Source organism: Felis catus, chromosome B1 (genome assembly GCF_018350175.1).
Source record: "Felis catus isolate Fca126 chromosome B1, F.catus_Fca126_mat1.0, whole genome shotgun sequence".
Taxonomy (NCBI): domain Eukaryota; kingdom Metazoa; phylum Chordata; class Mammalia; order Carnivora; family Felidae; genus Felis; species Felis catus.
Window position 1 is genome coordinate 174,224,521 of NC_058371.1, and position 72,089 is coordinate 174,296,609.

Below are 72,089 nucleotides of genomic sequence, written 5' to 3' on the forward strand. Positions count from 1 at the left end.
AATATGTGTGATGTAAATGGAACCTTTGTGGGTACAGTGTACTACATGTCACGGATCATCGGAGACATTTGCCGATAATGAAGACATTGGTGGCATTCCAAATTTCAATGAGACCGACCCGATCAAAGTACATAGTTGTCCCAAGTTTAATATTCAAATCATCATATCAGGCTTCACGTATGTCATTTAGCCTCTTTCAAACCTGAAGTTTTCACCTGTCATATGGGGATAATATTATTTTCAGTGAGCATTGAATGAGTCAACATCTGCAAAGTATTTGGCACGCAGTAAACATTCCATAGATGTCAGCTATTGTCCCAGGTAAGGGGCCTAGAGAAACAGACTCTAGGTGAAGGTTTTTGTGCAGGAGCTGCTCTGAGGCTTGATCTCAGGAACATCACTACAAACAAATGAGGAAGGCACAGCTGGGCAGAGGAGGACGTCGAAAGTGGGGTTGCCACAGAGGCCCATGGGTCATCTGGTGCCGGGATGACCATTCAGATTGTCCTGGATTGAGGTGAGGATATCGGACCTCTTTTACCCTTGCATAAAACAGAGGTGAGTGGAGTTAAGGTAAGTCCTTTTGTTGAGAGAAAACCCCTGAAAGTGATTCGGTGGGGAGAAATTGTCTGCCCACGTTCCCAGTATCTATGAAAGTGGGCATGTTTCAGTCCCGCGGGGTCAGGTAGCACACCACAGTGCTCCCCCACCCCCACCTCATCCATGTAGCCCTTGGGTCCACTTCACACAGAGGATGTGTCCCGTCTGGGATGAATGCCTCCAGGATTCATCCAGGAGTCTTCCGATAGTAAACATATGAGAGGAACATTGGTGGAATAAACTCCAGTGTTCATTGCTGTGGCTGTCTCAAGGCCAGAGCCATACTCCTCATCTCCCTCCTCTACCACATGTCCAGAGCCCTCTCATACTTGGTCTAGGTGGCATAGCTGGTGGGCAACCCGGATCTTCATTCCTAGTCTCCATGCCCATCTCAGGCTGAGGCTGTTGTCTTTCTCCGTTAGCCATCAAAATGGTGCAGGGGAGTGCCAAGAAACACCCTTGTGGCCATCGGGGTGCTAAATCCGTTTTCCTCTGCCTCCTGTGTGTGACAGCTTTCTCTGGGTGATCACAATCCCAGCTCTGCCAAAATGGTGACTCCTTTCCACTGTCCTCTTGGCATGAACACCTTGAAATAACTTGGCAGAAGCTATAGCTTAAAGATTAATGGGACCCTTGCTCTGTGCCTTCTAGAAACCAGGACATTTAGGCTCATGCAGCACAAAGGTATGGAAAATGGGAAGCACGGAAGTCCCTGGGAACCAGATCCTTCAGGTGTTCTCATGGATCCTTGAGAGCGATGGTCAGTGAGGTCATTTCTAGTTTCACCCTCTGGTTCCCACGTACGTATATTCTACCGACAAGGAATATAGCACCAGCACCCATAATGGTCACCAATATCATGTATATGAGATGTCTTGGAGTGTACATAAGGTGGCCTCTTGTCTTTGCAAGGTATCATCTCAAGCCAGTGCCCCAGCAGTGCCTTCAAATGGCCATATCACTGCTAATCGGACCCCTGCTGCTAATTAGCAGCGGTATGTGCTAGGACCAGTGTGTCCCATTATTACGTGCCCACAGCATTGCCTGCTTGACTGTAAAATGGGTTCCTTGGACATATTGTATGGGATTCCATGTCAGCGAATCGAATACTTTGAGAGTCCTTGGCTAGTAATAGTGTTAGCTACGTCCACCTCACTTGAGGGGTTGCCTAAGAATGAAGCCAACACAGAGGAGAACAAAACAGAGAAATGGAGAAACGCTCCCTTAAAAAGTTTTGTTTTGTTTTGTTTTGAGAAAGAGAGAAAGTGTGAGTGGGGGAGGGGCAGAAAGAGAGAGGGAAGAGAGAGTATATCCCAAGCAGGCTCTGAACCATCGGCCTGGAGCCCCATAGGGGGCTCAAACTCACAAACTGTGAGATCACGACCTGAGCTGAAGTCAGACGCTTAACCAACTGAGCTACCCAGGCACCCTGAGAAATGGAGAAACACTTTTGATGACGCTGTTTGAGCACTTGTCTTTTTTTTTTTTTTTTTAGCACTGGGAATAAGAGCTCTCCTGAATTTCTGGCTAAATGATGTGATAAATTACCATTATTATTATCATTGCTATTTGAATTGGGCTTCTGTCACTTGTGTCCAAAGGAGTTCTGAGGAAGCCACCAATGTGCCTTTCACAGATACTCACACATTCATTCTTTTACAAAATTAATATCTAAATCAGGCCTTATTCTGCCTTGAGGGTCATTTTATAACTTTAGGCTAACTCCGTGATTGGATCCAACGTTGTGATGATTTTAGAGCTGAAATCTCAGAAACAGATATTTTCAAGTTCTCGTGAGTCTCACGATAGTTCCCATGGCTAATATCCAGGACCAGGGCCTGCGAGGCAGGAGGCAGCGATGTGGAGAGCCCAAGAAACACTACCATTTATTGAGCACTTACTCTGTGCCAAACACTGCTGAAACTGCCCTTGTAGTTGGCTAAGTTCATTCTCATTGCAACCTGTGAGACTGGGATTAGTTTTCTCATTTTGACATTGAGGAAACAGGATGAGAGAAGTTAGGAAGTTTACTTTAGGTCAGTCAGGGAATAAGTAGAAAAATCACAGACTCAAAACATGTTGCGCTGACTATATTGGCAGGAGGGGTCCAGGGATGTGCGAAATCAGTGCAGGCAGCAGGCATCAGAGAAGCTTCCTGGAGAACTGCGAACAAACCTCTTTTCTCCTTTTCACTATTTCACAGCCTGTAGAGAAACCGTGATCTGGTGTCCGGAAGGCATCCATCCTTCAAATTACTTGAACAATTACAGACATGTGTGGAAATTTATTTTTGATCTGTTTCTCAACCATGCTCATACAGGTACATGATTTTTATGTGAAAGGGATTATTTCAGACTTGCTTTTAAAATATTCTCCTGACTCACATTCCTGTAATAGTCGTTAAAATCATAACAACACAGCTACACCTGCCTCAGACCCTTCCAGCCTGGTCTCTCTCCATCTCTGACTGGCGGCGAGAGGAGGGTCTCGCTTGGCTCAGAGTCTCTGCCCTCGAGCTCACGTGAGCCCTGCTGTGGACAGTCATGTCGGACCCCTTGTGTGGGTTTTGAGAGTCTGAGGTATTTTCTTCAAAGCACCTCCCTTCAAGTAGTCCCTGAAAATCACAGACAATTTCATCTTATATTTAATTCCCCACATGCCAGTTTCTAATTGTATGTGCAAGGTTATTTTTAAAAATTTTTCTGAGCCCTTGATTGAAAGTATTTAGAGAACTTTCTAGGGACCATGTAAGCTCAGGGCAAAATAAACCCATGGAGCCTTGCATTCTAAGCTCTGCATTCATATCTAGTCTAGGTCAAGAATGAGTGACAGCAACAACTTTAGTACCCCTGGGGAGAGGGACTAATTCCATTTCTGGACCTAGTCAATTTGATTTTGTCTTTTGAGACTTTTAGGAAGAAGTCTCAGAGAGCCATTAAGCTTTGCTTGGGAGGTGCCATGGCCTTGTGGAATGAGACCATGTTTTAGAGTCAGAGTCATTTCGGGTTTTGTCCTGGCTCTGACTCATGCCATGTGACCTGAGAGAACTTCACCTCAAGAGGACTTGATTTCCTCATCTATCAAATTGGTATAATAGTATAAACCCTGCAGAGATTGCTGTGAGGAACTGTACACACACACACACACACACACACACACACCATTCACAACGTGCCAAGCACATTGTAATGTTTGCACTTTGCAAATGTTACCTACTTTAATACTCGTTATAACTTATGGAGGGGGAAATATTACTACTATCCCCGTTTTACATATAGGAAAACAGGCTCAGGGTAGTTGAGTAATTTAGCCAATGTCACACAGCTAATAAGTGGTAGACCTGAGTTACAAGTTTAAGCAGTCTGGTTTTGGAGTCTGTGTTCTTTACTGTTAGTATGCTGCCTCAAATGGTAACAATTTTTCAATCTACTTTTAAAATGTTTAATACAATGACTATAAATTACCAGATGTGTGTGTACATGTTTCTTCTGTAGGAAGTTATATTACTTGCAAATAGGAAATCAACTGAGCTTTCCTTATTAGGCCTTTAATGAAAATAAAATAGAGCTACCACATTTAAAATAGGTTACTTAGTATTATTTGAAAAGTTCTACATTTCTTCAGACTGCTGCCTAAATTCAATGTATTTGTCTTTGAAATTGAGAATGGCTGAATACGTTGAGGAGTAAATTGAGGAAGCTCTTCTCCACTTAGTACCCTGCACTTATACTGACATTCTGAAAGACACAGCACCTCAGTACAAAGTTTTTTTCTGAAATTCACTAGAACTATCCCCCCTCCACCCAAACAGACATCACAGTAATAAGTAATCATTGAGTTTCTACGATGAGTTAATAATCTCCAAAAGCAGTGATTCTAAGTGTGGGAAATCCTAGATCAGAGTTAAATATTTATTTTTAAACTTGACGACTTGGCTGAGCCTTTAACACAGTAATGTGCTTGTGAGTCTTTCCGAGAGATAGGGCATGTTGTGGTTTTCAACGGTTGGCTATGGGATATATGGTAGCTTTGTAACGTGTCAGCTTGGCTAGGCTGAACTACATTTCCCAGAATTCCCTTCCAGTTAGGGCAGGCCGCAAGTTACAAGGCGGAAATGGAGGAAATGGAGCACAGCGGTTTGTAGCTCTCACGTGGTTGCTTATCTGCTGACCCACCTTAATGATGTGGAGCCACCTTACAGCTGCCCCGGCAACTTCTCTACCTTTCCAAGAATCCTCTCTCAGCTTCTCCAACCCTGAAGCCAGGCGTATGTTTAACTCCCACGTGCAGAGCACCAGCTTCACCTACAGGAGGATGCCCATGCCAGTGTGGTAAGAGGCAGTGAGACCTGGGTGCTAGCTGTGCCGTTGGATTTTAGCGTACCTTTATCCCCCCCTTTACATTCATCTTTCCTTCTTCATTGGACTTCAAGCTCCAACAACAGACAGAAAGACAACGGCTTTACTGAGATTTCTTTAAAAGTTCCCAAATTATATAATATAAAATTTGTGTATTTATATGATATTTTTAAATTAAAAAAATTTTTTTAACTATTTATTTTTGAGAGAGACAGAGACAGAATGCGAGTGGGTTAGGGGCAGAGAGAGAGGGAGACACAGAATCTGAAGCAGGCTACAGGCTCTGAGCTGACGCGGGGCTGGAACTCACAAGCTGTGAGAGCATGACCTGAGCCCAAGTCGGTCGCTCAACGGACAGAGCCACCCAGGCGCCCCATATGATATGTGATATTTTTAAAAGCAGAAACAAATGGAGACTAATGTTGAAAATTCCCTGAGCAGACAAAACCAGTTTATTCATACAAACAAAGCTTAATTTAGCTTATTTTGCAAGTCTAACTCAACCAGGGTCATTTCTTGTTTATGCCTCTGGAAATCATGAGGAAAACTTGAACTATTTCCCAAGGTTGATATGAAATAACCACTGACTGATTCCCTATCATTTAAGAAAATTTACTATTATAACCGATCACTGGGAAGAAAAAACAGTCACTACTTTCTCACTATAGCAGCTGCTCTGTAACAAGGTACCCTTGAGCCTCACTCCATGTTTTGGTTTGAATGCTCCCAGTTTGCAAAGTGCCTTTTTGGTGTGTGCACAATAAACTGTTACTAATTGCACTTTACTTTAGCCATCTCTTAATTTTTGACAATATATATGTGATATATATGCTATATATCATAGATACTTTGCCTATGATACATAACATATAATATCTATCATTTTTTGGTTTTGCTTCTGACTGGGGCCCTAATAGATACATAACCCTTGAGTCCTGGCACAGTTAATTACATCTTCAGATATGGTATTCTGCAAAACATTAATTAGGAAATTCTTTTTTTTTTTTTTAACGTTTATTTATTTTTGAGACAGAGAGAGACAGAGCATGAACAGGGGAGGGTCAGAGAGAGGGAGACACAGAATTTGAAACAGGCTCCAGGCTCTGAGCTGTCAGCACAGAGCCCGATGTGGGGCTCAAACTCACGGACCGCGAGATCATGACCTGAGCCGAAGTCGGCCGCTTAACCGACTGAGCCACCCAGGCGCCCCCACTAATTAGGAAATTCTAATGTAGTTGGGTCATTTTTTGGATGTGATTTTCCCAATAGTTGAGTAAAAACATGTATAGAGCAAGTTATCACATAGCATCTAATTTGCCACTTCACTGAAGGCTGTGGTAAGAAATAACAAGATTCTGTTGTAGGTTGAATTATGTTCCCCCAAAGTTATAGTCTAGTCTGAACTCCTGGTACCTGTGAATGTGACCTTGGATATAAGGCTTTGCATGTGTAATTAAGATGCAAATTAAGCTGAGGTCATAATCGATTAGGATTGACCCTAAATCCAATCACTAGCGTAGGGAGACACAGGCCAACACAGAGAGGGAAGGCACATGCAACAGAGAGGCTGAGATGGGAGTTATGTTGCTGCTGCCATGAAACCCTAAAAATTGCCAGCAACGATAAAAAGCTCAAAGAGGCAAGGAAGCATTCTTCCTGGAGCCTCTAGAGCGTGGCCCTGCTGGCACCTTGGTTTCAGATTTCTACCCTCTGGAATGGTGAGATAGTAGATTTCATACCAGTTCTTACTGTTGTTTTAAGCCACCCAGTTTGTGGTAATTTGTTAGAGCAGCCCTAGGAAACTAACACAGGTTCCAAATGAACTTTCCGGATGCCCGTCCTGGTGGCCATAGGTCGGAACTCCCACTTTTCATAAAATCTGTTGCAGGAAATCACTAAAGGGGACCGTGGTGGCCCTTCAGACAGTCTCAGTAATCGTGTTCCTGTTCATTGTGTCTTGAGTTCAACCCAGGAGGGACCATGTTGGATTGTTTCATACCACTCTCAGGCCACAAGCATCCATGTCTCTCATACAAGATCTCTGGGTTGTAGAAGTCCAGGGTTCTCATGGTGGGCAGAAGCTAGGGCAGCATCTCCAGTGCCCTGACCAGTTATCTCCAGAGGGATGCTCCCTGGGCAGGAGGTAGACTCCGGGCAATTAGTCCTCCTTGGATGGGAGGAAGCATGACAACTTAGAACTAAGTCTGTCTTGACGTAACTCCCAGGTGCTCTCAAAGGAAGGTCTTTCCTCACCCTCCCGGTCTAAATCTTAGTCCTACTGACCTTGAGATTATTCTGTGTCTTCCTCTCTGATCTGAGAGCTACTCCTTCTTTTCCCCTTCTTTCTCAGTCAGGGTCATCTAGCTAATACCTGCTAGCATAAAAACTCACTCTGTAGATGTGTGCCTGAGTTCTGACTCAAGCTGATTTTGGTTTTGCTTCAGTTTCTATAGTGGGTTACGAGTTCAAGGCAGAGGTGGGGGTGGAGGGATGGTGGAGGAAGTGAAAATAGGCCTTTGGAGAGAACTATAATTAAGATTCAGAAGTATTATCCCATTATATGGATCAAGTTCCTTCCTTCCTTCCTTCCTTCCTTCCTTCCTTCCTTCCTTCCTTCCTTCCTTCTTTCTACCTCCCTCTCTCTATCCCTTCCTTCCTTACTATACCTATCATCCACATATTGATGACATAATGTGAGTTACTTAGCTAACCACTAGACCATAATGATGTTCCATGATTCTTGGTTTCTGGAGGCTCCCAATCTATCAGGGGTGCTGATACACAGAACTCACAATGTGTCAATTACTTACTACAAGGGCCTCTACTTCCAGGGGTTCAGTGATGGTGGGGAGCAGAGGATGCCAAACAGAAGAAATAGCATGGGCAAAACCCCTAAGGTAGAAGAGCATGTCTTCACCAAAGTAGATTTAGGGAACTGTGTGTAGTTGAGACATCTTATAGGAATCTTGAGAGATGAGACTAGAAAGGAGGGTGAGATCCTTGAAAGGACTTGAATGGCATACCAAGGAATTTGCAACTTAGTATCTTTACCAATAGGGTGGCGTAGGAATTTCCAAAGTTCCTGAACAAGGAAATAAATGATCATTACACTCTAGAGATGCCTTTCTACAGACCCTGTATGTAACATGTACTCCAGCCGGACTGTAATGCCACACAGTCGGGGAACATGAGGCTAGTACAGTGCTTGCTGCAGATACAGTGTTGTGTATCTCCCCAGTTGTGTGTTGAGTGAATGAATGAGGCTTAGAGAAGTAATCATCTGTGGCCAAAGCCTGACATTTGAATCATGATTCTGGGAGATTTACAAAGGATAATAGAAGACAAATCAGAGGAACTGTCAGCTTTGTTGTTGCCATCATCTTTCTCACCTTTACTCTAAATCTCTCCTGCTGTGATTCGGCCCAGAGCTCCTTGTCTTTTGTGGCAATGGGAGGTAACCAAGTAGCACCTTTCCTTGGAGCATAAACATTGGTGTGCTGACGACCCACACTGAATTGTCCTCAATATCTCCAGAAGAAACAATTTCTATTTTTTAAAATCAATTTTTTCACGAATCCTTTTTCCAACTATTTGATCATCTTTGCAGCTGACCTGGCTTTTCTGTCCCTTCCCCTCTGTTGGCTGCCAATGTCTTGCCTGGAAGAGACACAGCTTGGGCTACATGGTCTCTAAGGGAGCAAAGTCTGGCCAAATCCTTTGGGCTGATAAGGAAGGGCTAGGAAATGGTTCATATCTAATATTCGGATAATGTTTGGGTCCCAGTCAATAAACTAATGAGAAATTACGGAAGTTCTATCTTGCTGACTTAAAAGGAATTAGAATTCAATAAAATACGCAAAGCTAAAATGATAATAAACCGTGTTTTGAGGTTGTTGAGAAACCAAGGTGCATTGGCTATGAAGTGGGAGGGAAAACAATAGATGTTGAGGGCTTGCTTTGTATGAGAACTTTGCATACTTTCTTTTAATTCTTTAAAGAACTAAGAAGCAGACCTCTTTTCCTGTGTAAGGAGTGAGAAGATGAACATTGGAGAGTTTAATTAACTTGCCCAGGGTCTCCCAGGGACTGACCAGGCCCGGACGTAGCCCACTTCTGTCCAATTAAAAGACCAAGGCTCTTTGCCCATTGTCCTGAAATTGGACACAAAATCGAAGGACCATCCCAGAGTGGCTATTTATAGAAATCACCACCACCATTTATTGAGGACCTCTTAGACATCAGGTCTTTAGCCTAGATAAATCTTACATAAAGTATCGGATAAAATTTAACCTACTCTTTGTTGCAAAGCTGTTTCCCGAGAGTTATTATTCCCATTTCACAGATAACAAAACAGGTCCAGAGAATTTAAGGAACTCTTCTGTTTTTACAGTTAGTAAGGGACACAGCTGGGAGTGGAGGCCAATGGATGCCTCTCCTTCTACTTCATTTGAGTGCCATCAGTTATGGCAGTCAGGAAAGGCTGCTCCAGGCTCAAGAGCAGGGGTACCAGAGGGTGCCGACTGTGGGGAGCAGCCCCAACTTTTATTAGAGCAAGAGCCCTGAGGCAGATGGTAGCTAGATTTCACTTTACCAATCTGACAGTTTTACTACTGGGAGCATTCATACTCAAAAGATATCAAAAGCTAATGTTCCTCCCTTAGATCATTTTTCCCCCCTGGAAGGTTGGGACAGTTACTTTTATCAATTAAAGTCCTTCTGAATGGCGTAGAGAGTGGAGTGTTTCTCCAACTTCAGTGTCCCAAAAGAATCGCCCTGGGTACCTGATTAAAATATGGTTCCTAGACCTGACCCGTATGGAGAATTTCTGATTCCATAGGCCTGGAGTGGACCTGAAGAAATTTGTATTTTTAACAAGTACCCTAGATGTTGTTGATGCAGGTGTGAATTCTGCCTGTTGAAACCCTTGTGTAGTGGTTGAGATTCTGAGTCTGGATCCCTGGTACCATCACTGTGAGCTCTGTGGTGGTGAGTGAGTCATTTAACCTCTTAGCCTCAGTTTTACTATCTATGAAGTGGGAATAATGATGATACCTACCTACCTGTCAGTCATGGGAGGATTAAATAAATAATGTCTTTCTGGTACAAAGTAAATGTTCAACTAATGTTAGCAATTTTTATACTAATGAGAAGTTAGTCATTTACAGAAAAAAGATTGAGTCATTCTTTCCACTAGAAATTTTTTATGTCTTTGTGCCTATGAAGATGGGGGCTGGGTAGGAATGTACCTGTTCCTGGAAAGGTGCATAATATAGGAGTTTTTTCTTCTGTAGTACTTATTTCAAATGTTCTTTTTTATTTTTCTTTTCTTATTTCTTTTCTTATTTTTCTTTTGCCAGTATTTAAATAAATAAAATTTATTTATTGGAGTGCCAATGGATTCTTTGTAAAGGAATTCCTTGCACATTGATAATCACTAAATAGATCTCTGGTTGATGAGTCATTCATTTTCCTATGGGTCCTGTCAGGGCTCCTTGGAAAATTTCCTTTCCTCTGGCTTTTTAAGAGAAATGATAATGGAAGAAGCAAAACTCAGAAAGTTTGGAAAAACTTCCTTTTTCCCTTCACACTCCCAGGTCAGAGATGCCCACACCTCAGAGAGAGCCCTCCCCTGGACTGGAGGTATAAGGACATGAGCCAGGTAGGTCTCCATTCCAGCCCTCTGACGTCAGGGCTGCAGCCAGACCCCCCAGGCACAGGATCTGTGGAAAAACACCTGTGCATCCTGGCTTCCCTGGAAATAAAGTCCAAGCTCTTCCATGTGTGTATATGACCCTTTAAATGTCCTTGTTCTGGTTCCTGTTTATCTTTACAGGTGCCTCCGCAGCCACCCCCCCACCTCCTTGGTCCTCTTCATACTTACAGTTTGTTTATTGGAGCCTTATTTTTTCTCCACTCTGGGATTTTCTAATGCTATTTCTTTGTCTAAGCATGTTTTCTTCTGTTCTTTCTACCTTCATATTTCCTGTAGATCTTACTTGGATGTTCTTTCCTATGGGAAGTCTTCATTAGGTATTAGTTGCCCTCCTCCATGTTTCTAAAACCTAACAATTATTGCTATTACACGTTTAGCAAAATATAACATTGTTTGCCTTTGTATTTGTCTCCTCTACTAGATCAAAAGCACCCTGACTCAGGGAGCTTACCTTTCTTACTCACTTTCTACCCACAGGACCCCTCACAGGCACAAGGTAGAGACTCATTAAATAATTACTCAGTGAATAAAGATGTTGTCTTTTAACACCTGCCAGAGCACTTCCAATGATAGGAAACTTATTATCCCCTGAGGCTACTGGATCCATTTTTGGAAGGATCTGCCCGTTTGAAAGCTTTTCCTGATGAATGAATAGAAATCAGTGGTCCTATAACTTTCCAGGAGAGCTGGAAAGTTTCCACAGTCTTGGAGGCTGAGATAAAATCTCGAGTCCTGTCATCATCTTACGGTCTTGGAAAGGCTCTCTAGTTAAGATTCAAGTGCAAAATGAAGATGGCATTTTTAAGGAAGGGCTACTGGATAGAGATAGAAATGTTGTAAGAGTCAAACTGATCACTCGTCTGAGATAGAGAACATTGTTGTTTTCTTACTACACAAGCAAGAGAGGTGAAAGGAGTACCTCTGGGCAACAGGGATGGAGTGGCCTCCCAGAGACAGGTGCTCTGTGTAATTTACTAAGAAAGCTTGAATCATTCTAAGATGTTCTGATTCATGATTGAAGCTCCTTGAGTGAAGGAGATAGTGCCTTTCCTTTAAAAATGGAAGGAGCACAGAGCACAGAGTGCCTGAGTGGCTCCGTTGGTTAAGCATCTGACTTGATTTCAGTTCCGGTTATGATCTCACAATTTGTGAGATCGAGCCCCATGTCGGGCTCTGCACTGACAGCATGGAGGCTGGTTGGTATTCTCTCTCTTTCTTTCTCTCTGTCCCTCCCCTGCTCTCTCTCTCTTTCTCCCCACTCTTTCTCAAAATAAATAAATAAACATTTAAAAAAATGGCAGCAGTACCCTGAGGGTGTTAGCATCTGTTCTGTTCCAGGGTGGTAGTTGTAACTTATAGTCCATTGAATTTGCTTTTTTCACCCCAACCTCCAGAGGGAGATTTAATTATCCTCGATTTAGAGGAGAGAAACAAATTTCATGAAGTAATTGACCCAAGGTGACACAGTTAATAATTACTGGGCTGAGACCCTTTTCCCAGTATTTTCCCACCACTTAATGGAGTTTTGTATTTTTACAACATACAAAACATACGGTCACTTATATAAACACAGTATTTCAAAAGATAAGATTCCACCCTCACCTGCTTTTAAAAATCGCATTTTGTCTTCTAAATCGTCCTGACTTGAGAGGTCATGTACAGTGACATCTAAATGCTAAGTTACGTAAAACAAAAGAATCTAAAATAGTGCCATTTTCTTCACTACTTGCTACACATTTTAACATTTTAAAACTGTGATTGAAGCACACACACGATTTCTCACCTTCAGTCAGAAGAGTATTCAAATTGCCTAAATAAGTATGTGCTTGTAATATGTCCTCAGAGACTATTTCCATATCAGGGATAAACGTATAGGTGTAATGAAACAACTAATTGAAAACTGATGGCAAGGGAGGCTCTATTATTCAGAAATAGTGATCATTTTCTTCAAAATAACTGAGGTAAATAAAACCCCACTATTTGCTGTTCGTTATTCATCCGTTCTCTTCCAAGCCCTGAGACTCTGAGCCAGCCTCACTGGGCCAGTAATTTGTTACGGGCACAAGCATGACAACTCTCCTTCCAGTCCAACCCCAACAACGTCAATGGCACTTGATGAGTCTGAGGGGCATCAGAAGGCCCTGGCTGGATTGCAGCACTGAGATCTCCCTTGGAATTATGGGATCAGAGTCTATCTTTGGCATTAAGATCATAAGTTTTAGAGGGGTGCCTGGGTGGCTGAGACGGTTAAGCATCCCATTCGATTTCAGCTCAGGTCATGATCTCATGGTTCGTGAGTTTGAGCCCTGCACGGGGCTCTGTGCTGACAGTGTGGAGCCTGCTTGGGAATGTCGTTCTCTCAAAGTCAATAAATAAACATTAAAAAAGAAAGTTTCTTTAAAAAAAAGATCATAATTTTTCCAGAGCAAAATTTAGGTTTCAGAGAGAGAGCAAGAGTTGGGCAGAGGGACAAAGGGAGAGAGAGAATTGGACGCAGGGCTCGATCCCAAGACCCTGGGATCATGACCTGAGCCGAAGCCAAGAGTTGGATGCTCAATTGACTGAGCCACCCACGCGCCCCTCCAAACTTTAGGTTTTAAAAGAGAACTCATGAAGATGGGTGTTTAGGGCCCATCCTGGGTACACTGTCACATTGGCAGTTCTTTTATTTTGCAGTGTCTTTCCAACTTCCTGAGCCCCTTCTTCTCTGGTAACCTGCCCAACTTCCTGTATCACCAAATGCGGCAGGCCATTCATTTCCCCCACCTTCTCTACCTGGACTTGATTTTATCTGAATCTTTTTTTTTTTTTTTTTCCCTCCTGCCTCAGCCCCATTCATTCAGGGCCTTTCCAGATGATTGGGCTAATTTCCGATAAATTCATTCAGAAAAGATAATGGCTTAATGTGTCAGACATTTACGAGGACTTGCATTTCAGGGGATTAATCCTAATCGTGGGAGGAATCTTGAGAATTTCAAAAGGACAAAAAAAAATGTTGATATTATATACCAGACTGTACAACAGAAATATAACTTGAGCCACAAATATAACCTGCACATGTAATTCAAAATTTTCTAGCAGTTTCTCGAGAAAGGAAAGAGGAACAAGTGAAGTTAACTTTAAGAATCATATATTTAACCCAATATATTCAAAATATTATCCTTAAAAATATAATCTGTATAAAATTTATTAATTATTATTATTACTTTATTTTCGTTCTAAGGTTTTGAGATCTGATGTGTATTTTACACTCACATCTCAGTTTGGACTAGCCACCTTTCAAGTGCTCAATAGCCGCATGTGGCTTGTGGCTACCATACAGGACAGCATGATCATATTCAGATAAATTAAGAGCACATTTTCTGTGTGTCTGTGTGGAGATGAGGCATGGGAGGGGAGTGGTGTGTGTGTGTGTGTGTGTGTGAGAGAGAGAGAGAGAGAGAGAGAGAGAGAGAGAGAGAGAGAGACTTTATTGAGAATGCAATGAGGTGATAGGACTGGAAACAACAAAAGAGAGAGAAGTGTGTGTGTGCTTAATTTCCAATTGAATTTAAGAGGCAGTGTGGTATAATGGGAAGAGTGTGTGTAATTTAGATTACAATTGAAACTCTGCTGTGTGTTATTGGATACATTACATAAGCTCTGTGAACCCCAGATTAACTTGTTTGCAAAAGAGATATAGTAATAACCACTTTAGAGGATTGCTGAATTTAGAATTTAACAATAAATATACAGAAAAGCCTGAGTGGAGAACTCTCAATGAATGCAAATCTGCCTGTCCAATCCCCCACCCCTCCCGCCCTCACCCCCACTAAGGCTCGGAAACCTTTACATTTTTCCTTCTCTTTTCCACACCACCTACCCAACCAACTCCTCCTCAAATGCTAGTTAAATTCTCAACTTCTCTATGAAACTTTAAAGAAAAATACTTCTGCAGTTCTTACTAAACATCCTAAAGAAAAATTGGCAAGATCGTTGAGATTTGATATCAAGACATAGTTCAGCCCCATATTTACCAGATTAATTCCATTTCTATGGCTAACATTTTGTTATCTGTGAAATGCTTTTATCCTCTCTTTATCTATCTAAATTCTATTTTCCGTATTGCCAGGCTCATATTCCAACTTGTGTCTGAAACATTGTTAGATCGCTTGAGTCTGCAATCACCTTGCTCTTGCTACAATCATATCACGTCTTCCCCAGTTTCTATCAAGCTGGATTCTATGAATGAAATTTGGTTCCTATGGCTAATTAATAGGTTTTCTTGAAAAAAAAAAGTTCTATGACAGAAAAAAAGTAAGCTGATGAAATTCTGAGTTAAAGAAGTTGAATTATTTTATTTTCCAGTGCTTCACAGGGAAATGTATATTGTGAAACTACAAAGGGGGAGGGGGACAATTATTTGCAGCATTTCCCAAATTTATCAATCAGGGTAAAAAGTTCCTATTTTTTCTTTTAACTACTTCATAAACAAGCATTTCAAAGAACTCATTTTGGGATACACTAATATATATTATGAACCATGGCAATTTAATATGTGCATCCGTAACATCTCAAATACACTTTACTATCATTTGTTTATGCCTAAACTTCCCAATAGCAGCATCGTGATGCACATTGGGACTTAAAGCTTAGAAAGTTTTCACGAGTTTCTTTTTTCTTTTCTTTTCTTTTCTTTTCTTTTCTTTTCTTTTCTTTTCTTTTCTTTTCTTTTCTTTTCTTTTCTTTTCTTTTCTTTTCGTTCTTCCTTAACCTTTAATTTGATCTTAACAACAATATTCTGAGCCAAAAATATTTGGGAAGACCAATATTCAACCAGTATTGATTGAGGAATATGTAACAGGCCCTGAACTAGCTTCTCAAATACAGAGGTAACCAAGAGAGACTTCATAGCAGCAGATAGACATTTAACGAAACTTTCACAAAATCCTTAGGTTTTTGAAGAAGAGTAGTAATTGCTAATACTTATGCAACCCTAAGTCCAAGCCATTTTCTAAACACTTAAATAATTCTCAAAATGACCTAGAGAGAAGGTCCTATTATCTCCATTCTGCAGATAGAAATTGAGACACAAGAGACACAGTGACTTGCCCAAGGTCATACAGAGCCAAGATTAAAACTGAGGCAGTCTGGCTCTAGAGCTTGACCTATGTTGTATCACCTCCATCTATAGAAGTAAGGGAGTATAGCAAGATCATGTGGCTGGAGACCTTGCCTAGTGTGCATTTTCATGGAAAGAGCTAATGTTTAAACTGCATATTCCAGGGGCTCCTGGGTGGCTCAGTCGGGTGAGCATCCGAGTTCGGTTCAGGTTATGATCTCATGGTTTGCGAGTTCGAGCTTCACATCAGGCTCTGTGCTGACAGCTCAGAGCCTGGAGTCTGCTTCAGATTTTGTGTACCCCCCCCGCCCCTCCCCCACTCATGCTCTGTGTCCCTCTCTCTCAAAAATAAATAAACATTAAAAAAAATAAACTGAATATTCAATAGTGAGTAGGATTTGGCCAGCAACATGGGTGGGAAAAAGCATTTTAAGCAAGGTGAAAAGCATGTGTGAAGGTGTTGAGTAAGGAACAAGTTTGGCACTTACAAGAAACTATATAAAGGCCAAAGTGACTTGACTCTAGTGACCTAGGATGGAGAGCAGTTCATGCTTGTCAACCTTGTTGTGTAGTAAAAATATAATCTTTAGGAGATGGGTAGTGCTGATGGTACTCAATGCCATAGAACTGTACACTTAAAAATAGCTAAAATGGTAAATTTCATGTTATGTGTCTTTTACCACAATCAAAAAACAACTGAACAAATGAGAAAATAGAGGAAGGAAATATGATAAAATTGCAATTATTAAGGCTAGGTGATGGATATATGGGAATGTATCATAGTATTTTCCCTACCTTGAAGTATATTTGAGTTTTTTTATGATACAGTTAAAATAAATGTAATAAGTATTCTTTTCAACCTAAAAACAATGAATAGTGATTGAAAGACTTTAAGGAGAGCTATACGGTTTTTAAGATGCTATGTGGAGAATAAAAAGGAAAGTTCAGATGGTTAGGTAGAGGAATATTATTTTGTCTATTCAATAACCATGAGCAAAAGTGGATGCATTTAAAAATATTTAGGGCGGAGAATCATCAGACTTGGTGATTGGATATTGTGACATTTCTGGCATGAGCTACGGCATAAGAGGAACAAAATCAGGAGGGTATAATGTCTTGGAAGTCAAAGAGAAAGGTAGTCAATGTTTGAATACCGAGAAGATCGCAAGCGAAATGATCATTGAAATTAGGAACACAGGGGCACCTGGGTGGCTCAGTCGGCTGAGCGTCATGATCTCACTATTCTGTGCTGCTGTCAGCACAGAGCCTGCTTCAGGTCCTCTGTCCTCCTCTCTCTCTGACCCTCCTCCGTTCTCTCTCTCTCTCTCTCTCAAACATAAATAAACATTAAAAAAAGAAATTAGGAATATAGGGATTATTGTAACTTTTACCTAGAGGGCTTTTGGTGGAGGGAATAGGAGTCATTTAGTTGTAGGTTACTGTTACAGACTAAATTCTTATGTTCTCCCCCAAATACCTATGTTGAAATCCTAACCCCAATGCGATGGCATCAGAAGGTGGGGCCTTTTGGAAGACATAAGGTTTAGATGAGGCCATGAATGTGCAGATGGATTTGTTGATATGAGGTTGGGAAGTTAAGGGAATTTCTATCCAGTGGCTTCATCTTTCCTGTGAAAATATAATTAGAATCATAGGAAAACTTTTACTGATGGTTTATTGACAGCCGATACTGTGTAAAACATTTACATGTACTGACTCACTTACTACTTACAATAACCTTATGAGGGAGGAACTATTACTATCTCTATTTTACTACTACAAACCTAAGGCCCAGAACTGTTAGGACATATATGCCTAAAGTTACATTAATTTTTAACATTTGTTTATTTATTTATTTATTTGCTCAAGTATAATTAACATATAAAATTAAGCTATTGAGACTACCCTAAGATGAAAAGCTTTTTGCACAGCAAAGGAAACCATCAGCAAAACAAGAAGACAGCCTACCGAATGGGAGAAGGTATTTGCACATGATGCATCAGATAAGGAGTTAATATCTAAAGTTGCATTTAGATAAATTGCCGGAAGCTGAATAAAAGCCTGGACGGTTCGCTTTTAGACAGCTGGCCGAACAACAAGCCATGTTTTGTTAAGGCCATCCAGAGATGGTGAAGGGGATACGGGAGGGGTTGGTCATCTGAGGAGTGTGAAGGGCAAGAAGAATCTGCAGAAACTGATTGGAATAATGTGATAAGATCACAAGGGATGTTGAGAGCTACGTTGAGACTGGGAATTACAAATTGAAAGTGCCATCAATCAACCTGGTGATGTGATTTGTTCCAGAACATTTCAGCTATTTGAATGCAGGTACTGGGAAGACAGACAGTCGGGTTTACCTAAGGTTAGGACTTAACTGGGTGTGGCAGAGTGACAAAATGACAATGGAGAGTGAGGGTGGCTGCAATATTCTATAAGGAAAGAGGCTTTTGGGAATACATCCCTCTCATTCAAAAGTCTTTCTACTGTGGTAGTATTTTTCCTCTCACTGGTCTTTTCTGGCAAAGACTTTGGTGAATAGATCATAGCCTTGCAATTCAGTTAATTCAACACACTGTTACAGCAACTTCAGTATCTGTTAGCCTCTCTGATGTGTGCTAGGTATTTTTTTTTTTCAACGTTTATTTATTTTTGGGACAGAGAGAGACAGAGCATGAACGGGGGAGGGGCAGAGAGAGAGGGAGACACAGAATCGGAAACAGGCTCCAGGCTCCGAGCCATCAGCCCAGAGCCTGACGCGGGGCTCGAACTCCCGGACCGCGAGATCGTGACCTGGCTGAAGTCGGACCCTTAACCGACTGTACCACCCAGGCGCCCCTGTGTGCTAGGTATTTTAAACTAGGACTTTGCTGTTTATATACTATTAATGCCATTGGTGCCAGAGATTTTATCTAAAAGCAGTGCATAAGATACTTAAATGCCTTTGCTCTAGCCTACCCATTTATTCCATTTTGGTCACAAGGCACATCATTGATTACTTTCAGATCTCTTTCACGTCACTTATGTCACTCCATACTAAAAAATGTTAATGTTATAGTCACGTGAATAGACCCTAAATTTACACCTTAAATTTTATTGTATAATTTAAGAAGTTAAGATTCACATCTGAGAAAAAAAATCAAGAGTCCAATTAAAAAAAAAATTCTGTATACATCATAATGACCCATTTCAACAAACCTTTCATAATTAAGACTTGGGTTATTGGAGAGCGCTGAATAATCTTCATGGTTGGTTGGACATAAGCTGGTCATCAATACACTGTGAAAAACTTACTTTTAGAATGATTCTGATGCCCTGAAATAGTGGAATGGATTCTGAATCACAAAAATCTGGCATAGATTAAGCAATAATGAGATGGATCATTAGAAGTGATTTTATTTTGAACCTATCAATGCAATTTGCAGGCATTCAAAGTCTATAGAATGCAATAGAATTCGTTGTTAGAGATGCAGAATCTTGTGCCCCATTCCAAAGTGACTGAATCAGAATCTTCATTTTGATAAGAACTTCAGGGAATTTGTATGCACACCGCAATGTGAGAAAGCACTGGTCTAGGTCAGCATTGTAGTAATTAAGTATTGTGATGGCTTGCGATGCTAACTCACATAAAACACCCATTGGTTTTTATGGTTTTGGTCTAAAGATGAGCTCATCACCTGTAAGCCCTGATGTTTTTTAGGTAAAAGGCTAGTTTGAGAGGAAAACAGGGAGGAAGATGTGGGCTTTATTTTATTCTAGACCTCATATGACTGGTCTGCAAAAGCATCCATTCACAATTCTGATATCCATTTTCTCCAGTCTTTCTCCCCTCTGGCTCTCCTCTTTCCTTTTACAATTGCTCATGCCCCTCAATTTAAAAACCCATGATTTGCAAAAACACTAGTTTCTAGACTCTCAGCAGCCAAATATTTGTTGATAGAAAAGAGTTAACCTAAAGGGCATATAAGGATGGCAGGATTCTTATGGTTCAGGAAAAGTTTGAAAATCATCACATGGGGCTTTGACTATTGGAATGGTTGACAGGTTTTTGTTTTTGTTTTTTTTTTTCCCCCATGACATGGCAGAATGTTGACTCACAGGAATTAATGTGATTAACCTTCAGCCAAGGCATGTTTGAGGCAAAGAGGTGAATCAGACTCATTAGTTTTTGGTTCTGGAGCAATGAAGGATCATGGCATTTGCCCTGTCCGTGTCCTTCTGAACAGAGATCACCCCAACTCTGTCATTACTGCTTCTGAGCCTTTTTCTCCATTTTTCCCCCCAAAGGCATAAAATGCCAAGCTGAGTAATCAAAAGACAGTGGCTGTTCAGTGTATGACGATGACTTCCAAGCTAAGGTTTTCATTTTGTCAGATATTTTCATCGAGAGCATTTTGTTTTTCCCTCTCCATGCTGTCTTCTTGAAAGAGAGATAATAAATGAGAGGTCAGAGCATCAGGGCAGTCAATGGAAGGCCTCCAAACAGGCAAAGGCAGTTTCTATCTCTTTCTGCATGATTTCTCTCTCATCTTTAGGATTTAAGCAGATGCTTTTAGATAGACAATGCCCTATGGAGCAAAAGTGAGAATGCTCTATTGCTCAGTTATTCTAGGTATCAAAGCCCATTGTCAGGATTTTGAATTAACGTTAGATGTTTAAGGGAATGAATTAAAGCTCCGTGCGGTTGTGAATATAAAACTGACACAATGGCTACATCACTGAACTGGCAAGGGCAAATTGTCCACTCTAATGATGATAATATTTCTTGACGATTATTACAGGCATTATCTCATTTAATCCTCCAAGTAACCCATATGAAAGTGGTATTATAATTCCCCTTATTCAGATGAGGAAATTGAGACAAAGAGGTATTATACAACTTGCTCAGGATCACGTAGCTGGTCGGTGGCATACTTCCTGTCCTTTACCCCACCTTCTCCCTCCCCGACAGCTAATCTACAGGTTACAAGGGACTATGAAGGTATTTATCCATGATTTCTCGATCCTCTCCACTAACACCTTCTCATATACCTTGTAAAGCCCTTTGGTACACTAAGAAAAGTTTCAAAGTGATGCTTCTCTTCATGTCCAAATACATTTGGGAATATATTAGCAATTATGAGCAGGAGTCATTTCTCTTTCTGACGGCCACAGACAAGATACTGATTTAGAACACATTATTATCCCTTCAGCTCATAAAGTGAATTTAAATAAACATTGCCTGTGAAGAGAGTCCTAAAAGGAGACTTTTATTTTCCCTTAATATTCAAAATACCACCAAAGTGAGAAAAGCAAACAAACAAGAACTCCTTTGGCAATGCCCTTGCTTCAGTTTCCTAGGGATTTCACTCCATAGTTTGCATCAACTCTCTCCACCTATGGAAAGAAAATGACTACATCAGTAAGCTGTTGTTTGTTATGTGGGCTCCATCAGTCATCTTATTTATTTGTCATGCTCCCTTTCTTCCTTCTTGGAGGTCTTGCCCCAACAATTACTCTCTTTGTATCCTGTATCTTTAGTATTCTTCTATTGACATTTAACCCTGATATTAATATTTAAACATACCAGATCTCTCCCTTCTTAAGCAGTAATGGGTAATAATAATAAATCAACCATATATTGTTTTAGCTATGGCTCTGTTCTCTTGCTCTTTGCAGTCAAGCTTTTCAAAAGAATTGTTAAAAAGTTGTATTTCTTCTCTTCACTCCCCAACCCACTCTGAACTCTCCCCACTGCTTTACCAAACCAGCGTTTCCCAAGTCACCGGTGACTTTCTCATCTCCCAACTTATCTGGAAAAAAAGTTGATTGTCGATCTACTTGAAGTCAAAGCAGCATATGATGTGGTTGACCAGAGGGTTAAACTTTTTTGCTCTTTATGCCTGACCCCTCTGTCTAATCACTAAATTGTATTAATTTTACCTCTTAAGTATCTAATACACAACTTCTCTTCATTTCCATTGCCTTTAGCCTACTCCAGGGTTTCTCAACCTCAACACCATTGTCATCTTGGACCAGATCATTCTTTGTTGTGTTAGATCATCTTGTGCATTGTAGGATGTTTAACAACATCCCTGTCCTCTACCAACTAGATGCCAATAGCAACTCTTCCTCCTTCCCCCTAGGTCCTGATGATAAGAAATGTCTCCATGCATTATAAAATGTTCACTGGGAAGCAATAATGCTTCCAGTTGAGAACCATGACTTTAGTCCCAGTTAATATCATTTCCCTCCTTATTTAATACAACAGCCCGAAATGGTGAAAGATGCAAATCTGATTATGTTATCATAACTTCTTAAAAAACTTTATTTTGCTTTTCCATGACTTTAGAATAAAATTCAGAGTTCTTAAAAGCATTCTCAAGTGCTTTTTCTAACAGCTTTATTGAGGCATAATTTATATACAAAAGACTGCACATATGTAATATATACAATTTGATGAGTATGACAGGCATACCTGTGAAACCATTACCATAATCAAGATAATAAACCTATCTATCAGCTCCAAAAGTTCCTTATGCCTCCCCCTTTTTTCTTCTTTTGTGATAAGAACACTTAACATGAGATTTACTAAATTTTTTTAAGAGTGCGCAATATAGGCACTATGTTGTACAGTAGATCTCTAGAACTTCTTCACCTTGCATGACTGGAACTTTACATCCGTTGAATAACAGCTCCCCTGCTAGCCTCTGACAACCACCATTCTAGTCTCTGCTTTTGTTAGTTTGACTATCTTAGGTACCTTATATATGTGGAGTTATGCAGTGGTTATCCTTCAGCAACTGGTATTTTACTTAGCATAATGTCCTTCACGTTTATCCATGTAGTCACATATGATGGGATTTATTCCTTTTTTTTAAGGTTGAATAATATCACATTTTCTTTATCTATTCATCTGTTGATGGACATTTAGGTTGTTTCCATATTTTGGCTATTGTGAATAATGCTGCAATGAACATGGGAATACAGATATCACCTAGAGATAGTGATTTTTATTTCCTTTGGATAAATACCCAGAAGTAGGTTAGTGGATCATATGGTAGATCTACTTATAATTTCTCGAGGAAACTCCATACTGTCTTATATCTTGGCTGCACCATTTTCATTCTCATTGATAGTGTACAAGGATTCCCATTTTTCCACAACCTGTTTACTTTTTTTTTTTTTTTTTGGTTTTTTTTTTTTTTTTTTGAGAATAACTTGGTATGAGGTGATATCTCATTGTAGTTCGATTTTCATTTTCCTCATGATTAGAGATGTTTAGCAGCTTTCCATGTATCTGTTGGCCATTTGTGTCCTTGGAGAAATGTCTGTTCAAGCCCTTTGCCCATTTTTAAGTTGAGTCACATGTTTCTTATGGTTGTTGGTTTTTTTAGTTTTTGCTATTGAGTTGTAGGAGTTCCTTATATACTTTGAATATTAACTCCTTGCAAATATTTTCTCCCATTCCATAGGCTGCATTCTCATTCTGGTGATTGTTTTCTTTGCTGTGCAGAAGAGTTTTAGTTTGATAGAGTCTCACCTGTTTATTTTTGCTTTTGTTGCTTGTTCTTTTGGTGTCATATCTAAGAAATCATTGCAAACATTCCTGTCAAGAAGATTTTATTGGGGCACCTGGGTGGCTCAGTCAGTTAGGCATCCGACTTCAGCTCAGGTCATGATCTCATGGTCCGTGAGTTTGAGCGCTGTGTCGGGCTCTGTGCTGACAGCTTAGAGCCCAAAGCCTGATTTGGATTCTGTGTCTCCCTCTCTCTCTGCCACTCCCCTGCTCATGTTCTGTCTCTCTCTTTCTCAAAAATAAATAAACATAAAAAAAAAAAAGATTTTCTCATATGTTTCCTTCTAGAAGTTTTTTATTTTCAGGTCTTACCTTTAAGTTTTTAATGTATATTGAATTGATTTTTTGTATAGTATGAGTCCAATTTAAATTCTTTTTTATGTGGATATCCAGTTTTCTCAACACCCATTATTGAAGAGACCATCCTCTCCCCATTTTATATTTTTGGCACTTTTGTTGAAGATCAATTGAGTGTATACATGTGAATCTATTTCTGGGCTCTCTATGCTGTTCCATTGTTTATATGTCTGTCTTTATGTTAATACCACTTTGTTTTAATTAGCTAAAGAGATACAAAGATTTAATGCTATGCCCATCAAAATACAAAGGCATTTTTTTAACATAAAAATTTTATAATCCTAAAATTCACTGGAATTACAAAAGACCTCAAATAGCCCAAACAATCTTGAGAAAGAAGAACAAAGCTAGAGGCATTAAATTTTCTGACTTTAAAATATATTATAAATCTACCCTAATTATAAAAGCATTCCTAAGTTTTAACCTTTACTTACCTCTTCAGTTTTTGGGGGCTGTATTGGATTTCTTCATACTGGCATTTCCCAGAATACCAATTATCTATCCTGAGGCTTCACAGAGCTTTTCTTTTGCTTGGAATGTTTTCACTTTTCCCTCTCCATTCACCTAGTCAATTGTCCATAATCCTTTAGGTCTCTTTTGACATGCTACTTCCTCAAAGAGGCCCTGTTTAACCAGTGTCAGTATCCCTCTCTACCGGACTAATGACTGGTAGACTAATGCTGCATAATGACTCATGCTACCCAAACTACATGCTTTCATATCAGATTGTATTTCCCCTCTCACAATATGTTTTTTGGTGGAATTATCTATTCAGTGTTTCATTTTCCTGTCAAACCATACAATCTCTGAAGATAGTTTCCATATCTATCTCATACTCTGTTGTTTAATTGGAACTTTCTACAATGCTGGGCACATAGTACAAACTCAATATATATTTGTTGATTGAATGCTTTGGAGAATCTATTGGAAAAAAGCCGTGGTATCTCACAGACTATCTACATAGGAAATACAGAAAGTCTCGCTCACTACCAGAAGTAGAAACTATAAAGTCAAGAACCCAGGTCACATCTTTCATTTGCGGTGGCCAAATGGTCTTCTGTCTGCTTTTGCACACTTGCTTTATGTGTTTTTCTCTGCCCTTTACTCTCTCGTCTTACCTGTGTCAAATAAGCCCTAAGTCCACAAGACCTCCATACTGATTGGTCCAATACCAAGTAATAAGTGCTTACTAAATCCTATGTTTTCTGTAGTGAGAAAGAAACATTAGTGGATAAATTGGGGGCCCTGTATTCTGAAATTAGTGAAGAAGAAGAACAGTGAGATGTATGCCCTTATTTCTATGACTCCTCCTTAGGATTTTTTCAGAAGCATTTGAAGGACCTGGGACACTCAGATGAAATATCCAAGGTCGTTTTTGTCTTAAGGTCCCTTTGAGGATCACTCCCATCAGCAACATCTTCCTAATAAGAATGTCCTTGAATATCACAGCAATGAAGAGATGAAAATAATTCACGTAGAAAGTGGGAGACAGAGGACTTAGAAAATTTTCCTATCCTAAGCACTTCACAGACTGTCTTTCCCAGAGCATCGGAGTTTGGTTCCAAAAAAATAGAGCAACAACTCTCATAGTCCCTGAATGCTGACAGAACCACCATTGAATGTGGAAGCCAGCCAACATGAACTCTTTCCCTTGATAAATGGACACCACAGGAAATGATCATCAGTGGAAGAGCTAAGTTGATTTGTTTCATGGCCCTCCATAGACAAAGTTTTATTCGTTTTTTAAACAGAACTAGAAATAGTTTCTTAATTATTATTTTTTTTTAATTTCACTTTAAAGGTTTGCTCCCAGGCATAGGAAAATTGTATGTCATTGAAGAGCATGTATGGTGGAGCAGATGCATTTATGCCAAGACACATTCGAAGAGGAAAAGTGGGCAAATTATGCAGGGGCATATGGGCTTTGGTGACACACTCAGCCAATTGTCCCTACATCTCAAGAGCGAGACACAGCTTATATTTTGGAACAACTGAAGTCAGACTTCTATTTTGTGGATGTAGATGAACGCTCAAATGTGATACATCAGGCAGCAGAGGCTGCCACTTGGAGCAATCCTGATTTATTTTAGGAAAGCTAAGCCAAGGGAAACCCATAATTTTCTAAGGAAGAGATTTTGCAATCATCTTTAAACTTTCAGATGCTAATTCCTATCTTATTTCTATAACCACCCGCTCTAGAGCATGTTTAATGAAAATAAGAGATGATGGCTGTCATATCTTAAGTGAGCTAAATTTTATCTATGCTGAAAATCACTGTGAAATAATCTCTAATTATAAAGCTGGGAAACAGAACATTTCAGCACATTGCGTTGAAGTAGGCCCCCAGTTCTTACCACTAGAGCTATCTTGAAAATCTCACATCTGCTAAAAGGGGAAAAGATTGAGCTTCTTCATCAGTATTTTAAATAATCTAAATATTTTGCAATCACCATGAAGTTTGGCCTAAAGACCCATTTTTCTGTGTTGGTGATTAAAAACATTTTATTTTACATGAAAAATGTCTCTGATTAGTATAATATCAAATGAAGAAATTATGTAGCATACCATACATAATTTTACAAATGCTAAATGGATGCTATGTGCCAGGTGTAGTGCTAAATGCCTCAAATGTTATCTGCCTTATGTTTGTTTTCCTGCCAAGATAATGAAACTCTACATGGGATAACCTCAACCAAGAAATTTCCAAAAGATTCAGAAATCTACTTCCAACCTTTAGACAACAACGTAACAGTAAAAGGATTGAGAAAAGAACAGAAAAAAAAAAAAAAAGTTTTTATCTGCTATATAGCTACTTTAAAAAATTTAAAGGGTTAGGTTTTTTTATGGATTGGGAAACGTGGTAGTGTTCATTATTTATCCTTGTACTTAAATAACAAGTCATATTATTCTAACTCAAATCATTAATCTATGTATGCTATATACTGCTGGATGCTGAGCTACCCAAGGGAGGTTTCCACACAGAGCTCAACTCATAAACTCACTCCTTCAACTTTTCTGCCCTTTCAACTCAGTAATCCACTTTCAAAATTGCAATTATGAGGCAATAAATAGCAAAAATAAAAGGATCCCCGACAATGTCACAAATAATTGTGCCATGTAACACCTGATGGTCTTTTTTTTTTTTTCAGTGAAAAAAAAAATGATTTCTACAGACGTTAAGAGCTATCTTGAAGCTTAATGGACAAATGTTCATCTATTCCATGTGGGTAATTCTTTCTAGACTGGTCATGGAATGACCAGCTTTGTGCTGGAATGTGTGTTAAACTTAACATGGTATGCTGATTTCAAAACAACTGTCAGATTTTTCTTTTGTTTAGAGATATACTTCATGGAAATGTTGCCGTTAGCTTGAAATTCTCACTCAGGTCTCTTAAAAAAGCCTGCCCATAAACTTAAAAAATCCTAACCCACCTCAGGTGTCACTAAATAAAAATACATTTGTCACATTTACCTATGTGGGGGGGGGGGAATTAACCAAATTGACTCTTATGAGGTTCTGTTAAGTCTTTTTGAATTGTTATAACAGGCATTAGTGGAATACTGATTAGTAACTAAAAGCCAAAATTGACTTAGTTGATCAAGGAACGACCAAAAAAAAAACCAACAACAGCAACAAAAAACAACAAAAAAGAAACCACCCTGGGAAACGTTGATCTTATTATTTTGCTTTTTTAGGGATATCCTTAAGTCTGGGTCAAATCAGTCCATCATCAACAACTCAACTGAATACTTGGTATTCTACCTTGGAACAAGGAAACCCGATCCATCGATTACTCTAATATTATCTGAGATACACTAAATTACTCTCACTTTAAAATCTGTTAAACAGAGAATGTCAAAATCTTTTATGCTAAGAAGGAATATTCTTAGCTGAAATTTCATGACTGAAATTTGATGAACTTTGTGCATTTCTTGGTGAAATGTTGCCTCTCAGTATATTTCAATGTCTTCTGGCTTAAAGAGTCAACTCTATGCTGCAACTTTTGAACCAGGATGTCTATTTTATATTAAAATGATATGTTTACTATTCTGCACCAGCACTGCAAGGCATGGGAAGGAAATGCACACCCTATTCTAATGCAGGCTGCCTTTAAGAAGCCACCTTAACTGACAATCATATTTCAGTGTATATTTTCATGAAGTCGCTTGGTCAGAAATGTGTTTCATGGTTTACCTACCATTTTAACTTGTCTTTTCAGTATGAACCCTAGGTCACTGAACTGTGAACAACATTTAATTATAGGCTCAATTCTTCATTGAAAATGACAGGATCTTATACATATATATTTGTCAAATTGACTATTATGTGAAAATGAAGATTGAATATAAATCTGGAAGCTCTACAATAATTACCTAATAAAAAATGCCCAGCCTTTTCACTTAGAATAGTAAGTCCTTAAAAATCCCAAGATGTGATTCTATGGTATTTTCCAATGTCAGTCAATCAATAATTTCTTAAGTACCCACGGTATGCTTATGTTTTTTTGTATAACAAATTTCAATATTTTCATCTAAGATGAGGAGACAAAAGCCCAGAGAACCATTTGTCATAATCACATTTTTTTAATAAGAAAAATAAGGCTATGTCTTCAATCTTCAACTCCCAACTAAACTAATTTAATTTGTATTTATATTGATCTGAGGGTTTTGTTCTAGCTCCTTGATGCTCAAAGCTGGTCTGCAGCCCAGATATACACCTGTCATCTAGAGTTTGTTGGAAATACTTGTAAACCACCTATCTGATGAGAAGTTAATGTACAAAATATATAATGAGCTTATATAACTCAATGGCAAAAACCCAAAATAATCTGATTGAAAAATGGGCAGAGGGCCTGAATAGACATTTTTCCAAAGGAGACATGAAAATCACCAACGGGTACATGAAAAGGTGCTTGACATCACTAATCATGAGGGAAGTGCAGATCAAAATGAGACATCCCCTCCTACCTGTTTGGATATCTATTATCAAAAAGACAAGAGATAACAAGAACTGGGGGAGAATGTGGAGAATAGGGAGCCCTTGTGCACTATTGATGAGAGTGTAAATTGCTATAGCTACTATGGAAATCAGTATGGAGGTTCCTCAAAAATGTAAAAAGAGGCCCACCACATGATCTAGCAATCGCACATCTGAGAATATACCTGAAGGAAGTGAAATCACTATCTTGAAGAGATGTCTGCAACCCCATAGTCACTGCAGCATCACTCACAATAGCCAAGACACGGAAACGACCTATGTGTCTATCAATGGGTGAATGGATAAAGAAGTTGTGTTATATGCATATATGAAATAAGTCAGACAGAGAAGGACAAGTACTGTGTGATCTCGCTTTCATGTAGAACCTAAAAATGTCAAATTCATAGAAGGGGAGAGAGAGCGGAACACTGATTGCTGGGGCTGGGGGGGTGGGGGTAATGGGGAGATGTTGATCAAAGGGCACAGACTTCCAATTAGAAGATGAATAAGTTCTAGGAATCTAATGTACTGCATGGTGACAACAGTTAAAAATGCTATTATATACTCAAAAAGTATTGTTAACTAACTTGGATTTAAATTAAAAAAAAAGAAAACAGAAAAAAATAAAAAAATCATTTGAATAAACTGTGGATGAAAACTTTCCATATTTGATGAAAATTATAGAAGCACAGATCCAAGAATCTCAAAAACCCCAAGCAGAAGAAACAAAGAAAACCACATCAAAGCACATCATAATCAAATTGCTCAAAACTAATGACAAGACAAATACCATCTGATTTCACTCAGATGTGGAATTTAAGAAACAAAACAAATGAGCAAAGGGGAAGAAAAGAGAGGGGGGTGCAAACTAAGAAACAGACTTTTAACTAGAGGGAACAAACTGATGGTTATCAGAGGGGAAGTGGGTGGGGGGATGGGTGAAATCAGTGATGTGGGTTAAGGAGGGCACTGGTGATGAGCACCGGGTGTTGCATGGACGTGCTGAATCACTATATTATACACCTGAAACTAATATTACACTGTATATTAACCAAAAAAAAAAAGTGTTAAGAGAGTAAATCAATTATTTATTTATTTAATTTATTTAAATTCAAGTTAGTTAACATATATGTAGTATCAGTTTCAGGACTACAGCTTAGTGATTCATCACTTACATGTAACACCCAGTGTTCATCCCAACAAATACCCTTCTTGATGGCCATCACCCATCTAGCCCATCCCCCCTGCCGCCTCCCCTCCAGCAACCCTCAGTTTGTTCTCTGTATTTAAGATGTTTTATGGGTTGCCTCCCTTGAAAAGAGTAAATCTTATTTTTTTAATGTCTGTTTATTTTTTGAGAGAGAGAAAAAGAGAGCACATGTGGAGAAGGGGCAGAGAGAGAGGGGAACCGAGGATTTGAAGCAGGCTCCATACTGACAGCAGGGAGCCCGATGCAGGAGTTCGAACTCGTGAACTGCGAGATCATGACCTGAGCTGAAGCTGGAAGCTTAACTGACTGAGCCACCCAGATGCCCTGGGTGTTCTAACCACCACACACATGCACACACATACACACAATTACACACAAAGGTAATTATGTGAAGTGATGAAGATGTTAACTAACCCTGTCGTGGTAATCATTCCACAGTATATACGTGTATCATATTACATTGTTCACCTTAAAGTTACACAATGTTATATATGAATTATAGCTCAATAAAGCCAGAAAAAAAAGAGATACCATATCTCAGGCCCCACCCTGACCTGTTGAATCCTAATCTGCATTTTATATGATTACCAGGTGATTGATAAATTTGAGAGTGACTGATACACATTGTACCAGGAAATTAGAAGTTTTAAAATATAATTTTAATATTGGAGGAAAGGGCTATTAAGATATAACTAATAACGTGATTAAACTATTCAGTGGCTGAAGAATGAATTATTCATTGTTACTAATTATTGGTTTATAAATAGATTGAGGTTTTTGCTTTGTTTGCTGATGAGCACTATTTACATGACAATGGAATAACTCCTTAAGGATTAAGAAATTAAGACATTTTTATATAATACTAAATAATTAGTTCGGATGACTTACTGTCTGAATTAAATATTTATTTTGGAGGGATGTACGTGAGCTTAAATGTTATGTCTCAATGCTTTCGTGTACAGGCATGGTGGGTGCCATTATTTCAATTCTATAGGTGAAGAAAATAAGCCAAAGAATTTAAGCAATCACAAAGCAGGTTGGACACATTCTACCAGCTTCACATCCACAGTGGAAAAAGGAACACTTGCCTGTCTTAGCGGCTGGGGCAGAAAATCCTGGAGAGTACTTTCTCTGCCCCATTTTGAGTCACTTTGGCCAGAGGAATAGGATAAACGCTTGGACAGGGCTGGGTCGTGTGACCACTCCTGTGGCCAAGAGAAGAGGAATAAAGAAGTAATAGGATTCAGGGCATACAAAGTGGGAGGAAGAGGTTGCCCCTGGAAAGAGAGCTTCTGGTTGTAGAAGGCTAAACAAAAATCAGTATAGATGGTAAGTGTGTGAACTGCACCATGATCATACACTGAGGCCTTTTGATTTCTTTTCAATTACCCTTTACTGAAGCGTTGAAAGAGTAGTTTTCATTTGGTTGTGGTGATGAGATGCATCCATATTGAAATCTCCTGGAAGAATATGTAAGCACACGCTCACCAGCATAAAGCCCTAGACTGATACAGTAAGAATCTTGGATGAGAGTGGGTGGGACAATATACGTGTAGGATCTCAGGTTTCAAGAGGTGTCTATTTGCACTTAGGTATTTTAATTTATTCAAAATGTTTTCTGAATTGCATTTTAATTGCACAGTGGTAAGTGATTAGGTAGTGTAAGGCTTCTTGGTTTTAAAAATGTTGTCTTTTTATTTCAAAGAAAATGAGTATGTGTCATATTTCTTCTTTAGGTAGCCACACCTATGGAAAGTCCACCGGTTCATTTTGAGAATTCGTGTTAGTATTCATGCAGCAGCTGGGGCCTTACCTGGGAAGAGATAAATAGCCCCCAAGCATTTGCCTTGTAAAACCTTGCCAACAACCCATCATTAAAACTCAAGGTAAATGTTTGTCACGTTTCTTTAATGCTCCCAGTATGTGTGATGATCAACATCAATGATTAAAATGAGAATTATCAATCTTGAGGTTATTAATTACTAATGTCTTTTAGCCCCATTAATAGGAATAAGTGTGAGAAAAATATCAATCAATGCTATCTTGCTTAAGTAATCTTTTCACTGCATGCATCTGAAGGTTAGGCTGTCGAAAGTCTTCAAGCCCTTACCAAAGTCCTCAACCTCTCAATAAACATGTATTAATGCATTCTTTATCTCTTCCTTGAGTGTCCCTCAATTCTAAGATATTTTTCACTTTTGGATCTTTATTGTAAAGTGTTTTATTTAAATCTCTCTTTTCTAGTCTTTACAGGTGATAGCTACCAATCATCTCCAAATCAATTGCTCATTTCTTTCAATGTAACATGATTAATGATACCTCCAGTTCTTTGGCAATGACTATATCTGCAATAATAGAATGCTGCTTATTCTTGTTTGAAATTCCCTTGCCCTTTCTAATATCTGCCCTTCTATAACCTTTTCCTTTTTCAACAGGGTGCGTGACGAGATACCAGTCTCTAACCATTTAGTTCATAGAAAAATCCCCTGAAGTCTTTTGAACCGGAGTTCTTTTTAACCCAAACACTGAAAGCCTCTTCTGTGTAGTACAAATCTTTCTTCATCTTCTAAAAGTCACTTCAAAAGGTGTTTCATTTTTCTAGAAAACTAGTAAACCTCATTATACTCAGATGCCATCTTGTTCAAAGCTTTTAATACTTTGTTTAAGGCATGTTACCACTGTGCTAGGGAAAGGCTTACCTCATGTAAAGATATTTACAGCGTCTGAGTAGACCGTGTAATCCAATCACCTTGCTCAGTGTAGCCAGAATGTGAAAAAAAAAAAAAAAAAAAAACACTCAAATTAAGCTGCTCTCTTTCTATTCCTTGACTCTAACTACTTTAACCTCATACCTTCTGAAAACCAAAACCAACTATTAAAATTAAGTCATGTAGAAATAATTCCTTCTTTCCCAAGTTCCTAATAAAAACTGAAATTGAATTTTATGGATGGCCCTCAAATTAAGCTCTCTGTGGTTTCATTCTCAACATTAGCAACAAGACGACTATTAAAAACGAAATCAAAATCCAAGATTCTGCTCTTAATCTTGCGTTGCTAAATTTAAGAAGCTTTATGTGTCATGGACATGAAATATGCCTATGTATTCATGAGATATTTTAAGCCTAAAGGCAAGCCATCTGTCCACCTTTGTGTCTCCCTACTCTTCATGCTACTCTCCTTCCCACCCTTAGTATCTCTTCCTTTTAGTTTTAAAGCAACAGACGGGTTTCAGAAAAAATACACACATGAGCTCATTTGTTGGCAAAAACTATGTGTGTATCGTTTATGTTTATACAATGTCTATTTCTGTTTACATACCCATATATCGATTTGGATGCACAGAAAAAGCACTGGAAGAGACTCACCAGGTTATTTACATGAGGAGGAATGGGATGAGTTGGTGTGGAGGACAGGGTATAGAGACAGACTTTCCCGCACGTGTTTCATTTTCCATATTTCAGTAAAAACATACTTACGTTTAACTTGTGTGAACATTTTACAAAGTTAAGTGCACTTTCAAACTATTGCTTGATACTGATAAAGAACTGGGGGCATGGGCAAAATCCCAGTTCCTTGGTCATTGACATCCTACCCTGCCAAGCATCGAAGTGGAAAGAAGTGATTTTTAATAAGATAGAACAAACAACAGAAAACAGAGAAGGTGAGGAAGTTGAAGAATGGAAAGGAGCCGCGGCTTTGGTAGCAAGAATTCATGGGAGATTTTCAAGAGCATAATTTCAGCAGAGTAGAAAGCAAGAGTAGAAATCAGAAGTTGGAGTAAGCTGGGGGACTGGAGGAAGTGTGCGGAATTTTTCCAGCCAAGCGTGAGCTACCTGTTCTAAGACATTGATACTTTAGGAAATGAGAGAAGCAGAATCAGCCCAAAAGAATAATGGAGCAGGAATGATTTTTCTCGTATTGGGGTCTGAGGGGGATAAGAATATAGTCAAAGTCTTATGGAAATATAAGAATTTGGGTATTTGATGTAATAAACTCCAGGAGGAGGTCTTGAGATGACACAGGAAAAGTTTTACAACATGACTGTATAAAAATATGCAATGATGGCCAATTCTATTGAGAGACTGGCATCTTTACCCAGTAAAAATTTTGGCCAAGTAAACACTGGTCTTTTTTTTTTTTAAGTTTATTTATTTTGAGAGAGAGGGAGAAAGAGAGTACGAGTGGGGGAGGGACAGAGAGAGAGGGAGAGAATCCTAAACAGGCTTTGCATTGTCAGCGTGGAGCTCAACGTGGGGCTTGAACTCACAAACTGTGAGATCATGACCTGAGCTGAAAACAAGAGTTGGCCCCTCAACCGAATGAGCCACCCAGGCACCCCAACGCTGGCCTTTTTTTTTTTTAAACAAAGAAAAGAACTATAGCCAGATGTTTTGGTCTCAAAATACTCCATTAAGAGAGAAGGGCCACAATAATGACCTTTTACTTAAGCACTTCATTTGTGTCTACCTCAGCAATAACACAGCAATGACCAGACCCTCCAACAAATCCTTGCAACCTAGTTAGCTTTTCTGTTCCTCCTGGCATGTGATGCTGAAACCTCATGGGGAGAACTGTGCTACTTTTTAATAAAAACTATCTGGACAGCATTTAACTGGAGCATTAACCTGTTTTGGAGAACAATAGATCTGCTGACACTTGCATGTCTCTGGCAATTAAATGACCAGAAGAAAAATACAAGTGACACTTCTAAATTTAGAGAGTGAAGATAGATTAATTAAGGCCCCAAGTAGATACACTCATGTAAAATCATATATATGTGTAATGAACTTGTAGGGTATCTACAAGATGCAAGGCGCTATGTTGAGTATCAGGGTAAATAAAAGCAGCTTATGTATTTGAGGAAGATGAACATCTTTTTAATACATTTAGGGTTATATATTTAAATTTGTAAAAATGTCTCTTAGAACTATAAAAGTACATTATAATCCTCCTATAAAAGTTTTACATGACCATTAAGCCTTGGAAAATACAGCAATGTATCAAATGGAGAATTAAAATCACTTTTAATCCCTCTACCACTCAGAAATGGTGCTATTCATACTTTGGTGTATTTACTTAGTCTCTTTTCCCCATCCACTGCCTTCTACCTGGCCAATAGCCTAGTATCTCCACTGGTTGGAGCCCTCAGAGTAGAATTACTGGATCAAAGGGTACAGAGGTTTAAGACTCTTGAGATGTATTACTTAGTTGATTTCAAGAAAGGTTGATTCAGCTCATGTGCACTTGCCTGCATTAAGTGTATATATCTCTTAAAAATCTTCACCATCTAGCGTGGACAAAACGTGCAATTTCATTGTTTTAATTTTCATTTTATTTATTTGAAGAACCAACATTCATTGAAAAATTACCACGTGCTGAGTGCCAATCTGAGTGCCCCTCTTTAGACATACATGTGAATATGACAGTCTCTGTCCTCAAGAAGCCCAATACAGAGGACAGCACTCACATAGGAGGTGGCTCGAAAAATAAATGCTTTGATGAGGCATTGTGTACACCCCGTGTAGTGGGAGCAAAAACGAAGGGGTATTTAACTTTCCGTGGAGCGATGGGCTGAGTCGATTTTTATTTTTCTCATGGAGGATGAAAAGTGAACTGAAGTTGTAAACACCCTTTAATTTGAATACAAGGCTATGAAAGAAGGTTATCATTTCCATTTTACAGATGAAGAGACAAAGTTAAAGAGGTAATTATTTACTTTGGGTGACAGATTCAGCAAACAACAGAGAGAAAATTAGAATGTATGTCTGTCTTACATCAGAACCCCAGCATTTTATATCCTTCCTACATTGCTTCTCTGCATCTCCCAAGAAGATATTTGTTATATACCCCTTTTTTGTTAAGGTATTTAAGATCTCTATCTCTATCATCTATCTATCATCTCTCTATCTATCTATCTATCTATCTATCTATCTATCATCATCATCTATCTATCTTTCTATCTATCATCTATCCATTCATCCATCCATACACATCTTTTGTTTGTTTAACCTGGGAATCCTGGCCTACTTCAGAGGTCAATTTGACTTTCTAGTCCTGTTCCTGCTCAGATGCTCGAAGCACTGAGGGAGCTCGAAGCTCAGGCTGAATGGTACACCGAGGCCACCAAGAGCCACCTGCTCTTGTTTCAGCTGAGGAGGCTGAGGCTCAGAGAAGGGGGCGCCATAGTCACTTGTGGTGGAGAGAACACAAACACTGACATTTCCGATTTCTGCTCCACTGGCCTGCCTCCATACCACACTGTCCTTGGTGTTTGCAGTTTGGTTCAACAAAATAGGAGGTTTGGACCCAAATCAAGTGCAATTTAAAATTTGTGGGTCAGGATCCATTTTTGTTCAACTTCTTGCTCTTTGTTGGCTGAACCGTACAGAGGTATTTAGACAGTCTGCTCTGCTCCATCCCGTAGGGATGAGGAAGGGGAAATACTGAACATTTAAGTACCTCCTCACTGTATGCCAGACACTTATGTACTTTACAACATGCAGTCCTCACAACTCCTTCATGTATCTATTATAAGCTCCAAGTCACAGATGGGAGCATAGGGGGAAATGTACAGGGAGTTTAAGGAACCTAAATTGCTCCGCGTAGAAGTAGAAGTGGGAGAATTGGGACTTGGTCTGTTCGACACCAAAGACTATGCCCTTTTCACTGAATCCCACAGCTTCCGAACCCTTATCCAAAACTGATGAAATCTTACATATTGGGCATATACATTATGATCTGGTGGTAAATACTAAGTTCTACTTCATTTTCTGCTGCTCCTAAATCTAAACGCCTGCCCCTGTCACCTTAGCTCCAAGCATATGGAACTTCTTTCAGTTCCTGGAATGAGTCACTGGATCTCTTGCTCGGGACTGAGCAAGAGACAGTGCAGGATTCTAAGGGAATTGTAGGAATTCTAGGGCCAGACTTTTTGGATGCAAGTCTATTTTCAACTACTTACTACCAACGTTGTTTCGGGCAAGATCTATAAACTCAATGTTCCTTAGTTTTTCTGTCTGGAAAATGCGATTGATAATACCTCACTGGGTTGTTTTGATGATGAAATGAAATCATGTATGTAAAGCACTTCAGCGTAAGACCTCACATATTGCAAACGTACAGTAAATGGCAGTGATTTTCACTGTTGCCTCTGCAGTATCCACGTTCTGTTGATCTGGAGCATGCTTCGTTCTTAAATCCATTTGTCTAGCTAATTTCTATACATTCTTCAGGTCTCAGTTTCAGAGCCAATTCTCCAGAGAAGCGTTTTCTGACTGTCTAACACTGTTTCTTCCATATATTCCTACAGGAGCCTGTATTTATCTATCAATGAACACAAATACACTGCATTAAAATGAACTCTTGCTATACGCCTCACCAAACTCCAAGTTCTCTGAGGTGAGGACTGAATCTTTCTTGTTCACCACTTTCCCTCCTTCACCAAGTTCAAGGTCAGACCCGGAGTAGGTAGGCATGTTCCTGGGTAAGTAATGGAATTGCACGCTTGCTTGTATTTTACCAGTGGACTTGGGGAAATGTTGCCTCTCAGGGGAGATGAAGGGGCATGAAGAGTGACAGAAAAGATGTTTTGGTTTTCTGGCCTTCCTGAAGGCACAGCTGTTAGGCTGGGCCAAGCTGCCTGGTTGTGAATCACACAGAATTTCGGGGCTCCAGGATTAATTTATAATTGTGTACAATTGTGCAGTTGTGAGGTTCAGTAGTGATCAATTCAAGGAGTGAAAACATAAAGGAAACAAATGGCTCCAGAGGCATACACTGAGATAAAACAGTGAAGAAAAAAAGAAGACATCACCTGGAAAGTGATCAACAGTAGTTGAAGCTGTCGTAATGGCTTTTGCCGCTGGCTGGGAAATCCTTGCAGATTCAGTCAGTCGCTTGGAACACTCAGATGCCTCCCTTTTCTCTCGGCATGTGGAGCCACTGTCACTATATTGATAGGTAGTGAATTGCTTTCTATTGCTGCTGTAACAAATCACTGCATACTTGGTGGCTTAAACAATGCACACACATTCTCTCATAGCTCTATAGGTCAAAAGTCCAACGTGCGTCTTCTAGGCTAAAATTCGGGGCTGAGTCCTGTCTAGAGGCTCTAGATGGAAATCCATTTCTTTGGCTTTTCCACCTTCTAGAAGCCTGCCCACGTTCCTTGGCTCGTGGCCCCCTTCTTCCATCCTCAATGTCAGCAAGAACAGATGGAGTGCTTCTCATATTGTTATATCCCTGCATATGTGCAGCCTGTGAAGTTTCTCTGCTCTTAAGAATTCATATGGATGCATTGGATATACCTGCATAATTCAAGAAAACCACTTCATCTCAAGGTCCTTAACTGTAATCCTGTGTGCACAGTTTCTTTTGCCATGTAAAGCAACACAGTCCCAAGTTCTGAGGATGGGGGGTGGACATCTTTGGGGTCCGTCATTCTGCCACTACAGTTAGTTCCATGCCTTTTTAAAACCTCATTGAGGCTGTCCCCAGATACATCATTGGAAACACCCTCGTGTGCTTGGCACAGTTTAGGGGGTGATAGGGAGGTACACGCTGCCTATATTCTCTTTCCATGACAGGGAACCCATCCCTCCAGCTCCTGGGAATGATCATGGTGACTTCATGCAGCTTGGTCTTTTTTTGGGAATTGTCATCTGTTGAAGATCATCATCACACGAAAAGTCACTGTGCCTTCTGAGGGAGAGCCTGCGTCTAGTGACTTGCCATTGGGGGTGTTACGAAAGCCCAGCTCCTCAGCCTTAATGTGGGGGCAACTCTGAGGTCATTCGAGCTTCAGCCCCACCCCTGCCGTGATTCACTGTGACTTCATTTCAGTTCAGTGTCCCCTTGTACCCAAATCCACTGCCTTCATTTCCCTACAGGGGTTGATCCCAGGAACACTTCCCAGTAAACCGGCTGCAAATCACCCGTTCAGAGCTGGTTTCCTGGGAACCATCTGCAATATACCCTGATAGAAGATGTGTGGATTCCTGCAAGCATTTGGAGCTTTCCTAAATCTGAATACAAATAGGAATGAAAAGAGCTTTCAACAGTGCACTCTCATCAATGAATTGAAGATTGCCTCCCGGGTTTGCACCCACTAACATCTTAATACCCATGCATCTTAAATGCGGTCAATCCTCATTATTTGCAGAAACGCTGCTTGCACACTTGTCATCTCCCTGAAATTTGTTTGTAACCTCCAAGCCAGGGCTCCCAGCACTTTCAGGCTTTCCAGATATGTGCAGAGTGATGAGAACTTTGAGTTGCCTGACACAGACATTCCCAGCTGAGGTTGAACAAGGTGACATTCTGCCTTCGTGTTCCAGCTCTCGCACTGAAAACAAATGTCCTTTTCATGGTGTATTTAGTTTAGTTGTTTTTTGGTTTTGGTTTTGGGTTTTTTTTTGCACATTTTGTCTTTTCTTTTTGTTGGTGATTTTGCTGTTTAAAGTGGCCCCCAAGCACAGTGCTGAAATACTGTCTAGTGTTCCTATGCTACGGAGAAGCCTGTGATGTGCCTCTCGGAGAAAATACTTGTGTTAGATGAGCTTCCCTCAGGCAGAGTTATAGTGCTATTGGCTGTGATTACTGAAGTAACAACATATATTGAATAATGTCTTTAAACAGAAACATACATAAAGCAAGTTTATGTGTTAATCGACTGATGAAAGTGTTATGACCAGAGGCATATAGGAACTTAGCCCGTATTTCCCCAAGAAGTAATGGTTCAGTATTTGCTAATTCAGTGTTCACGGTGACTTTATAGAACATAATCACCATGAATAATAAGAATCAGGGGCGCCTGGGTGGCTCAGTCGGTTAAGCGGCCGACTTTGGCTCAGGTCATGATCTCATGGTCCGTGAGTTCGAGCACCGCGTCGGGCTCTGTGCTGACAGCTCAGAGCCTGGAGCCTGTTTCAGATTCTGTGTCTCCCTCTCTCCGACCCTCCCCCATTCATGCTCTGTCTCTCTCTGTCTCAAAAATAAATAAATGTTAAAAAAAATTTAAAAAAAAGAGTCAACTACACATATAAATGCATTTTTTCCCCCCACCAAACTAGCAGGTACCTTGAATTGCTTGTTTTGTTGTCCTGTACTTTCTGGAGGTCGTAGGTGTCCTGAATGAATGTTGTAAGCTTGCATGCCTAGAATTATGGGAAAAAGAAATCCTCTTACATGCCACATTCTATTCTGTTCCATACTCCTCCTCTAACCCCATTTGTGACCCAAAGGAATGAGATGATTATGGAACCTTTCTTTGCAGACACCTATTACACCTTGGGAAAGAGAACCCAAGCTCATAGGTGATGCCCTGAGCAGCTTATGGTTGGTGGTCTCTGTGGATTACTTCAGTACCAGTACCCTTGCTGTCTCACCCGTCACGTCTCCAGGGGTTCAGGGCCTTTAGCAGTCAAGGCCATGCCCTTATCGCTCTTGACTACACGAGGAAAACTTCTGTGTCTTCCTGTGCCACAGTGGAAAGCAGGAGGACTCTATCAGACTGCTTTAGGTGTCTCTGCCCGACTGTGTTTTGTGGCCATTTTCATTGGCCTGTTCCCCAGTGATGGGGAGCAAAGGTGTCTTTTCTTTACCTGCAAGGCCAGGTACAGATTCCAAACCTTTGCTTTCAATTCTCCAAAGCTGCATCCTCATAAAAATGAGGATTTAATGAATCTGAGACTCCCAGTGCATATTATGTGTAATTGGAATTACAGACCTGTGATTTGCATAAATTTTTGAGAGGCTCACTTGCTTCTGGACCTCAGGTGAGAGGTAAGACACAAGATCCTTAACAGGGACACATTGAAGTAGCTTTCCTCTTTCCCCTGGCAACTCCTCCCCCGCTAGTTTATAGAATTCAGAGGACAAGGTTACCCTGGCCTTTATCTATTCTCCCAAATGCATTTTTTTATGACATAAACTTTATGTCTTGAATCCTTCAGGGCTTCACTTTGATTCTCAAAACATCTTTTCTTTCAAACTAGTGCCTCTGCCGTAAATTTCAAGAGACTGTAGATTATTCAAAAATCACAGAAATGACTCCCTTGTGATCTTTGTTCAGCTGGTAGAATCTACCCTGTGGCGAGGGAAATATCAATCTAGTTTGAATGGGGAAGGATCAGGTACCCCAAGACGGTGCCTTAAGAACAGATTGGGGATGTATGGGACACACTTATTCACATCCTAGACGTATTATTATCCAGATACATGTGCTTTGATTACACATGTACCTTATATATAGAAGTTTTTATCATGGAAAGTCTTAGAACATGTTATACTTCCTTCCATGTTTGTATTCTCTCTTTCATATCATATACACAAATCACATTTTCTTACAAGAAATAAATGTTTGATGATGAGTTATTTAAGTAATGGACCAAAGTTTCTAAATATGCAAATATCCATCGAGGTCACCTGCCTTCTGCTGTTTTGCAGCATGCTAAATAAATTGAACCATCCATCATTATATGACTCTACTTGGGGAAGATTAAACAAGACAAAACATTCATTTCTTTTATCTTTTTTGCCTGCTTTCTTTCATGTCCCCATCTCTTGATGAAGCAATGAATTCTAGCAGCACATTCTTGTCTCCAAAAACAGAGGCTTTTTTTTTTTAATTGTGAAAAGGCTTAATGAGAAGTGACAACCTCCTTCCTTATCATGGTTTAATTTTTAAACTATCTGAAGTCTGCGAATTAATTTCTTTCCAATGTGAGTTTCATCCTTCTTAGCATTTTATTGATTCATGGATTAAACAACTGCAACATTCCTATTGAAAGCAAATGTAGCATCAATTAAAATAATTTTTTCTTGTGGGAGCTTAGTTTCCAATGCTCTCACCCATAACCGAATTTCCAAGACACAGAACACAAATATTTGAATGGTTTTTTGGGAAGTAACATGTACTTCCCAGAGCATGTGTTCCCAATATGTTCTTCTCCAGCGGCCTTCTTTCATTTTCACTTCCCCCTTCGCCAGGGTAGACTTAACATTTGTCACTATAAAGATGCTCTCACTCCTTTGCTCCTTTTTCCTTTTGTCACGCTTGATAGCTAAGCCACCACACAGACATACCAAAGCGACACTCAAACAGCTCCTGAAGCAGAATGCCATAGCCACTGGAAAAGAGAAAAGCAGCCAGTATGAAAACAATGAAACATGAACCATGATCTGGTAGATGAAGCAGTGGGTTTAGATTTTAAAGCCCCACTCAACCGCAACTATCGCAGCGAGAGATATTGAGAATTCCCCTCAGTTAGCCTATTGATATTGAAACAGGTAACCAACTGGGCCAGCGTAACCTAGACTGGGGAGCAGATTCAGATGGGTTAGGTCAGGGACAGGAAATTGAGGCGATGAAACAGGAGATGGATATAGAACTAAGTGGAGCCAAGAGTGAACCGTAATGTAAAGTATGGACTTCGGGTGATAATGATGTCAATGTGAGTTCGTCAGTTGTCACAAGTGTACCGCTCTGGTGGGGAATGTGGGTAATGGGGAAGCTTTACTTGTGTGGGGGCAGAGGGTGTCTTGGAAATCTCTACCTTCCTCTCAATGTTGCTGTGAACCTAAAACTGCTTTTAAAAATTTATTGACTTTCAATAAAAATTTGAAAAAAGAACCCCCAACTAGATGGACTATTTACTAAATAGTTCTGTCCTGGATCTCCTATATTGTGATGAGTAGGACTCGAAAACTAGGATTAGTGTGTTGCATTAATCTCTGGAGTTTGGAGTTTGCCATACATATTTAGTATACATAAATTTAGCAAAGGATATTCAAACTGCTTACACCTTGCTTATCTTCTTCCATTTTAATGAAGTTTCTGGTTATTTGAGTTATTTCAATGACGTACTCCTGAATCAAATGAACCCTGGATAATTTTGGTGAACATCCCTCAGAAGACTGTTTTCCTTCCTTGACAGTAGCCCTGCAGAGCTGAAAGCAGAAGCATCTTATCTAGGGGTTCCCAGCCTAAACGTCTTCTGGTGCCAGAAGGGAAATAAAGTGAAAAGCTAATATAAGAGAAAAACAAGGGGGAGGTGGTAGGGTCTTGGATGACTGGGTGATGTGTAATCTACCTAAAGACATTCTAATTGCAAAAAGACCCAAAAAACAAAAGACAAAAACAAAAAAAACACCACCAACAATAAAAAAGCAATTACATCAAACAAAACCCACTTGTAGACCTTATTTGGCCCACAAAGATCCAGACCATCTTTTTTATATTACAGATGGAGAAATACAGGTCTAGAGAAGTTAAGCTATTTATCAATATGGTGTGGTGTATAAGAACAGACCCTCTAGGGTCCAGTTCTGCCTGCACCACTTACTGGTCATGTGATGACTTGGGCAACTCACTTCATCTTTCTGTGCCTCAGTTGCCTCTTCTGCACTGTGATGATGGCGGTAATTTTCAGTTTGAAGGTGAAATAAACAAAGAGCATTCTTCAAGATGGCTGGCACGTTCCTTTTATTTTTTCATCCCTAATTCAGTCCTGCCACCTAGAATGTAGTTCCTACCATATTGAACCAAAAATCAAGGGCTCTGGCCTAACGATGGTAGAGTTGTGAAGACCAAGGAGTTTGGGTTGCTGAAATTCCATGGAGTGAAGCTATCTTGCCAGCCCTAAAAACTGGCTTCCAGACTCCATTTATGGGAGAGACAAACTTCGAACTTGGTTGGTCACTATCGTTTTGGCTTTTCTGTCACTCATAGCAGAATCCTATTTAATATGTAAGTCTTCTCTATCCTGTTACTTCCAACCATCTGTGTGGTTGTTTTAGGGGTGTCTTTTCTGCATTATATAACTAGATTTTGTTTTATTTATCCATTCTGATAGTCTCTGTCTTTTAATTGGTATGTTTAATGATTATAATTTGTTTTAATTATACTCCACAGAACATCTTTCCTATCAATGTTTTTCTAGAACAATTTCCTTAACAATGCCTTCTTAAACCATTCCTATTTTGCAATACTATGCCTTCTGGCTGCTGTCTACGTATGAAGAAATTATGTTTACATCCAGTCCAATACTAACATTTTCAACAAATTGACGTATGAGAAAACTCTTGTGTTATATTCCAAATGCAATGAATAGAATTTCAGAATTATTTGGGGACATTTTGATAAGTGCACCAATGTCCACAAAGAGGAAATGTGACTCAGAGTTCCTGGCAATGAGGGAGATCATGCCATTGGATATAAAGCAACTGTGTGCTAACAATCATATTAACTGATCATCAGGAAGCAATGTTTTAAGCATTTCATCACCTATCATTATAATTTGTTACTTATACAAATAAGCTTTTTTTACTTTGTCATAGTTTCATTTTAGAAAATTGAAACTGGGTGAGAATTTTTTTTAAACTTTTTTTAATGTTTATTTATTTTTGAGAGAGAGAGAGTGACAGAGCATGAACAGGGGAGGAGCAGAGGGAGAAGGAGACACAGAATCCGAAACAGGCTCCAGGCTCTGAGCTGTCAGCACAGAGCCCAACGCGGGGCTCAAACCCACAAACAGCGAGATGATGACCTGAGCTGAAGTCGGATGCTTAACCGACTGAGCCACCCAGGCGCCACTGAGAATTTTTAATTGAACTGTACCATTCATATTTTTTTTAGCCCTTAAAACAAAGGAGGATAGGCTTCTGGTTAGTGTTTTACATGGAATATCTGCTTTTAAGGACTGATACTGACTTTAGGAGAAAAATGTTTCTATTGGGATATTTCTACCATCTTCAAATTTTCTGTTGATCATCCCTTCTCTTCTTTTTCATTTCCTTTATTGTTTTCTGTTGCATAATAAATACTTTTATATATTTGTCTTTCCCTTTTATGGTTTGTAAATCATAGATTGCATTTCTATTCTTTTGGTGAATATCTTCCATTTCAAAAACGCATACTAAAAATAATTTTGCATTTTTGTATATCTATGAGGACACTTTAACTGTTCGTTTAACACTTGCTAACATGCGATATTGTTTTCTATTGTTTTTCTTTTTAATACAAAAAGTGGGAACTCAAAAATTAAATTCACTGGCCTATTTTATGAACTCAGTCTTCCCTGGTTCAATTTTGATCCCTGTTCTGGGTCAGATTTATTTTTTTTAATAGATCGTCTCCTTCATTATTTCCTTTTATAAAGGTACTTGGCAGCTAAATTCTCTTTGCATGTCTGAATATGTCCTTATTTTGCTCTTGCTGTTGAATACTATGAGGTTAGATATAAAATTCAATATTGAAAGTAATTTTCTCTTCATCATGTTGAAGATATTTCTTCTTTGCCTTCCAGGATCTATAGTTGTTCATGAAAAGTCTGTTGTCAATCTGCCTGTCAAATTTTTGTAATTAATCTTGCTTTCCCCTCTGGCACTTTTTAAAATTTCTGTCTTCCCTTCCTCCACCCCTGTTCCCTTGATGTTCTGTAGCTTTGGTAAGAAAAACTCTAAGACTAGGTATATTTTTATTTGTCTTTTTTTTTAATTATTATTCTTGCTCTGTAATCCTACTGTACTTTTGATTTGGGGACTCATGCCTCCCTTTAGCTGTGAAAATGTCTTTTGTCTTGTTAAACATTGTGGTTTTTTTCTACTCTCTACATTCTCTTCTGGATCTGCCATTAGGTTTAGGTTAGAGTTTCTTGCCATTCCTCCTTCACTCCTAACTCCTGTCATATTTTTTGCATGCATTATAGGTGCACCTTTTTGCACCTTTTGCACCTGTCATCTCTTTTTGATGCATTATAGGTGAAATTCTTATGAACGCCAATTCACCAGTTCACTTTTTGTTTCCCGTTTAGAGTTTATCTTATCTAACACGTATTTAAATTTTTTTCAATGATGATTTTTCAATTCCCAAATTTTCTAATTTTCCCATATTTACTTCTTTTTATTTCATCTATCTCCTTTTCTAGTGAATACCTTTTTGTTCAGTGTTAGTGAATATTATTCCTTTATTTATCTCTTTAAGCATCTTAGACATAACTAAGGATAATTCAATTTATAAACTAAATGCATTTTGAAGTGAATATGATCCCACATTAATACATGTGTATATATACACACAGATTGAAGAACACAAATATTTGTAAACCTTATCTAAATTGATCAAGTTTTAAGGGTTGATGGAGAGAGGTGGGTGGGAGATAGGTTAGATGGGTGATGGGTACTAAGGAGGGCACTTTTTATGATGAGCACTGGGTAGAGTTTTTAAGTGATAAATCACTGAATTCTACTCCTGAAGCCAATATTGCACTGTATGTTTACTAACTAGAATTTAAATAAAAATTTGAGAAGAGCAAAAAAATAAATTGATCAAGTTCCTCTCCTAGTTTTATGCAGGGCTAATACATGTCTGTATGGCCAGCATCCGTAGCTGTTGATTGTTTCATGCCTGTGCTATGCTAGTTGCCATATGTTTGGAATACCCCTCTGACTTTAGGTATAATAAGAGGATCATAGCGTGAATTCGAGTTGCATTTTTTTAAATAACAGAAAGAATCGTAACAGCAAAGAAGAAAAAAACAAGCTGGAGAGAGAAGCACCATAGAATTGCTAGTCACCCATTAAGGAAAAATTGACCCAAACTCTGGAATTCATGTCTACCTTGTTATAAATGCTCAAAGAGAAAAAGCCTGTGTAGAGCCTTGGCATTTTTCTTCCAGAAGAGGAAATATTACACAGAACCATACAATATTAGAATGGAGAAGGATCACACAGCCCACCAAAAAAACCCTCACTCTTTACAAAGAAAGAAATTAAGAAACAGAAGAGTTAACTTGTCAAGATCTTCTGGCTCGAGAGTGTACAGGGTCCAGGATGTGGTCCCTGTTTGTTCCTTGATGCCCAACCCAGTACTCTTTTCCTATTTCATGGTTGCCTTTAATTCCAAGACAACTCTAGCCTCCCCAACATTTTTTTTTTAAGATTCTGACATATGCCAGCAAAACTGTTCAAATATCTCAACTTATGCGTATCCTTGCTTTGCCAGATTTTTCGCTAACTTTATCTCACGTGAAAGAACCATGAGAAGTACTTTTTTTTAGCATGTAAACCAGCAAGATCAAGTCCCAAAAAATGGTTGTTTGGTTTCATATGCTTTAAATAGCAGAGTGATTTTTTTCAGTATTGTTTTTCACTCAACTCAAAATCGTTTGAAGCATATCGTGCTTGTTTTCTAAAAATATTGAATGCACGTGGTACACACCTTTACACATTTAGCCTCAATATATTCTTATCTAACAAAAGTCCACTTCTAATAAACTGACACCTTAGAAATATAGGTAATCCTTCTTTGCATGGTCTTTTATGCTGCTTTATTAAAATAAAATCTTCCAAGATTAAGTTAGTATTTCGGTACTTAAAATGTAAAGAGTACTTCTGTGTATATTCTATATATTGCATCCATTGCTTTTTAAATATATTTGAGCACACATTTTACTTTTCGAAAGTTAAGACCTCTCAGAATTTATATGGTATCTATTACAATGATTATTGTTAATAATTACTGAGAATCTACCAAATGTCAAATTCAGTATTTTATGTATTTCTCTTGCCTTATTTCTCACAGCAAGGCAGTAATGTAGACTTTATTGTTTCCATGCTATATATAGGACATGGGGAACTGAGGAACATAGAATAAGGAAATTTTTCCAAGGAAATTTCTAGCTGATGCAGAGGTGACATGTAACCCATATCTGTCTAATTCTAATCCATTCGTTTTCTATGTCATGCCTTTCCCCAACCTCTGTTGCACTATTACTGAGTTCTTTTGTATTAAATAGATATTTTCTATTGTGTCATTTTAATTCTTTTGTCATTTCTTTTACTATATTTTAAAAATCATTTTCTTAGCCCTTCCCTGATGATTATAATTGAAACTGTCAGTTTCAATTCTGAACCATCGTTCAGATTTTCAGCAACTTAATTTAACAGTGTATAAAAACTTTGCTCCTATATAGCTCCAACCTTTCCCCCTCCTTTGTGCTATTACTGGTGTACATATTACATCTTTATACATCAAATGCCTAGCAACACAAATATATAATTATTGCTCTATGCCATTGTCTTTTAAATTATATGGAGGGAGGAGCACCTGGGTGGCTCAGTCGGTTAAATGGCCAACTCTGAACTTTAGCTCAAGTCATGATCTTGTGGTTGTGAGATCAAGCCCTGTGTTGAGCTCCATGCTGAGTGTAGAGCATTTTGGAGCCTGCTTGAGATTCTCTCTCTCTCTCCCTCTGCCTCTCTTCCCTGCTCAAGTACTCTCACTCTCAGTAAACCAACCAACCAACCAACCAACCAACCAACAAATAATAAATCTTATGGAGGGGAAATAAAGAAGAGCTGACAAAAACATACATTTAACCTGTCTCATATTTACCTGTAATTTCCCTTTACCAATGCTCTTTATTTTTTCTTTATTTTATTTTTTCTTTATCCTAGTATCTTTTCAACTCCACTTGAGAGACTTTAATATTTTTACAGGGCTGACCTGCTAGAGAAAAATTATCTCAGTTTTTGTTTATCTAGGAAGGCCTTAATTTCTTCTTCATGAAAAAAATTAATTTTGCTGGATACAGAATTATCGATGGAGAATTTGTTTCTTTCAGCATTTTAAATAAGTCATCCTACCAACTTTTGTCTCCATAGTTTCTGATGACAAATTAGCTGTTAATCTTAGTGAGAATTCCTTGTATAGGATGAGTCACTTCTCTCTTGCTGCTTGTAAGATTCTTTTCTTTTGAAAGTTTGATTATGATTTGTCTAGGTGTGGATCTCATTAAGTTTATCCTTCATGGAGTTCATTAAGTTTCTTTAATGTATTAATATTTTAAAAAAAATCAAATTTGAGTGGGTTGACATTATCAAGAGGGTGACATAGGCTGTTCATGACTCAGTCCCCATCACAAGAAGATCAACTAGCAATGATCCAGAGCCAAGACACTATTGTGTTAATCCCAGAATGTGAGAGTGGAACTGAGGCATCCCCTGGACCACAGGGACTAAAAAGGACTGTATTAGAAGGGTAACAGCCACTTTGACTGCATTGCCCTTGCCACAGAGCAGTAAGAAGCCAAAGTAAGAAGCCCTTCATGGGCCCACAGTTTCTCCAGTTGGTAAAAGAGAACCCAGGGTGGTCATCCAGCATCCCCAGCACTGGGTGATGCTTCCTGGGAGGCTTGTTAAGCTTATTAAGCTCTCACTTTATGGGATCATTGGGGGAAACTTCAGAGCTCCAATGTTGCAGACCAGATAGAGATGGAAAAGGGGAGCAGGGCTTAGAGCAACCAGTGCGGAGATCTTGGTGGACTATGTTCCTATTTATAGCAGTGCCCAAGCAGAGATCTCAGACAGCAGCCATTCTATAGAGCTGAGCTGGTGGCCTTGTCTGGCCAGAGACTCAGTTCTGCCCGATTTGGATCCCCACCCAATGAGCCATGCTGGCTGTGGAGCACATCCTATGGCCTACCCAAATAGGGAAGCAAACTTATAGTCCAACACAACTGTTCAGCATGGCCTTTAGTTCTGCCCCACTGGAAGGCATGGCCACAGATGCCCAGCAGCTGAGGATCATATCCTATGTCCCACCTGGGAAGAGAGCCAAGTCAACAGTCCCACCCAACTATTCAGCATAGCTTCTGGCCCCAGATAACCAGGATGCTTGACCAGTGACCCTGAGCAGTCTCAGAGGCCAGTCAACTACCCTACCCACCAGCAGAGCCCAGCATATAGTCATGCCCAGTTGGTGAACAGAGACTGTAGATATGCCCAGGCAGGGAGCTGAGTCAGTAACCAAGCCCAGTCACAGAATATAGCTTGAAGCCCTACCAGACCTGGTATCCCAGACAGTGACCATCCCACCCCAACTCAGAACATAGTCTCTAGCCCCATACAACTGTGGGGTACAGCTGGAGGATCCAATCGACCAGAGAGGCTAACCAGTGATCTTGCTCAATAGTGTTTCATTCACTGTTATAATCCAGCAGTAGAATAATGTGATCAGTTCATGTGGATAGGTTAGTGATAATTGGGATCAATTTTGTCTAACCTTCCTTACTCTTCTAGGTAACTCATGCGCTAAGTACGAATAGCTATGATCATAATATTTTGATAACACTTTAACATTTCAATCAATTCATGTAGATGCTCTCCCTCATTAGTATCAGTAATGACATTCATTCGATTTATAAAATAATTTCATCATTAGTCATGGACAAACATTTTGCCTAGAAAGTTATCTCCAACTCATTTTACTAACAATGGAAGCAGAAACAAATAAAAAGCCCTGATAGTTTCACATAAGGAATTACTAAAATGTTATCTGCAAATAATTTTTTTTTTCCTAATGGACTTACTATTAAGTTGTACTACAAAGGGTATATTAGGAAAAAAACCCGAAACAAACAAACAAACAAACAAAAAACCAAATGCATCATAAGCACCAGGGTACTTGACAATATTCTAGTCCAATGTGAATTAAGTAAAAATTCCAAAACAATGCCTGAATTCTTTAAAACATTTTTTTTTAATTTTAATTTTAATTTTTGAGAAGGAGAGCACATGCAAGTTGGAGAGAGGCAAAGGGAGAGGAAGAGAGAGAATCCCAATCAGGCTCCATGCTCAGTGCAGAGACCAATGCAGGGCCCCATCTCATAACCTTGGGATGAAATCAAGAGTCAGACACTTAACTGACTGAGCCACCCAGGCACCCCCAATATCTGAATTTTAACAAAGTACACTCATGGGACTTAAAAACAGAGACCAGACTATTGAAAAGAAAATGAAGCCCTTAAGAAGGTTAGGCAGACAAAGAAGAAATAGTGGAATGAAATGCTTATTAGTCTAATTCACTACCCTCAGGCCTAGAGTGATATATTTAATTACCTGGCATTCTCCCTCCAGTTGTATATGGAGGTTATAGATCAGCACATTTCTGAATCCTTAGCTGTTGGTTCAACACCTCCCTGAGTTTTGCTATATTTGCGCACCTATAACTACCCCTGTAATGATTTTTCTCATGGTGAATATACCACATTGTTACTTGCTTAGGATTTTGCTTTTACAACGTTCTTGATTTTATTTAGAACGGAAATTTTGTACGATAGCTGGGAAACGGAGAACACATAACCCTTGCCATAGACATAAGATAATATAATTAAAACTGTATACTGTTCTTCTGGATACTATTGTGTGTGGAAGGCTCTGAGCCTGAGACCTATTTTCTATTGGTTGGAAGAGGGAGACAGCAAGGGTGCGTGTTAAAGGCATGCCAGCACTAGAATGAGGCACAATCTCAAGGATCGAGAGAAGGTTGAAAGAGAATGCTAATCTACCAAACGATTCCGTGGTGTTTAATGCCATACCTGTGAGCGAGTAAAGCCTGAAATACGTCATATTCTTCTGGCCTACAAATTTGGGAAATAAATCAACATGAGTTCATGTCCTTGCTCCGACAGTCTCAAGTTAATAAACTTTTTCTATTAAAGTTTTTTCACTTGTAAACTGAAATGTACCTCATTTGAATGGTGAATATTCGCGTGATAGCAAACAGAAAGCTTTTAACCAGCATGAGTAAATCTTCGGGAAAAATTAACTGTTACCGTTATGTTTTCTGCACTCTATTGCCGCCGGACCTTCCTGAGCTTAGAAATGTAATTATAAAGTTGTTATCCCCACTCTTGCTTACTATAAGTCATAGACTACTTGTCACATAAACAGTTAAAAGACATCAGCGAGGAGGCACATCGCATCTAGAAATATTTACTGAGCAGGAGGACTGACAGGTAGGGTGATGCACTTTTTGGTTTGCACAAAGGTGCCTGGGATGGTGAGAGCAGGTGGGAGCTGAAACTCCAACTTTCGCTCTGCAAACTAATCCATGGGCCCTGGCGTGGGGCTGCATCAGCCTCGGTGAGTGCTTCCCGGGATTTGCACAAAAGCACCTTATCAGTGGTAGGCGCTCCTCCTCCTGCCTGCCTGTTACCTATGCACGCGTCATTGATCTGCGCATTATGAGCGATAATAGAAGGATCACATATAAAGAATCCTAAGAGGGGCGCCTGGGTGGCCCAGTTGGTTAAGCGTCCTCCTGACTTCAGCTCAGGTCATCATCTCACGGTTAGTGAGCTCCGGGCGTGTCGGGCTCTGTGCTGACAGCCTGGAGCCTGGAGCCTGCTTCAGATTCTGTGTGTGTCTCTCTCTCTCTGCCCCTCCCCTGCTCATGCTCTCTGTCTCTCAAAAATAAATAAACATTAAAAAAAATTAAAAAAGAAGAAAAGAATCCTAAGTGAAGGAACTCAAATAAGGCAGCATGCCAGTGTCCTGGCCAAGAAGGACCAAGTCAGAGCTGGTCCCAGAGCCCTGCGCAGCCCTGTCTCCATCCAGGGTCGTCTTGCCCTTCTGTTTCTGCAGGGGCTCGCACAGGCTCTTTTTGTCCTTCCAAGCAATGGCAAAGTTCAGTTAATCATGGAGTTTTGAAGGTGGAGCTGAAGGATGGATGGGGACTGGGTAAACAAGAGAGAGAGGCAGGATAGAGAACGAAATCCAAATTTAGCTGTGGCATAGTTGGGTTATTTTTATTTTGGCTAATAAGCAAAATGCAGAAAGGGATCTTTCCCCTTTTGTTAACTTTTAAAGAAAGAGACCGCTGCCTGTGTCACTTGCAGTAGTTTCAGGGGCCATCCTTCTTCTTCTCAGGGGAGGGAGAAGAGGAGACGATCCAAGGGCTGGGTTTCTTTGATCTGGCTCTGCCTCCTTATCCTCATTTATTTGCACCCTCCCCGCCTGTGACCCAGCATCACTGAAGGCCCGCGTCTCACCGGGAGGCTAGACATCTTGCTCCCGGGGCCTCCTCTCTTTGTCCACCTGGGTAATTGTCGTGGGATCTTGGGCGGCCCCTCCCCTGTCTTCCTCAATGGCTTTGGTGGAATTTCCACCATGTGCTGGACACCGTGGCCAGGGGTAGCCTTTCATACGCTCTTCAGAACAATCCTAAAAAACGATTAGCTTTTAAACTATTTAGCTTATTATTCCCATTTTTACAGAAGACGGTGAAACACCCAGAGTCTAAGAGACCCCCAAAAATGAACCACCAGAGTCCAGAGTCAAAGCTAAGCAGCAAGAGTCATTTATTGCAGGTTCGAACCTGGACCTCTGTGCCCCTGTTGCCGGTGACGCCAAGAGGCCCTGAGAGAGGTTTTTACACCCCTTTTATAGACAGGTACAAACAAGTCATGAGGAAATCAGGAATTTTCCACAGTTACAGAGCTGCGATTGGTTGGTGTTTAAAGTTGGACACTTAACAGTATTCGATTGGTTCCTGCCTTTAGATCAGACCACAACCGGGGGTACGGGTATCACAATGATTGATCAGGAATACACGGATGTGCCAAGCAACAATGATTGATCAGGAGTACACGGATGTGCCAAGTAACAATGGTTGATCAAGAATATACGGATGTGCCAGGCAATAATGATTGATCAGGAATACATGGGCGCGCCAAGCAATTGTACAGAAGCGGAACAAGCTGGTTAAGCTTGGTTAGGTTCCAGTTTCCCGTAACTTAAGCTTTTAAGTTTCAATTTTCTCAGGCCTCTCAAGGGCAGTGAGGTAACTTGCTCAAAGAAATGCAGTGATTAAGTTTCAGAGCTTCATCTGAAAAGTGGGCCTTGACCATTTCCGGGAAAGAGGCCTGTGTTCCCAGGGCTCTCTTGGTACTTCAGACCTTTCGTTCTACAAGGTCTAAGCTAACAAATCAAGTGACTTACTATTAACCAGTGTAAAAATGCTTTATCTTGAGGGGGTTTAAATAAAGTATGTAAATATGGCACTTGTTCAACCTTATATTTTGTGAGACATTCTGTGTATACAGTGTGGCCAACTAGAGCACCCCCAGATGCGGGTGGCATTGTCAGCTCCAAGGTTGCCCTTCTGTTGTAAGTGCCTTGGGGGCAATGGGGGCTTTGGGAAAGCCCAGTTGAGGGTCTCAGGGAATTCATCCAGTGGGAAAAGGACTGGCTCAATCTCTTGACTTCCAGGAAGGTAAAAAAAAAAAAAAAAAAAAAAAAAAAAAATTGACATCATGGTCAGTAAAGGACAGACTTTCTGCCTGTGAATGCCTTGTCAGAAGTTAGAGGAAAAGAAATAGAGTACACTTACCAACAAGGCACCTCTGAATTGCACCCTGCTGTCTCTGTAATGTTTTGTCTGCCATAAATGAAGATAAATTTGCAGATGGGACCCTAGAATGCTAGCCTGGAAACTCTAAGATAGTCTTGGGTAGGTGTGTGTGAGCTTCTGTAGTCTGGAGCACAACACGAATCATTATTCATAGCCAATTTAAACGATGCTGTCTCCCCAGTTGCAAAAGGCAATTGCAAAAATAGTTTTCCTTCCCTCAGCGAAGTCTTTGCTCCTTTGGTAACTCCGTGAACCTTAGTGATTCTCAATCTGAGGTGACATTTTTGGTTCCTATCATCAGGGAGAAATAACACTGGAGAGTCTGTCCGCTGTTGTGTTTGCAGATTCATTGGTGACACTGCAGTCTGGTGCCACCCTGTCTGCTGGGGGCCAAGGGCACCAGGCTAGGAAGTGTTATCAGTTGCAAGAATTTCTGCTCCTCCGGTATTATAATTAATTTGTCTTATTACCATCCAGGGATACCAGGAACGAAATTCTCTCAGAGTTTCTCCCAAACGGGCCTCCCTCCAACTCTGTTCATCTTCTTCCCTATGCTTAAGGCGTTTGTTGATGTTAACCTATCATACCAGGATTTCTGGGTCAGTAGGTCTGTAAATATCCACAATGTTCAGTGCTTGGAGCTGGTCTTTACCAAAGACTTCGGGCATTGTCTCAGGCCACTCAGCTGCTATAACAAAATACCTCAGACTTGGTGGCTTAAACAACAGAAATTTCTTTCTCCTAGTTCTTGAGGCTGGGAAATCCAAGATCAAGGTGCTGGTAGATTCGGTCTGGTGAGAGCTTTCTTACTGGTTTGGAGATAGCATTTTGCTGTGTTCTTACATGGTGGAGTACTGGTCTCTTCCTTTTCTTATAAGAATACTAATCCCATTGTGGGGGATCCAGCCCCATGACCTCATCTAAACTTAATTGCCCTCCAAAGGCCCTACATCCAAATACCAACCCATTGGGGTGTAGGGCTTCAATATATGAATTTGAGGGGGACACACACATTCAGTCCATAGCATGCATGACCCCTGTTTTCCTTGTTTACACCTGGTGGAGTGGGTATAAATACAATGGGATCTCTGTAAATTGGGGCTACAGCATCCTCTACAGTTGCTCCTACATAGGAAGCTGGTCCAGGGTTCCTTGTGCACATGGAGCCGGGGTCATCTACCTTCACCACTGTAATTCCTCAAAGTCGGTTCCATGCCTCTGGTGCAGAGGTCATTAGTCAAATGTTATTTTGTCCTCTAGTCTCATAGCTCATCTATTTCTTGTTCCTGTTGAATGGCCACTGGACTAATCAAGATATGTCTCCAACTGTTTGGCTGATCATTCTTCCCATTGGTCACTTGATTACATGTGGTTAATCTAGTTACAATGTTTTTTGTTTTTTGTTTTGCTTGGCGATTGGTTTACAATAAAGGACTTGCCTTCCAGTTGGAACCCTGGATCCTGCTCTGGATCTCTGCCTTAGAGATTAGTCTCATGAGGCACTTGTCTGGGGCAGGGTGCTTGATGGCTACCTCCGTCTCTCTCACAGCAGGTCATCTAAATGGACTAGACAATAGCAACCTTAGATAAAAGAGGAGAAAGGAGAGAGAGGTCCACACAGAATTGAGTACCTGGTCACTCTGGGGTGTTAGACGTATACAAGACAATAGGAAAACCATTTGAAGATGTTGGGAAGAGGAAATTTCAGATGATTGTTGATAATATGGCTTAGCTCTAATGAGTTTAGTCCTGGACCTGATTATCTCGTTTAAGCAAATTGCTTAGTCTTTTTTAGGCTCCAACTTCTGCCCCAATAAAAGAGGCTATCTTTGCGGTACGGACTAAATAAGATAACATAAACAACACCCAGTGCCTGGCCCTCTCGTTGTTCTCAGTGCCACGTTTTGAGCCTATTGGTGGGTTGCTAATGGAGACATGGATCTTCTTTGATAATCCTAAACTTTGAGCAACAACATTTGACATGACACATTTTATCACAGATCCTGTCTCCAAAAATGTTCGATTTTTTAATGAACGTCATTGTAAGCGAATCAGAAAGCCTGAGACTGACTTCTCATTGACCATCTTTGGAAACAAAAATGAAAGGCTATACTTTAAACGAGAGGGCTAAAACAAATTTAGAAGAACAAATCACATAAATATTGCCCAGATAGCGATTCTTATTTCCATCTACATCTTCCAGTTTTAAGGCTCAGCCTTACCCGAACTGGGTCGGCAGTCCTGAGCCCTGCTCAGGTGTTTGAGGCAGGGCACTTGAAGACCTTTACCATCTCCCCGTGCTTGCTGCCCTTGTAATACTTTGTGGATTGAGAGGGGCAAGCAGCCAGCCACGGGAGGGAGAGAAGTGAATGGAGGTGAGTCAGAGGGCAGAGAAGGGGTTGCCAGGGGAAGAGGATGGCAGAGGAAGACGTACTCACTGAATGGTAACTAGGAAAACTCCCAGGCCCCATTCCTCCCTCTCCTCTCCACGCAGGGGGAAGAATCTCTATGCTAATGTGCTCAATCTAGCATCTGTTAACGCTTAACATTTCTCCGTAGCCCCCGTGCATTCTGGCACAGTCTCTGCCTCAGGCATGCAAATTTGCATTTTCCCTTGACACTGGTACAAGTAGCTTTCTAAATTTGCCTGAAATATAGCATTTGCAAGGTATTTTGGGAGACTTATGAAGAACTGGGCTGGAGTTAAGCTTCATTATTATTTTATAGACTTTCTCTTTTTTTTCCCTTCATCTAATTTAATTTCTAAGGAAATTGTGAAGCTACCCATAATTTGAGAAATTTAAAGTTATAAGACAAAAAGAATTATAGCCCCAGAGACCACCTTTTACTGGCCGAAAGATGGAGGAGATGATTGAAGTTTGCTTTGAAATTAATTAAAAACATTTGTAACTGCTGAAAGTACTGTGCTCAGACTCCAAAGTAAAGATGTCCATTGTGTAAATAGATGTAACACCTCGAAGTCCTCTCCACTTCATAGGGATGGAGAGGAATTGGCTCTCTGGGATGTGAAGTCTAACTGTTTATCCTGATTAGGTTAATAGCTTCACAAATTTTACGTTAGCCCCTTGCATTCCCTAATTACTAATCAGTTTTACACTTTCAGAGGAGCCATCACACAATTTATAGAATTGAGTTAACAACAATTTAGGAAATCATTCAGGCTTTATTCTCAGATCCTCAACATAATGAAGCGAAATCGCTTTTAGTTGGTTTGGCAATGAGACCAAATGTTTTAACTAGGGAGGGGGCTGGAGGAGGAGGGTCCAGTTGGTGGGCCCCTTCTGAACCACTGCCTTGTCTGTTCCCTGGCCTTGCTAACTGCCCCGCAGACTGAGGAAGGGATGGGGTGGAAGCTGAAATCAGAATCTACCTCCTCCCAATTGAGATGATTACAGCTCCGCCATAGTCATTATGAGCCTCGATCTCCTGCTTCCTTAGCCCCTCACTCTGGCAGCCAGTAAGTTTGCTTCCTTCTTTCCCTATTGGTATGTTTCATGAAAACAGTGATGCTGCTCAGAATGTTTATTTGCTTAGTTTTTAAATATAATTCATTGTCAAGTTAGCTAACATACAGTGTATACAGTATGCTCTTGGTTTTGGGGGAAGATCCCGGTGATTCATCGCTTAAGGACAACACCCAGTGCTCATCCCAAGTGCCCTCCTCAACGCTCATCACTCATTTCCCCCTCTCCCCTGCTCCCCTACCCATCAACCCTTGGTTTGTTCTCTGTATTCAAGAGTCTCTTATGGGTTTGCCTCCCTTTCTGTTTGAAACTATTTTTTCCCTTTCCCTGCCCCCATGGTCTTCTTCTGTTAAGTTTCTCAGAATGTTTATTTTAACCAAACATGGTTTAGTTCTTCAGAGCGTAGACCTGAGAATAAAGACAAATTCTGAGATGGATTTCCATTTTTATCTTTTATCACTTCCTAGTTTTGTGATTTTTTTTATGTATTTTTTTTTTTTTATTTTAGAGAGAGAGAGAGAGAGCATGGGGGAAGGGCAGGGAGAAAGTGGGAGACAGAGGATCTGAAGTGGGCTCCCCACTGACAGCAATGAGCCTCACACAGGGCTCAAACTCACAAACCATGAGGTCATGACCTGAGCCAAAGTTGGACACTTAACCGACTGAGCCACCCAGGTGCCCCCTAGTTTTGTGATTTCTAAGCAAGTTACTGTAACTGGACAAACGCCAATTTCTTCATCTGTAAAATGAGAATAATGCCTACGTGACAGTGTTATTGTAGGGTATTAAAATATCTGAATAGAACTCCAAGTGGGATCCAGAATATTGTTGATTGCGGAGCTGGTAAATTAGTGACTCATGCACACGGGGCTTGATTTTCTTTTAAAGCAGAAAAAAAGAAATTTTCAGGGGTGCTTCATAAGCAGAGGAAGATGAGTTGGAGGAGGCAGATGGAGAGGGAGTCAGGCCATTTGTCACCCTCTCAGTCCCTTGGTTTGATCTTGGTCACAGTGGACGGAGATGGGAGCCAGACATCTACAAAAATTCGCACTCGGAGTGCTGGTTACAGCGAGACACCATTAGAGAGAAAGGGCGTTCTCCTCCTCCTGCATGGACCACAGAACTACTATCACCCCTTGAGGACTGTCGGCTCTGAGAGAAGCAACGGTGAGTGTTTTCATGGTGAACGGCTGCTGTGGTTGTCGGAGGCACTGTCCCATGGCTCAGTGGATGGCCATCAGATGGAGATGGGGCATGAGGAACAAAAATGCCAGAGAAGCTTGCTGGAAGATGGTTTGAGATTAGGACCAGTTTGTGAGCAAATGGGAGGCACCTTGTGGAAAATACCAGTTTTGGGGGGTGGAGGAGTGTCGGGATTTAAGTTACTATTGCTGACATCACCCCATTTCTGTCCAAAACCTCGTAAGGACATTTCAGGCTGCAAAAACTTAAATGAGATAATGTGTATAAAGTGCCTGCTACTGAAACAGATTCACTGCTTCCTGGATGATCGTTATGGTTATTAATCATTCACAAATACCATAGTATTTTTTGAGAGTCTATTAGGTGCCAAACACTGTTCTAGGCATGGAGGGTACAGTGATGAACAACAATATTGATAAAACCCCGATCTCATGAAGCTGATAATCTAGTGGGGGAGGAGAAAAATAATGTGATTTCAGATAATGATTCACACTGTAGGAAAAAAAAAAAGAGACAATTAGATTGGAGAGGTTAGGGCGTTATTTATTTGAGGCAAGTTTTCATGTGTGCGTGAAGCAGAAGGGGGTGTGTGTGGGAGTGTGGGGGGTCCCCAGTCATGTTGTTTGACTTGAACAGAACTGGGTGATGACAGTGCTAAAGGACACCTCATGTTCCACGTGCACATATTTCAACAGGCATAACCCAGCATTTTTCTCATTGCCCCAGTTTCGTTTTCTTTCCAAAGAAGCCATTACAACCATCTTGGATACATGCAATAGTTTGGTTACAATTCCAGCACCAGTGTCTTAGAAACCTATCAACCACCATGAGATGACACAGAGCCTCTGGATGGGCCTGGAGAAATCGCAGTGTGGCAGTCTCCACTGCTGTGAGTGGTTTTATTTTATCCGGCCCCCATCTTCTGATGTAACAACAGGGGTGGTCTTGCACAGCAAAGACAAAAATTGTCTTCAAGGGTTTGGCGAGTTCTCCTCCAACAGTCGGCCTGGGTAGCCTCCAGTAGCTTCTGTTCCAGCACAACTTTCTCTTGCTACACAGTGTTAACAAGAGGGCAGGGTGCCTGCTGCTGGCTCTCGTTGTTAAAGCCAGATCAGTTGCTTAGACTCAGAACTTACTGAGTTTGTACCCAAAATGCACTAGTTGGTAAATATTTTGAATTGCACTCCTGCTTTTATTTGTTAAAGCTTATTTATTTTTGAGAGAGAGAGAGAGAGAGAGAGAGAGAGAGAGAGAGAGGGAGAGAGCGTGCACGAGAGCAGGGGAAGAGCAGAGAGAGAGAAAGAGAGAATCCCAAGCAGGCTGGTTCCATGAACTGTTGAGATCATGGCCTGAGCTGAAATCAAGAGTCAGAGGCTTAACCGACTGAGCCACCCAGACGCCCCTCCCCTCCTGCTTTTAAGCACGTATCAGTGAAGCTAATTTCCAGCACAGTATATGCAAATACATCTCGACTTACTATGTGTCCACACCCTTGCCCATCTTATTCTGCAACATAAGAAAACAACAAGTCAGCCCATCTCTCCTGGCGTTCGCACTTGAGATGTTGTCTTTCTCCCTGATGCCACTTTCCTGTGGCTCTCAACAGGTGGTTGGTTTGTTAGGGGAGGGGCCAGCTCTTACTGATCTTTGCTTCACAGAAGCCATTTGAATGGCTTTCATGAAGAGATACCTAATGAACGTGCCGATTAAGAAACAGTGTCCCAACTTATTCCTTTCCCTGTAGAACAGATGAAGTGGAATTTTAGAGTAATTGTTGACAGGTCCTTAACACACTCATCTGATATGTGATTTGGGTTGTTGAGACTGCCTTTTATCTTTAAATTTGAAATGTTTCCCAGCTGGCAAGGGGCCACTTTCGGTAATAGCTTCCCTCCTCTACTTAGCTTTTCACCAAAGCCAGACTCTGAGGTAGTTTTCCTATTCTGCAGTCCCCTTCAGCCATAAATTTATTAAGGAAGGGCACCAGGGCTATAAAATCGGGGATGGCAGGATGACATAGTATTTCCAAAGTCACTTCACGAGGCAGGTTGTAATAACAGCGGATCAACAAATCATTCACATTTTTCCAGTAAGTAGTACATGCATACGTGGTCTCGTAACACCTACATGAAAGTTTATTGAGTGGTACAAATGAACACAAAATTAAAATCTGCTGAAGGAACTTGTTTAGATTGCACATACTGTGCAAATATGGGAAACCTTTTTTTATTATGACAGATGATCTTGTCTTGTATATTCTCTTAAGGCAATTTATTCTTAAGCATTAATTGAAGTAGCAATTCACTTTATATTTCTGAACACCTAGAATTCTGCCCAAGTTAGCCACTCCTATAGCTTTAGGGTCAATATAAATACATATGAAAACAGTCTCTAATGGGGGCCCTGCTGATGTCTGTTCTTATTTTTTAATGTTTTCTTTATTTCTGAGAGAGAAAGCGAGAGCATGATCAGGGGAGGGGCAGAGAGAGGGCGACAGAGGATTCGAAGCTGCTTTTATGCTGACAGCAGAAAGCCTGATTTATGAAAGTTAAAAATGCATAAATATGCATGTATATGTATATATAGATATAAAAATACATTTACACTTTATATAATTAAAAAAAGCAGAATGCTTCTCAAAGATACAGTTAGAATTTTAAAGTATGATTTTCTTAAGAGGTATGTGGCTCACAGTTGACCCAAGTGTACGTTCCCTTCTTCCTAGGCACACAGCAAGACTACATTTCCCAGTTTCCTTTGCAGTTCGGTGTGGTCATGTGACCTAGTTCTCCACATTCAGTGCTGAATATCGAAAACCTATATGGGTGATTGATCTTTTAGGATTTCTTTCTCTTTCAGGATTGAGGCAGACAGCACAGTGCCCTTAGAAATTAGAACTTAAAGATAATAGAGATACATGAGGTAAAGAGCCCAAATTCCTGACTCACTGATTAGAGATAATATCCATTTAAAATTTTAACGTGTAAGAATAAACTTTTATCCTATTGAATCACTGTAAATTTTGGAGTTTATTAGTGTAGCTAACTGTGCTATTTCTTGATTTCCAAACACCCTGCAAATATGAATAACGGCTGCCATCTGCTCTCCCTGATTTCCTTCACCATGGGTATACAGAGAGCTTCTGCTTCTTGTCTCGTCTCTCTTACCTCAACGTTAGGTGATGGTAACTTGCAAAGTGGTTCTTCTTTACTCATTGTCCTCTCAGAACTTGGAAAGAGAAAGAGAGAGAGTTCAGTCTTCAGAGCAGCTCAGGACTTTTAGTATACATATGTTATGAATTAAGTAAATTACACTTAATCAGGCTGGCCTGGATACCAGGGGGAGGCTCTCTTGAATGACAGGTAGTACAAATGAACATCAAGGGGAGTGACATATGAAAATGCAGAATATATTATCCTTCCTTTTCCAGGCCTCAAACCCGAAGGAAAAGTTCTGGGTCATTGCAATTATTTAAATATGATTTCCAAATAATTAAATTTGTTTTCTTTGGCCATCTTTCAGTGGTTACATCTTGCCTATAGTCTCTGCTCAAATGTCCTCTCTTTTTTATTTATTCCTTCTCTCCTGCCATTTGACTTTTCCTTCATGAGCTTTGAAATTGCTGAGAGAGATTGAATGGAGGCAACAGCTTTTTAAGGCTGGGAGAAACTCCAGCACCTTAGGGCACAAGGATTTTCTAGTACCATGGGCTAGGGATACTCTTCCTACAACACTCACATCAATTACATTCTTAAGGGGCTGGAGAAGTATGCAGTTGACCCTCTTTGTTGTCCCCCTAATATACTAAGGTGAGAATCTCTCATTTATTGCCTCAATGCTAGAGGAAGATGTTACTCCCTAAACATGCCTTCATATTATTCAAATGTAGCCACATCTATGGCCAAAAAATACCTAAAAACCTTAATTGTTAGCTAGAAGACAGCTTTGTGTCACATAAGCTAATCTTAGGTAGTAAAGAAGTACTGAAAGGCTAGGAATAACCATAGAAGAAAACACTATCCTTTCAGGCATGTGAAAGCTGATATAACACTTATTTAGGATACAATCAATAACGACAATGGTAGTAGTAGTAATACATAACATTTTTTTGAGAACTTACCATGTGCCAGGCATTGTCTCCAACAATCCTATGAATTTGGTATTATTATAAACATATAATCAGAATGCAAGTATCTATCTACCAAATGAAGAAATGGAGATACAGAAGGTTAAGTAACATGACCAGTGTAAAAAGACTACCAGGTCTTAAGGAAGTAAGGTGTATTAAATATCATGTTATTTTAGATAACCATGCAAGTTGGAGAGAAGTTACCATAAACACACTCATTGTAGTATTTGATCACATTTATTATTTGATTAGCCAGAGATGCAAAAAAAAAAAAAAAAAAAAAAGTACTGGAAATGGGTTGACCACTCAGAGAAGGAAGTGATACACTGTGTCACCGCAAAGCCTTTTTTGGCTGGCAAAATCTGTACTGGGGACACAGTAACTGTGAATACTATATGAGTAAGGAGGGAGACATTGGGATATGAGAAATCTTTTTCTTGCTGTGCCCAGACCTTGTATCATCAGGACATACATTACCATTCAGAGAGAACTTAGAACAATCTATACCTCTGACCATCTATATTTACACATATCATCCAAGAACTTTTTGGTCCTTGCTTTCTATACAGATCAACAAGGTTGTGTCCTTGCAGAAAACCTATTTCTCTGTAGCAAATAACCTCACTCTGATTTAATGCCCTTTTATTAGGGAGGTTTCTGATACTGAATCCTGGGACCCCACTCATCAAGCCATTTCACTGTAGATCACACTCAAACTTGGACGGAGAGGTCATGTGGTCATCTCTGCAGCCATCATTGGTCATATATTTATGTTGTTGAAAATTTTTAACATAAAATAACCCATACTTTCTGGCATAGTTTATACTGTTTATTCATTTTGAGCTTCATCATGAATTTATAGTTGTTTTTCACTTCAGTTGGTTCCAATAATTGAACTCTTTCTTAGGTTTTCTCATGGTACTGCCCTGTGTTCTAGTTGTGATAGTATAGCAATGGAAGCCCATTGGATCTAGATTCTTAGTTTAGCCATAGAAAGCTTTGGAAGAATCCATGTTTCTTTGCAATAACAAAATGTGATAGACTAACCTCAAGATTTTCTGCCCTGAATTGAGTCAGCTATTCTGCAAGGAGTCCTGATTCCTCTTAGGGGGGGAATGATAAAAATGTACATTCACATAATGATTTATAATCTACTTCTATGTTTACTAGGTTTAATTTCTTTTGGTCTTGCTTTAATATGAGGCTTTATTAATCTAATAGTCCTTCCTGCTCTCTTCCCATTTCTTTCTTTGATCCAGAATTTCCTTCACACTCCTCACACCCCCCCAAAAACAACATGGGACAGTAGTTTATAACTGTTCTCTGGAGTCAAACTCCCTCTATTTGTTTTTCAGCTTCGTTGTTGGGCAAGTTATCAATCTGTACTTCATTTCCCTCTCTATTAAGTACCTCATAGGATTGTTGCTTAGTGCATATAAACCTCTCAGAGTCATATTTAGTTCTAAGTGCTAAATAAACAGTGGTTATCATTAATTTTGGAACTACATGTTTTATATTATGATAGGAAATCATGGCTTCAAACTGAAATATTGCCTCCAAACTTGAAAATATTCATTTCATTTTCTATGCTCAAACCCTTGGCATCCTGAAATTGACTAAAAAATGTACTGACCTAGATGATTTCCTTTGTCAGCATCACATTCAAAGAATAGTTGTCTAACAAGAGAAAAGAATCCTAAACTTTTTATAAGAGGGCATCCAAGCTGCACAGTAATAGTACCCCTGGATTCTTACAAAAATGTTAATAAAAAATAGCAATAACAAATATACTCTCTCAGGTCTTTATTAAAATTCTATTTTAATTACTTATTTTCTTGGCCATTTAATTATCAATTTTCTTTTACCACAACAAGCTTCACTGTTGAACTCAAAATACTTAATAACTTTCAGTGGAACTATAACCATAATTCATTAATTCTATAGTTTTCCAAAAGTTATTTACAAGTATCAAAATACTGCTACAGCAAAATTAATATAAAAAATCACTGGAAAATTTTTAAATTTCGACTTCAAACGTTTATGGGGACCCATTTTAGTAGGTTCATAAAGTTACATCTTGGAGCCACACCTAGGAGCCACAATATCTGACCGAAAAAAAAAAAATCCTAGGGGCATCTGGGTGGCTTAGGCGGTTAAGCATCTGACTCTTGATCTTGGCTTAGATTATGATCATGCATTTAGCGAGTTTGAGCCCTGCATTGGGCTCTGCACTAATGGTGTGGAACCTGCTTGGGATTCTGTCTCTCCTTCTCTCTGCCCCTTCCCGGCTTGTGTGCACTCTCTCTCTCTCTAAATAAACAAACATTAAAAAAATTTGAAAATCCTAGATATAGAAAAAACTAAAATTTCCTTTATATTATAAAAATTTCCTTCATATTGTTATTTGCTTGTGTTCTAGTGACAAAGCAGCCTTAGACAAGGTCACTTAAAGAGCCATTCTTGTGAATTCGGTTCATCATTTGCTTCTAGTTGGTGCTATACAATCTTTCTGCTATCTTTAAGAACTTGTAATGAACCCCATCCATTTGGTTCCAGCATCTTTCTTAACTTTTATCACCACATCCTCTATGCAAATCATATGCCCTGACAAAACTAGTCTTTTCATTTTTTCCCAACGATGCCTGTGATTTCCTACCTCTGTGTTTGTTCACATAGGTCTTTCAGCCAGATGGCCTCTCCTGAAATCTATGCCCACTTGAAGAGCTGAAAATAACCATTTTCCTTAAAGATGTCCCTGTTCTTCCCAACTGGAAATGATCCTCCTCTATTATTATATGTGCTATGTATTACTTACCATTCACTGTCTATTCCATTTGTTCCTTTTCCAATTAGATTCTATTATTTTTTAATGTTTATTTATTTTTGAGAGAGCGATTGCCCCTGTGTGAGTGGGGGAGGGGCAGAGAGAGAGAGGAAGGAAGAATCCAAAGCAGGCTCCTGGCTCTGAGTTTTCAGCACAGAGCTCAATGGGGGGCTCGAACTCACGAGCTGTGAGATCATGACCTGAGCCAAAGTTGGATGCTTAACCAACTGAGCCAACTAGGCTCCCCCCTCCAATTAGATATTTAACTGTTTTGCATCTGTGGGCAACAAAAGCTAGTTGGGTATTTTATACCAGGCATGGCATTCTAGGTGTTGAATGGGAATAAACCTAGATTTTATTTCCTAAGAATAGAGACATAAGCAGTGAAAGAGGTTGCATGGAATCGAGGGTCCACTTCCAGTTCTGGCTCTACTCTTTGGAAACGTCACCTTCTCTGATGTCCCTGTTCTCAGCTGTGAAAGGAATGGGATGTACTTGGTAAACTCTCAAGACTCTTCTTCCTCTAAAATTGCTTTGCTTGGTAATAACTTCCGATTACTCTTTACAAATGAAAATGCACTTTGATTGTTCATCCATAACAGTTTTAAATTTGAAAAATATTTTGCATGTATCATTTTTCATTTGACAAGAAATTATTGTTAGCAACTGAAAACAACTATACTAGGAAGATATATTTAAAAATATTTGGATTCCTGGGGCACCTGGGTGACTCAGTTGGTTAAGCATCGTGACTTCAGCTCAGGTTATGATCTCATGATTCATGGGTTCGAAACCCGCATTGGGCTGTGCTGACAGCTTGGAGTCTGGAGCCTGCTTTGATTCTCTGCCTCCCTCTCTCTCTGCCTCTCCCTAGTACTCTCTCTTTCTCTCTCTCTCTCTCTCAAAAATAAAAATATAATAAACATTAAAAAATTAAAAATATTTGGGTTCCTTATAAAATGATTGAATTATCAGAAGTATCAGGAAAATTTCATTTTATTGTCATCTGTTCCAAAGACCTCAAAGATGCTGGTTTAGAAAAGAATCATCCAAACATTTAAAATCTATATTAAATGCCTATTGCTTAGGTTTAGTGACTTTGAAATATGACTGAAGAAAGAAGTACTCATCTAGCCCATTAACTTAAAGAAGTATAAAATATTCCTTTGATATTTTCCCAAAGTTTGTGAGCTGTGTCCTTAAAAAGAAGGATTAAATTTAATTTCTGGTAGACTCTCACTAACTTTTTTTTAATCTTTTCCAATTGGAATATATTTTATTTCATGTGTTCAAAAAATCAAGTGAGGAAATGTAAAATTATGTTGATTTTTAATAACATTTTAAGACTTTGCCATATTTGAATTGCTTACTTTTATACAAATTTAATTCTAAATCAGAGAAGTAACTTTAATTGCAATTAAATAGAATCTTAGCTCTTAATGAATATAACATTGAAGATATGTTACCTAAATTACTTCATTTTCACGGAAATTAACATTTCAATGTGTCGTGCTCTGAAATGAAAATATCTTTGGAGAAAACAATTATTGATGAAATAAAACATCTGGTGGAACTGACTCAGAGATTCTCTGTGGAAACAGACACCTTTATAATCAACAGTTCTGGCGAGCAGTTTTGATGAAACACTGACTAAAATAAAGATTTTCAATAGGCCATAGAGATTTTTTTTTTCTTGTTTTTTTTCAGTGTTCTCTCCAAGCTACTATTACTGCAAAATGAATTACAAGAAATTGATAGTATGAATTTTCCTCTTTAATGACTTAAGCCATCTATCTATATCTATATCTATATCTATATCATCTATTTTTCCCCATAAAATACCAGCCTCGCAAGGTTTTGTTTTCTAATGAGCTAAGTTTGTTTCTTTAACTTACATGAAAAAGTCCTTCTCAAAGAGAATGGTTGCTACTGGTATGCTCAGTTCCCTGCCTACCCTGCCACTAGTCTTCCAAAAGATTTTACAGCTCTCTATATTTTAGCTTGCAGGGAAGAAATCTTCTCTCATCTGGCCTGAGGGATTCTTGGTAATGTCAAACATTCCACTCTGATTTGCTATTGAATGAATTTCAGGTTTATGTTAAAGGTTCTCTCAACCTTGATACCACTGATATGTATATATATATATATATATATATATATATATATATATATATATATATATATTTGATATCTCTTTGCTATAGGGTCTATTCTCTTTATCTTTGTAAATAGTTTAGCAGCATCCCTGGCCCTCTGCCCTCGAGAGGCCAATAGCACACATCCCTTTGCCCCTCACTGTGACAAACAAAAATGTCTCCAGACATTGTTAATGTCCCCTGAAGGGTGGAGGCAAAATTATCCCTCGTTGAGAACTACCATTTTTAAAGTATTTACAGTAGTGCTAATTCTGAAGACAGTATTCGCACACATACGAATCTGAAGTCTCCTCTGTTGGGAAGTGTGATAAAAATGATGTGACCACCGACTGACTAGTTACCTGGACCCAGGCACTTGTTGGCTCCTTGTCCCCTCCCCATCCTTGGAATGTGGGTTCCACTTGCCTTTCCCACACTGAGTCTGCTCCAAAGACATAACCTTGAAATAGTGAAGTGATCTTGAAAACATCCGCATGGTATATATATGTGACTGGGCCCAGTTAGGGCTTCTACAAGCTTTTAAGATTTGGAGAGCTGCTGTGGGGGTCCATTTGTTTTGCTGCTGCCCAAGACGTGCCTCAAACGTAAATTCCCTTTTCTATTATTAGAACTGCCACTTAAACAATCTGGAGTGGCCTCTTTTATTCCCTTCCTACCCTCTATGTAAGGGTGGGCTGGGGAGGGAGGGTGGTTTCAGATTACAACAGGAAAGGTCCAGAGAGGGCTGTGAACCTACACCTCCCCCTTCCCAAATTTGAAACCCTGCTCCTACACTTACCGACCAGGTTAATTGACTTCTCTGAGCCTCGCTGTCTTCATCTGAAAATAAGGATAATAATGACCTACCTCATGAGACCATTATCAGGATTAAATGAAATGATGCACAAGAACCACTTAGAAGAGTGCCTGGAACATAGCAAGCCCTTAACCATCATTGGAGATTATTTTTATTCCAATCCCTAGAGGCTTTGAATAAAACTTTAATTTTTACAGTAATACAAGACGCAAAGGTTTTCTCACCAACTCTGAAAGTTACATAATTGGTACTAATTAGTGGATATTTTTTCTTTTTAATCCCAGTTAAAATAATTACATAGGCAATTACTTTCTCTAACTAATTTTCAGAAAGGGACACGTGCCATAAACCTCCCTAGGATGATATATTGCCCGCCACCCTGAGGATAGTATACAGATTGCATTACGGGAAAGCATTTAATTTTTTCTTTTTAATCACAGGCATCCTCCAGAAGGTCTTGTGGGCCAAACTTTTACTTTAACAGTAATTGATACAAATGCTAATAGCTCAACCCCTCTAGATTTCAAAACACAGCAGTAGATGAGGCTGCATTTAAAATCTCAGCAGGGCTTGCTTTCAGGCTTCCCATAAAACCTGAAGGCTATAATAGAAGAAGGTATGATTAAGATCAGTGCTCAATAACACTGTGGACTGTGGCAACTGAACCCTTTCTTTAAATTGGAGCTCAGAAGAGTCACCCGATATCTTATGAAGATAAACACGGATTGGGACTAAAAAAAAGTAGGATCCTATGTTAAGGACACAGATACTTAAATTATCTCCTTTGATCACATTATAAATTGCATTGAAATATAGATACTTAGCCTCCACTCTCTGACATTTGATTCAGTAATATCTAAGGTACAGCTCTGGAATTAGATTTTTATGAAGCTCTCTAGGTAATTGTCAGATTTTTTTCAAACAGATTCAGAAGACACTGCCTAAAGAAACAGAGGAATGCCTGTAGAACTCAAACTAATTTCTATAAATAAAATAAAATTTTCTGATGAATCTGGTCATCAATTGAGTGATTAATTTATTCACACATTTTACATATATTTATTGAAAGCCTACCGCAGGGCAAAAATTGAGCTAGCCAGAGGCAATTCAGACATGAACAAAATAGGTCTGGTCCCTGCCTTCATGGAGATTATTATCTACCAAGGTGGCCCCAACATGTCCTCAGCCAGACTAAACTTTAGATACATTGCTTTATAACTACAGGCTCCTGACCTTCCTTATTAGAGCATTTATTTCAGAAAATTTGCAGTAGTAAATTTTTTTCTGCCCCTTTGAGATGAAACCTAGTCTTGAAATATCTTTCTCAAGTTGCTGGGGGCCATCCCATTGAAACGTAATCATCAAGAAAGAATTCTCTCTCCCAGTTTCTGTGGGAGCATAGCGCCTAACTTGGATAAGTGCCAATTAGCAAACACAGATGCCTTGATCACATTAACCAATCTCCTTCTTAATCTTCCATAGTACTTTTTCATGAGCTCACCCCTGCCTTTTGCTTCAGTGGAGCTGAGTTCCTTTTCTATCCCCTAAAATATTACTCCTGACCCCTACTACAATAGTCTTGAATAAAGTCTTCCTTGCCTGTTTTCTTCTTTTACATTATCTGTCACTGATTTCTATCTTTATTGTTCATAAGAATCATCTACCTTTGCTAATCTAGTAGGTTTACTGAACAAAGAATTTGTAGTTGTAAGCACCTAGATGATATGAGCAGGATATAGAGAGACCAGATACTGAAAAACATTGTGCCCATAGTCCTACCATACAAAACATTAAGGAATGTACCATCTCGGGAGCCAGATGCCAGCTTCAAGCATTTGCAAAGGCCAAATCTTAGACATTTGACCACAAAATAACTAAGTATAATAATAAGTTCAGAAATACTGAACAAAATGGAAATCTATGAGTACACACTGATTGTAAATAAGTGAGTAAATAATTAGGGAGGATTAGGAAGGCTCTTGATTACTGAAGAAGGCTGAGTGATGATTGGCCACTGTGCAAAGAATTGTGGAATTTAAAAATCATCATTTTGCAACCATCACAGTAAAAATTAGAAGAGTCATCAATGAATGATAAATCAAGGGGGAAATTTTGATGCAGAGCAGGATAGATGCATAGTCTTAAAGTGTCTCCTTATAGATGGCTTGTTAATTACAAGAGGAAAAAAAAGTACACAATAGAGAAACTGGACCATATCTTTGCCAGGTGACCGAAGTTAACATCAGGAATGAAGGACAGATGGACATAATGTGCCTTTACATGTAACACCCTGAGAAAGACAGAAAATTACTTGCATAATCTTTATACTAAGAATGTTAATCTAATCACAGAGCACCATTAGATAAACCCCAAATGATAATTTATTAAGAAAGGGCAGGGAAAGGATGTATTGTCCAAAGATGTCAATGTCATAAAAGATAAAGAAAGGCCAAGAATCTATTTCAGATTAAAGGAGGCTCACAAAGCATGAGAATTAAACTCACTGTGTGATCCCAGACTAGATCTTATACTGAAGAAAAAAAAAAAAAAAGCTACGTAGGCCTTTGTTCTATTTATTGGTAAAGTTGCAATATAGTTGGTAGACCACTAAAAGTTAAAAACTATATAATGATTATGTCAGAGAATGTTCTAATATTTAGAAAATACCCATTGAACATTGAGGGGTAAATCGTCATATTGTATGTAACTTATACTCAAGTGGTTCTCAAAAAATGTAGATAGCAAATAATAAAGGTAAAGCAAATGGGGTAAAATACTAACAATGGATGAAGCTGTGAAAAATAGAACAAGTGTTCTTTATACTATTCTTGTAACTTTTCTGCACGTTCACAATTATTTTCAAATGAAAAGTTTAGAATATGTCATTTTTTTATTAAATGCATGTTTATGTAACAAGAAAACCAATAATTCCATAAAGCAAGTTATCACATGATCTTTACCTGGCTGCAACTAAATATTATACAGAGGATGGATTAAGGAGATGATTTCTGAATATCATTTATTCTGTTTAATTTAAAAAATGTACGCATTTCCCCAAGACTGTAGAACAAGGGAAGAGCTTGGTTAGCTTTACTAACGAAAAACCTAATAAATTTGTTAGACTTCCTTTACTTCACCATGAAGAGCCCCGTGGCCCTTTGGTGTTCTTTGCCTTGACAATTTAGAGTCAGCTTTGTTAGACTGCAAAACTTCCCTTCAGCCCAGCTTGGCTGGTAGAAGAGGTAGTACCTTTTTTCAAAGCCCCACCTCCTTTCTTCTTATCTTTTTTTTATGTTAGGGTTTATACTAATGGGCTTCAACTTAAAAAATTTTTTTTTTTTTTTTTTTTTTTAGAGAGACAGAGAGCAGGAGTAGGAAGAGGGGCAGAGAGAGAGAGAAAGAGAGAGAGAATGAATCTCAAGCAAGCTCCC

General features: G+C 39.5%; 1 long non-coding RNA gene across 4 annotated transcripts; it reads left to right on the plus strand.

Annotated features, from left to right (window-relative positions):
• Window positions 1-4,669: 4,669 nt before the first annotated feature.
• On the plus strand, window positions 4,670-58,984 carry LOC102900848. 4 transcript variants are annotated; one of them, XR_002741908.2, is made up of 5 exons: window positions 4,670-4,931; window positions 10,553-10,617; window positions 31,609-31,758; window positions 37,182-37,270; window positions 58,562-58,984. It is a non-coding gene; the product is annotated as an uncharacterized LOC102900848 (long non-coding RNA). The 4 variants fall into 4 exon arrangements; XR_006597150.1 differs by lacking the exon at window positions 58,562-58,984 and adding an exon at window positions 38,458-39,682; XR_006597149.1 differs by lacking the exon at window positions 58,562-58,984 and having other exon boundaries at window positions 4,674-4,931; window positions 37,182-39,682.
• The last annotated feature ends 13,105 nt before the right edge of the window (window positions 58,985-72,089 follow it).